The sequence below is a fragment of the Lathamus discolor genome, chromosome 3 (assembly GCF_037157495.1).
Source record: "Lathamus discolor isolate bLatDis1 chromosome 3, bLatDis1.hap1, whole genome shotgun sequence".
NCBI lineage: Eukaryota > Metazoa > Chordata > Aves > Psittaciformes > Psittacidae > Lathamus > Lathamus discolor.
Genome location: NC_088886.1, coordinates 98,622,492 through 98,694,580, shown reverse-complemented (window position 1 = coordinate 98,694,580; position 72,089 = coordinate 98,622,492).

Here is a 72,089-nt window from a genome sequence, read left to right as displayed (position 1 = left end):
GACTCAGTATAATTACAGAGACACCACTAGTAGTGTCAAAAAGATACTCACTTGCTATGTCTATCTAATTACTAGCTTGCATAATACGACTGTGCCAGCAGTGCTGCCATTTGGTGTCATTATGGCAAAACGATTACACCATAGTGTGGACAACTAGCCTCAAACACCTTATTTTATGTATACCAAGGAATAGCCATCACTAATGGTGATTTCTGTTAATTCAGTCTGGATTTGAATTTGTTATATAAAAAAGCAGTAACGGCCATGTACTCTGACTGACACTTCTAAAACATGTATTCCTCTGTAAGTACTGGGCATGCTGAAAATCAGCAGTGTACCAGATTATTAGTACCACATGAAGTTTTGATGTTTTCAGGGTTTGTTTTTTTTTTCCCTTCACTTTTCTTGCTTAATATACATTTGCATGCTGCCTAAATATACAGTACTTCATCTCTGTGTGTGAAAGCACACTCCTGGCTTTGTAAGTATTTTTCCACCACTTCCTTTCCTCTACATGAAGTAAGAGTCGGTGATTCACAGGTTAGGTCTACAAAATAGCCTTGGTTGCTTTTGGAATAAGTAAATAATCCTGTCTTTGAGTCTTGTGTTCCTATTAGCAGTGCCTGAACTAATAATTTCAAAACCCCCTCCAGACTAAGCAGCTAAGTGTCCACATTCATTATTGGACCCCAGCACCGCTGTGCTGTGAGACATCATCTAAAAGAACCCCTAATCTGCAAAAGACAAAATGGGTATGCCTTTGGGCTGGATATGTATTCAGCGTTATGAGAAGGGAATTGCTTAATAACCAAGAAGCAGGAAAAGCAAGTCTGTATGGCTGAGAATTGATAGGAACGATTTAGCAGCTAAAAGCCAACTGAAACATCAGTTCCCTGGCTACAAATGCAGTGGATGAAAAAAAAAAAAAAATATTTTTTTTTAAGATGACTTAATAAATAAATTACTTTAGCTCATTAGTAACTAGTGAATGGGTGAGCTCACTGGCATTCTCAATTGGGTAGGAGCCTAGCCACATATGAGATAAAATCACCACTCACAACTAGTGCCCTTGGGAGATATCCTCAGTCCCAGACTTGAGAAGAGTATCTGTCATTCTTTGGAAGCCCACAGGACAAATACAAATAAAGACTTCAAAGAACATTGTAAAAATTATAATAAGCTTTCAAAAATATCCTTCCTTCTCTCCGTCTCAAAAAAGAAAAATATTTTATCCTACTGACCACTCCTCACAAGTTTAAAATCTGGCGCAATTTTAAATGTACAAGTTTTTTCTACTTAATCCTGCAACTCAATGGGCTTGCCCTTTCCTTGTTCAGTTCCACCGAACCTCTTGTCCTTTACTTTCTTTAATGTTTTCAAAGGTAGCGTAGAGTTTCAGTTTTCTGACTGCCTCTCTGATACATGTAGAGAATAGGATAGCTTCTAATTAAAGCCAATTGTAGTATGAAGCCTGACCTGCAAGGTCACCCCAGCAGATACATCACTCCTACATTGTGTCATGGCAGTTATGCTTCCATATATGTACAGCTTTTATGAACTTATTTTTTGTAATGGTATCGGATATAGTAAATATTTGGATACAATAATTAGAAGTAGCTGCAGCTAGCTATAAATATGTATTTCTGAATCATACAATGCATAGCCAAAAAGGTATGACACACAGTGTTTGTAGTTGTGCCATGCATCTCTGAGTATTGGGTAGGATGAGTGTGAAATTCTCACCTCCCACTATCCTGTCTTACACTTTCACTGCAATCCTTACAGGAAAAGCAAGAATCTAACTATGGCAATAGTGATCAAAGCACATACAAGTCTATAAACATTTTTCAGGAAAAAAAGGATTAACAAAGAGAATCCTAAAAGTAAAGTAAATTTAAATAAACTAGTTACAATTCAAGCTGAAGTAGTTCAGCTGAAGGACGGAAATAAAAACCAAACAAAACCAAAACAAACACAAACAAAACTAAAGAACAATAACCCATATAAATAAATGGAAAAAGAGAATCTTGCTCCTGTTATGTACAAGGTAGCCCATATTCACATGCCTATTAAACAAATTACCATTACGGAGACCAGGACATTTGCTCGTCTTTCAGTTCAGAACTTTCTGAAAACAATGTAAGAGTGCAGAACCTCAGGGGTCTTCTGAGAGACACAGTTGCACTAGTGTTCCCCTTCCCTTGGATGCTGAGGAGTGTACAGTACTTTGCACTGATCTTCTATGAGATACCAAAAAACTCACTCCATCCTTCTCTTCCCCTTCTTGGTCTTTACTTGTTTATAGTGACAAGGGAGAATGCCTGGGTTATTCATCCATCCTGTCCCTTCCAGTATAATCCACATAGGATCTTTTTAGTCACACAGGGAATTAATTTGGTAGGACTGCATAGCTGTGAAGGTATGGACAATATCCCTCACTATTGTCACCCTCATATTGGCTTGCTGCATATGTTTCAGCAAAGCAGGAGGAATTTCTCTAATGCTAGATAATGCTAATATGTGAATAGCATATGTTTTGGGGGCTGCTTTTGTCAAATAAACTTATCAATCCTGTACCTCCTTAACTGACTCTGTGAGATGGCACCAATTCATTTACTTATGCTTTAAAAGGTAGTACACTGGTGTGCTAATAACAAATTAACATATAAATACCAGTTAGATGATAAGAGATTAACATAAAAATGAATTGCAAAAATCTGGAAAGTACAAAAAATTTGCATTGTGCTGTTAAATTTCAAGATCACATCAAAATGTAATATTAAAATTAAAACGCCACACAGTATCATTGTACGCCAGCTTTCTTTTTACCTTGCAGTATAGCAACACTGTCAGGGATAGAATAGGAAGTTCACACAGCATGCATTTAGGTCTAGCTAGTGTGAGAAATTGTTATTTTTCTTCTTTTACAAAAGCAAACAGAAATGAAGAATGAAAGAAAAGGATTACCCTGTCATAGGAAGAAGATAACTTATTCACTTTTTATCTCACCTTAATGTGCAAATCAATCCTCACGCTCTTATTTGCCAGTTTCCACTATATTAGTCACCCTGAAACAGCTGCGAGCTCTCCTGCTGCTCCACCTGGCATTGGCTTAGGATCAAATGGGGTCATCTGTCAAATAATATATGAGAACTAAATTGATGGAGGTCTTCCAAGGGGTAGAACTACTTGCTAGTTATGTAGGTAAATTACAATGAAACAATATAAGGCTCATTAGTTTGTTAATGAAGATTATTAAATAAACAGTGTACACATTCAAGGTCATTTGTGGACTTCTTTTCTAGATGCTGCTCCAGCTCTCATAGAAGATACAGTTTTAGGAATAAGGAATGATTTTCTTTCAGATGGCTGAAAGTCTCTGAGATATAGTTTAGTTTAAGAGTTCACTCCATAGATTTCAGATATTATTTAGACAAAAAGAGTTTTGAATTTTAAATGGTTTCCAGCAAAGACATATTTTTTTTTTCCTTCACAGTTAAACACACCATTTGGGTTTACAAAATTACTCAAGAGGTTTTTAGAATTCTCCAGAAATATTATCTGCACATACCTGTAACAAAACTGCAATGCAAAGGAGAAGTTGCTCATTTCCAAGCATCTTTTTAACTTGTACTCCATCTTGATTCAATGTGATAAACCTCCTGATAGCTTTGTCTTTACCATAAACTCTTTCTTACCATTCTTTCACTTTCGTTTAAGCATTCTGTTTTCAGATGCAAAGAGTCACCCACAATACTGAAATTCTGAGACATTTGTATGGGAGTCCTGAGAGCAGGCAATACAATATTCTTTCTTAAGACCAAATAAGTGTAATTCAGCAAATTCACATGTGTACTGATGTCAAAACTTTTTCTCTGATATTCCCAGCCTATCAGCTAATGTCCTCTCTGACTTTTTAAAAACATGTACAGTATCATTTCAGTGATTTATCACAATCATTTGGAACAATTTAGTGCATGTCTCAGCTAGAACATCAGTTTTGTCATGCTGAACTGTAATTTATTTAGAAATTTTCTCATGCTTAATCTAATTAAGCCCAATATCAAATAACCTCGCTGAATTCAATGACTCACCCACGTCTTCTGTGGGAAACAATTAAAGCTACTTCCCCTGTCACATAATTCCTTAGCAGTTTTGAAGGCTACTCTTATTTTCAAAGAGGAATATAATTAAGTTGTTCAGAAGATCTGTACAATTACTAGATCCTTATGTGTGATCTATATATGTGATCTACCTTTAGGGCTAATTTAATAGCCTTTGGATTGGAATAACAGACTATTTACTGCATTTATCCATGCAGCATTATTCTAAATGCAATAAATGGCAAAATTATGAAAACCTGTTTTGTAAAACACAGTTACTAAAGAAATTAATGGTAAGTTTCACAGAAACAGAGAAAACACCTGTGGTTTAAGATTATATGATAGCACTTTTCAAAGGCAGCGGGCACACCTAACTTATTCCACAGGTTTACTTTTGCTGTGTGCTGAAGGAATTACAAATCTTCCCAAAGAAAAATTTTGACTCTATGTAGAACACAAGAACAAAAACCAGAACAGTAAATGTAAATACAGATATAATAAATGTGTATTTCAAGGGCACAAAGTTCTAATGTTTGGAGCCAGCTGAGAACTGGATTCAAAAAATCTGATTTTCCTCATGAGTGTTACATCTTCCATTTACAGCAAAAGAAGATACAGATGCAGACATCTTCATTTATGTCATGAGAAATTTCTGGGTTTATGAGCCACATTCAGTACATCAGAAAGCATCAAGACTGGTGCAGCTTTCAGTTTTGTACCTTTCCCAGAACAACACTATCATTAAGAACATGACGCACGCTAGTATAACCCTCCCTAGGTAAAAATTCAAAAAAAACCAGAAATATCAGATCTTCCTTCAATTTTATTATCATGTGTGTTCAAACAAAGGTAACAGTGTACTGTCTTGGAGCTACAGATCCTTGAATCATGGGCACTTCATGAAGGAGCTGATTTTTATTCTGATTTCACTTCATATTGCATGAACTCATACACATACTCACTCAGACCAGTCCAGTGCCATTTTCCCATCATTTAAAAGGAAAATGATAATTCACGGTTATCTTGCATATTTAAAAAATAATAAATCCTCCTACCTTTTTATTGTTAAACTTTTGTGCAGATTAGAGACAGCCAATTCACTTGAGTGCTTAATTTAACAATCTATAAACACTTCCAGAAAGTGTTGCCTGCTGTTTATTTCTAAAACTTGGAATACCTTGCCTATGAACTTTCATATAGCTCTGTCTTCTCTTACCAAAAATATTAGTAAAGATACATGTTTTGCAAAGAAACTTGACCAATATCCAAGTTCGCCTTTCCCCAGATGTTTCCATTCTAAGAGATTTTCAGAGTTAATCTGATTTTTACAGTATAACCCTCCAATAGGAAAAACATCTCTTTGAAAAGATATATTTCCCCCTTGTCTGCTTATCCTAGGTTCAGCTGTAACAGCCATTTTTCTCCTTAGTAGCTGGTGCAGTGCTGTGTTTCAGCTTCAGTCTGAGAAACAGTGCTGAAAAAACACTGATGTTTTAGTTGTTGCTGAGTAACGCTTACCCTGATCAAGGACTTTCAGTCTCTCATGCCGTGCCAGTGAGGAGGGGCACAAGAAGCTGGGAAGAAGCACAGAAAGGAGCTAAATGGGTATTCCATACCACAGCACATTATGCCCAGTATATAAACTGAAGTGAGTAACCCAGAAGGCCCAGATCACTGCTCAGGTCAGGCTGGGTATCTGTTAGTGGGTGGTGAGCAATTGCATTGGGGATCACTTGCATTTGTTGGGTTTTGCCCTTCCCTTTTTACTTTTATATTCTTTCCCCTTGTTATTATTATAGTAGTGGTAGCTTTCTACTACACTGCTTTATGATATTGCTCATTTTCATAGTCAAAACATTAACTAAACATTGATGGCCTTGGGGGTGAGATTCTTACGAATTTCACACTTTTGTCTTTACATACTACATAATTTTCCTTAAAAAACGGATAATAGGAAAAAGTTCATATTTAGCTTTTTTTTTTTTTTTGCATATGATATTTTGTAACAATACAGAAAAAAAGCATAGACATTTGCTTTATCAAAGTCACATAAAGATGTATGTGTTTGCATATGCTTGACTTGTCCACATAACAAGAAATGCAGAGAAAGTGAGAAAATAAAATACAGATATCTTTGCTATGGTACAGTAGCTGCTGATTTCTATGAACAGTGTAACTACAGGCTAAATAATAGCTGAGCTTGAGAGCTGACATTACTCAGTATCCACTACTTTCCAGTGATAAGCATAAGGCAAGATAATGTTGCCCTCTATAATTATCAAGACATACATGTATGTATTTCAGCCTTTATCTATATAAGCAAATTAGTCTCATTTTAGTCTCAGAATTCTTAGAATAGAATCATAGAATAGTTAGGGTTGGAAAGGACCTCAAGATCATATAGTTCCAACCCCCCTGCCATGGGCAGGGACACCTCACACTAAACCATGTCACCCAAGGCTCTCTCCAACCTGGCCTTGAAAACCGCCAGGGATGGAGCATTCACAACTTTCCTGGAAAACCCATTCCAGTGCCTCAACACCCTTACAGTAAAGAACTTCTTCCTTATATCCAATCTAAATTTCCCCTGTTTAAGTTTTAACCAGTTACCCCTTGTCCTATCACTACAGTCCCTGATGAAGAGTCCCTCCCCAGCACCCTTATAGGCGCCCTTCAGATACTGGAAGGCTGCTAGGAGGTCTCCATGCAGCCTTCTCTTCTCCAGGCTGTGCAGCCCCAACTTTCTCAGCCTTTTTATGTCCTTTTTACATTGAGGACACCAGAACTGTACACAGTACTCCAAGTGAGGTATCACGTGAGCAGAGTAGAAGGTCAGGATCATCTCCTTCGACCTGCTGGTCACACACCTTTTAATGCAGCCCAGGATACGATAATCTAAAATCTAAAATAAATAAATCTAAAATGATCAAAATATATGAATTTATTATACAATTGTTTCAGCCTATGATGTAACAGCTGTTCTTTGCTTTGTTCTTTACATAAGCATTAATGAAAATTCAGTGCACCAAAAAAGACTGGTTGGCCCAGGGAACAGTCAATGAGAAGTGGATACTTTCATCATTAGGTCATCAATTAGAATCTAATTTGGCTTGATACTCTTAATTACATGTTCACTGCATTGTTACTGCTATTGGTTTTGTTTGGTAATGTGAGCTGCAAAGCTGTCCATGACATACGAGCAGATCCTGACCTTGTATACATTGTTTGAAGCAAATAAAATATGTTGTGCCAAGAATTTGGGAACAAATGAAGAAAGTGCAACCCAGAAACCTGTAAGGACATCTCTCTCATTCTCTGAAGATCCAGAAAAACCCAGGGTAAAAAAAAAATAAAAATAGAAGCACCTTTAATTATTTACTTATGTCTGCCTCCTTGTAAAGCATTTTATAATTCTTATTTAACTGTTAAGGATGGAGAGAGGAAGAAAGAAAGTAACTCCACTAATATCCTGAATGTTGTAAACAGAATTTAAAGTGCATGCTCCTGAAAAAAACTAAATAAAACTACATTCATTGTGAGAAAAAACAAAACAAAACAAAACAAAAAAACCAACCCCCCTCCCCAAAGAAACAACAACCAAAAAACCCCACCAAACAAAAACCCAAAAGATATTTGTAAAGGAACTACAGCAGTAAGGACATAGATATGCATAGTGTGAAAAATTATAGAATTTTTCAGATTGTACTTAGCCATATAAACCTGTTTAATTCTGGAATCCATTTAAACTTTCTGGTACTAGATTTAATGATTTTTTTATTGGTAACAATTATCACAAAACCAAGGACAAAACAACAGTAATCAAATGACACTGATGAGGCAGGGTCAGTATTGTGTTATGGTCCTAATGCAGTATATAGAGTTAAAAATTATTACTAGAATTACTGTCAGAATAACAATTGAGAAAACAAAATTCAGTAAGGTTCAAGTGATGAAAGAGCATACGTTGAACACCAGCAGGGACAAGATGGATATAATCAGAATGACAGATAACAAGTAAGTTTGCAGTACAGGATTACAGGAAAGGAGATCAATGTAAGTTCACAGCAAGTATGCACTACTGTTGATCATCATAAACAAATTTTTTATAGAAGCAATGAACAGTGAGAGTACAATGTAATCCACAACATTTTTAGATGAAGGAACACCAATAATGTATTGATTATTGTAAACAAACTTTTCTTCATTACTTCCGTTAGTAAAGATGAGCCCATATTCCTATCCTCTCTTGACAAGGCTGAGACAGATTTTCTGCTCCCCTTCCTCTTTCAAGAATAAGAGAAAACAAAAGTAAAGACAGAAAAAGAGAAGAAAAGGAATAAAATTACTTAGTCTCACATGTTACACTGTCTTCCTTTGAGAGAAAATTCTTCCTTTTAGAGGGAGCACACCAGTATAATAATTAAACAACACTCAACATTTTTTAAAATACTAGTTCATTATCCAGCCCATCAAAGTTTTTAAGAATGAGAAAAGTTTGGCACTTCAATAAAATCATAGGCCAATTCTCCCCCAGATTCCTTGACCTCCGAGAGTGTTCACCCTCCTTGTAAGAACTCTGGTATGCTTTGATGACATGATAAAACACATTACTTTAGACCATATTATCTCTGGATGCATTACTGTCTGTAGCAAGATCTATATCTCCTGTCACAAAGAACTGAAGCTAGAAGAAATTAAATAAAACTGCGGAAAATAAAGTAAGTTAAATAGCACAGAAAACTGGCTGATAGTAGGCTTTGCTATGACTACCAAACAATTTCCTAAAGAAAGTCACAATAACCTAGTTGTTCAAAGAATGTAAAAATAGATGACACTTCAAAACAGAATCATCTTTCTCCAAGCACAGTACGCCGGACTGCCTGGTCTTTTCCCCTAGCAGTTTCAAGAACATAAAATTCCAAGAATTTAATTAAAAGTAATTGACAGCTACTAGCAGATTTGCAATATACTAGGTGTTGTAACTAAATAATGCAGATAAAAGATATGAGGCTGCCTACAGACACCCTTACAATAAAGTAAGAGAAAAATGGAACTATTTGCTCAAGATCTCAAAAGTCAATGCTAACACCAGAATTCCAAATGCATTCTGTCTTGACTACAAGTGTCCCTTCATCAACTTTTTCCAGTTGCTAGACTAATTCTGCTGTAAGAAGTCAGCTTTAATAGAAAGAAGATCCTAAACACTGGGAGAAAGAAGATGAATTACTATCTATCACAAGGCTTTGAAAATACACCAGAAAGCATGATGCATGCAATAACAGTATGTTGGTTTTCAGTCTATCTGAAAACGTTATGTAAGTTATGCAGAAAAAGAAGAAAAATAAAGATTTAGTATGCTCAATTATTCATGGTTTAGCAACACCTGGCCAATATAGTAGAATGCCACCCCAAAGAGTATTAAAATAAAATAAAAGTAATTAAGTAAGCTAGCAGGTGAATATTTATGCATTAGATAGAGTTAGCAATTGGTCAGGCCCAACCTAAGAAAAGCTACTACCCATAGGGGTTAACAAGTAATGGGATCTTTTGACCTTGGAAAAAAGCAGAGATATGGGCAAACTCATAATTTCTCAGTACAGCAAAGGTATATGATGCCACAGGTAGAATTCTACCTCCAACAACAAATATTCTCAAGTCATTCAGGTAGGCTTCAAGGATCACTTGGTCCAACTTCTTTAGGCAAGGTTTCTTGGCACTAGGATTCACCTTGTGCTAGATTTATTTACAAGACAATGGAGATGACCTCACTATTGTTTTTACCAGTTGTGAATATAATTGTCTAAATATACTGAGGAATGAAAATTAAAAAAAAAAAAAAAAAAAAAATTCAACAATGTAATTTAAACCAGGGTGAAAATATGAAGAGTGGTGTATTGTGTTCTTCTGTGTCTTATAAAGGTAGACTTTCATTGCCTAATTGATCTTACTCTTAGGAGCTTATTCCTGAATGTGCAACATCTGCAAAGCCAAATGGGTAATTTTTTGTCTTTATCTTTTCTAGCACTTTTTCTGTCATTGAAAAATAGTGAGATTTCAGGTGTTTGAGAAACTTGCATGTGAATTTCTGAAAGAACTCTTGTTCTCCAGTGTGATAAAGCAGTTTCAGATATAAAATATCCTTCAAGGAATATTCTTTATTGAGATCAGCATTTAAATTTAAGAACTACAAAATCCCTATCTTTTCTTTTGTGGATCATCCAACAATGTGTTTACTATTTATACTCTAGTACTTGTGAGAAAGAAAATATCTTCTCTTCTGAACTCAGTATGTTTCTGAAGAGGATACACACCTATAAACGTGTATCTTCCTGTTACTGATTTTTCTGTTCCTTAAAGAATGAGTATCTTACCTTAGGCCATTTATTCAGGGTGCTTAATTCTCCATTGCTTGAAATCTTTACAGCAGATGTGGGCATATTCTTCAAAATACAAGTTTTACCTCAAATAAAAAAATAAGGATTCTGACACAGAAACTACAGGATGAGATTCTTTCTCCTGTACCATACAGGAAAACAAATTATATGACTCTCTATATGCTACTAAATGCTAAGCACAGGCTAGTTTGTTACTTGCCCTCACAGGATTATAAATGCTTCTCTCATAAATATTCAATGCTAAAATACTGGCACATATTCAAATTTATATAGGGTATTTGTTTTCGATGATAAAGCGTTGAGTAACAAGATTACTCTTACATTGTGACAAATAAGCATGTATTGACTCAGCTCTTGACATCCTGTGAAACATATCAATGAAGATGAAAGGAAGTAAGCACTTTGTTCCACTGACTCAAAGATCACTTTTAAATTCCACCTGAAATAATCCAATAAACAATGTACTACAGCAAAAGATTTTTTTCCCTTATACTAGCATTAACATTTCAACTGAGCACATGATGGAGAAATGTGAAACGAAATAATTTTTGCTTTCAATACTATCCTGGAAGCAAGGGTTGTATTATGCAAAATCAATATGCTCTTAAGATTACTGATCCATATAGATAAAGCATTTTATTACTGGATCACTATAGATTACTGGCCCTTTTTGAACTCTTCTTAAAAAAACAAAAGCTTTTTATGTGATCATTGGTATAGTTGGTGATTCTGGACAAGAAAGATCCAGAAGGAATGAAATCATAGTTTAAGAAAAAAAAGTATTCTTGTTCAACTTTTTTAGTTTGTTTTTCCTAAACAATTACTCTTCTTATATCTGTATGACACCCTGCATTTCATTGATATATTTCAAAACTTGAATTTGAGAAATATATCAAGCAAACTAATAACTTTTTTATCATAGTAGAAGTACAGTGCAAAATTACTGTATAGTGGACGTTTACTAACACAATAGGACTATTAAATCCCCATCATAATACAATGTAAAAATCACTAATATTATAGAAATTCCACACCATCATCATAGAGGAATGTTCTTGACATAGTCCATATATCTCGATTGCAGGTAGCAGAGTTTGGGAAACAGTAAGTTTTTGAGTCTAAAAAGGCAAGTAAAACTACATTTATTAAAACCTTGCCCTATTTGAATTTGGGGATTCTGAAACTGAACAGTAAATTCTGATAATTTTACAGCAACATTAACCAAGTTTCAATTTCATTTAGCTTATAAATGTCCTAGACATATAGGTGTATTTCAAAATTAGTTAGATTATAAAGACTGCATATCTGACAATTTGCAATAAGATACAAAGGCATCACAAAATAAAAAATGTTTACCATCTATTAGTTCTCAGTAACTTATACAAAAATCACAAGTCATAGAATAATACACTACTGTCATTGGGGCTCATTTAAATTAAACCAGGATTATATTAAAATCTCTGTCACAATATTATTCCATCACACTATATAGGCAGTAGAAACTGGAAGCAGGCAAAGAAATGCAGTACTTAATTGCTCAAAACATAGTAAACCTTATATTTTTCACAAATAAGAACTTTAGTTGTCAGCATGTAACATCTTTGAATGTTTCCACACAGTTTTATCACTACTTTTGAAAGATTTTACTTTGGCATAAAAGCACAGGGAATTTGTTTAATATGCTATTTCATGTTCTTTCCACCAGCCAATAAGATTTGTTGTGTTGCTATTTTTCCCCCATTTTTTACTAAAAGCTGTTTAACATCACTTGACTTCATTGTAGTAAATACTGAATAATATCTGTCCTCCTCCATCCACCTCCATAGTTAGAAATACTTGAGCAAAATTCATCTAATATCTTTTGCTAAAACCAGTATTCTCCAGGGCTCAGAAATATTGTCTCACACCAACCCTAACTGGCTTACAAGCCAGTTGTAAACTGGACTTTTGCGTGGTCACTAAATTTCAGTAAGCAAAAGGCCCAGTTGACTGAGTAGCAACAAAAGTAAGGACTCTTTTAAAAAGAAATATAGCTTCCAAATTATAAAATTAAAAGTTAAAACATTCAGAAGAATATTAAAAAAAGATTGGTTAAATACACATTTCAATGAAATTTTATCTTTAATGCTTGCATTTATCTCTTTGTTACTGTAGGTAACCTTATCCAACAACTTTTTAAAGTATAATTTACCTTTTCCTTTAACAAAGGTTATAACAATATCTGCCAGCATTAGAGCAGCAATATTTAGACTTTGCTTCATGAAAATTACATAAGACTTTTCTGAATATAGCTTTCCTTTGTTCACCCCAGCAGATAAAAGAAAAGCTTCTAAGTGGGAGCAGGAAGCTACAAGCACCTGCTAGGAAATAAACAGATTCCAGTATTTATTAATACTCTGATTTTTTTTCAGTGCTTGGTGTCTATCATCCTGAACACACCCACATTTTACAATTTCAGACTTCAGCTTTTTGAAAAGATAGGATTAAATGGCAGTGTTGAGAGCAAACCTGTATCCTGCATACAGTTGCAGTTTAGTTCTTAGAGGAGAAGCTTTCACTTTTTCTCAGACTTCAATTACTCCAGTATTAATTCAGTGCCTCTAACACACTCTTTATGGAAAGTATTTGCTCATTCCTCCTTATTTGCTAGCTGCTGATATTCACTAGGTATTGTCACCACATGCTTAACTTTTTCCTATTGCTCTACAGAAAAATAAACCAAGTTATGAGTTATGAAACTCTAAAATGTATACATATATTTTAAATCAATGTGCCTCTGTGGATGATTTAATCTTCCTATTACATCTCTGTTTAATGATAGCATCAAAAGCTTGGTACTGACTGTGACAGTCAAGTAGCACAGTGTTAGAGGGCTGTTAGCATTATCTGGAGGCCAGTTCCTTAATCCCCTCCCTTTTTGGAGACTGAAACCTTGTCATTTCAGACAGCACATGGTTTCAAAGGGCAGATGAATTTTTATAAAGGCACAGGGGATGCTTCTGCATGGTGGTTGTTAGGAAACATTCTGTTTATGTATCTTGCTTGTAAAGCAAATATACAGTGACACATTCTTTTTATCATTTTCAATGTGCCTTGCAATTTGTCCAGAAAAGCCCTCTGATGGAGGGGAAACATATCACAGTGTCACCTCTGGTACATGAGTGTGCACACAGCTGATTCCTTGGGAAACAAGATCACCGTCTCCCTCTCATCTCTCCCATATGTCATTCTAGAAATCAAAACAGGTTGTTACAAAAAAGCTATCCTGAACATCTGCTTTTTCAGCAATAAGAGCTTTAGGCCAGTCTCCTGAATGAAAGGATTCAAAAAGCCTGAATTTCCAAATATATGATTAAATTTTACAGTGATACACATATGAAATAGCTACCTGTACTTAGAGATGTTGCATCTCTCTGGCATCATGGAGAAAAGCTGAGGGTTTCAAGCAGAAACAGGCAGATCTAAAAGACTTTAGGCACTTTAAGAGCAGGAACTAAGCATACTTGTAGGATATTGTGTCCCTGCCTGTGGCAGGAGGGTTGGAGCTAGATGATCTTTAAGGTCACTTCCAAGCCAAACCATTTAATAAGTCTATGATTCTGCGCAGAGCTTCCTTTTGCTTTCCTTTGAAAGGCTGTGACCATGGCATACAATTTTTAAAAAACATTAATGGACAGTTAATGGCACTTATCCACGGTCTTCAGTTTGGCTGGGCTTTTCAGGAAAGATTAAAGGCTTTAACATACCCATTCATCCTTTTGCAAGGCATTCACGAGAAAGCTCCAGGTCACACAGTTTTAATAGTTTATATAAAATAAATCTATTCAAGGGGACTTCATAAAGTTAGTAATTTAGTATTTATAAAAATATCCAGAAAGTTTTTTGTTGTTTCTGCCTCACTCCCACGCCAACATTAATTTCTCCTGCAGGGCCAGACTTGTATGTATTGTATTCTGTACAACACTTATGTATTGAAGTGTTCCAAGGAGTCGTCTGTCTTCCTAAGAAAGGTTAAATTTCCTAAAATCTATAAATGCTTTTCTGAAGCAGTAGAGGTGAAAAATGCTGCAATTAACCATTTCCAGAATTGTCTTTCTTTGGCACCCTTTGCCACAGAGAAGGAATGTTGCTTCCACAGGGGTGCTGTCTTCTAGTACTCTAGGGCAGATTGACATGGAAACCAACTGAGCTCATCACGTACCCTCTAGGGTAATGAATACTTCTGGCGGCACTGCAGTGCTCTGAGGCATACTTCTACCGCTTATCCTACATATGGTGTATGTATTCCATACTAAATGTACACTTGATACAAGAATGGAAATGCGTGAAATATGTAGGTGGGAAGCTTTCAAAACAGGAAACAGGTGTCAAAGTCGCATTACTGTTAACATTTAAAATCTACTCATTTTCTTATGATATAATCACTTTAAACAAGCTCCAACTATGAAACATTAAAACAGAATTTTAAAAGTGAAAATTAATTTTTCACCTGCTTTGTCAGTTTTCTAACCTGATCCATTAAATTCCTTGCAAAATTAATCAAGATACAGAATTTAAGCCTGATTAACAAATGCCAATTTTATTAATGAAATCCTTGGTTTTAACTGTTAAATAGGAAATTAAAATTAAATGCATAGCAGGAAACAATCTCCTTTAATGTTTTAACCCATTGGTTTATTACATTAATTTTAGACCAACTATACTTGACCTTTGCTCTAATAATAGCTGCCCTAAAACTTGAAGAAATTGGTGTATTCATCCTAAGACATAATACAGCATGCCTCACATTTTCTCTGTAGCTTACAGACAGTGTGACCACAAGACAAGTTCGTCTTAAGCTACCGTGTAGCTGAAATACAATGGAGAGTATATGAAGCCAAGACTCAAGTGCACAGGTGTGAGTAACAATTAGACCCTGATGATTTTGTATCTTTGCTTCTGCATCTCCAAGTACAACAGACTAATCAATGTGTTCCTCTTGGTGCCTCACAGCCAGCCCTTCTAGCAAAGCAGAATTGTTTGTCTTCAGTAAAAATGTAAAAGTGCCACAAAGTGTCAAATCTATCACAAAGAAGATAACTTTTCTATGAGATGTATAAAACATATGCAGACAAAACCTACTGAAAATGAAATCCAAAGATGTTTAACCATCCTGATATACTCATGTGAGGAAAACCAAGAATAAACTGCCTTTAAACTGCCTTTATTTTTTTTTAATCATCTATGAAATTTACTGTCATCTGAGTTTCCCTCATTTCTCTTGAGGATTCAGACATATGTGAATGTCTTCCTTCTCTTCCAGGGAGAAAGGATATTGTTTTCCCTTAAGTTTCTGCACCAGTTTTCTCCTATGTTAACTAAAATTGATCACAGAATGATATGGGTTGAAAGGAACCTTAAAGATCATCCAGTTCCAACTGTTCTGCCATGGACAGGGACACCTTCCACTAGACCAGGTTTAATATTGGTGCTCCTCTCCAGGGAAATTTTTAGTAAAGGTGAAAGATTCATGCAATCTGAAGAGAAACCAGAATATTAACTGATGTTCTTGGTCGATTGTAACTTCATTCATTTCAACAGAAGACATGTTACTACTTCCATTACTGATTTTTTCCTAAAATAAAGCCAGTAAGTTCTCATTTTTACTATGCAAGATCCAGGAGTTAAAACAAACAAAAAAACCCAAACCAACCCACCAAGTAAAACCCCACAAGACTTGCTAATTATACATGGAAATCACAACTAGATTTTGGTTTGCAATAATTCAGACATGACCACGTAAAATGTTATCTTTGTAGCAGTGATTTCAGTAAGTAGAGTTTAGCATATACTATATTGAAAGTGAACAGTAGTATCAAATGCATAATCAGTTTAATGCCTACTAGGACCACAATTTGCTCTATATCCATGTAACACAGGAGATATTTTCAATCAATTAATAGGCTTTATCTAGCTCTGAATTCCATGATCTAATATTTATGGGATTGTTGCTTTTATCTTTAATTTTTTCCTTTTTTTTTTCTTTTCAAACCACTATCACACCTAGTAATTATTCCAAAAGCTATTTTGAAGCTGCACGCTTTAAAAAAAAACAAGCAAAACAAAACAAAAAAACCCCAAGTACTAGGTTGCAATTTGTATTTGTTAAAATGAAAAATATCTCCTGGTTATCCTTTTGATGAATCCAGCCATCAGAGAAATTAGCATGAAAGGCTAGCTCATGCAGAGAGCAATGCATAAATGAACAATAAATTATACAACAAATAAAAGACATCATTTATATTTATTATGAACCTGATTCTGGATGCTCTTATTCATCACAGTATCCCTATTCAAATCTAGTAGTAAATAGAAATATAGGAATTGTCATATTGGATGAGATCCAGGCTATGTTATTCCCTCTTTGTAAATGGCTGTTTCACATAACTGTGTAAAATGTAAACAGCAAGAAGCTGGGGAATAGGCCTTAAAAAACAAAACCAAAACAAACAAACAAAAAAACAAACAAACAAAAACAAACAAAAAAAAACAAACACCACCAAAAAAATCAATATGGGTTTTATTCTGATCTCTAAAGAGACTGGCTTTTACCCCAATAGATAAGATGTACTGTGGCTTCTAAAATGGGGGAAGGTTATAAAAACTCTAGATGTTCCTTACAGTCATAGAAATACCCAGATCTTTTCTGAACTTTAGCCTGATCCAAAGTCCACTGCACTCAATGAAACGACTTCCAGCTTACTTTTGGAGAAAGCAGACAGTCTGTGCCACAAGGCATGCCAGACTTCCACTCTTCTGATGGTCTAGATCAGAAGTTTGCAGCCCATCACATCTTTTTTCCAGAGCTTTCCTTAGCTTTTCTTCCTATGAAACAAACAAACAAAAAAATGCTTATGTGGGGAAAAGAACTAGTGTGCACTCAGGACTTGCCAATTATATGGCTGGGAGAGAGCAAGAACACTCACCTAGACCCAAGCAAATCTGGGAGTACTTCCAAGATATAAATTTAGATGTAATTACCCTAATTTAGCAATCTCTAGATTACAATGTGGAGACTTGTGATGGGAGTAAGCTTCAGTTGCATTTTTAGGTAGACACAACAAAGTAGTACGTGTTATAGCTACACCTTCCTTGTGTAGATGGATCGTCAGCTATCTTTTGACTCCATCCTCATTAGTAAGCAGGATATAGCTACAAAATCTGCTGACAGCTTATCTAGATGGTCTTGAATTATTGATCAGTATCTAAACTGTACCTGATAGAAGCTAGAGGAGAAGCCTAACCAGGTAAAGAGCATAAGCTTAAGTGTGGAATGGAGCTGCCTAAAAACTCTTTAAAACCAGTGTTTTCCATAGTCAGGAAAACAGAAGAGGACCTTAGTGGCTAGCTTCATAAATGTTGGAGGACAGCTGATTTGCAGATTCTAAGGGTGTCATATCAATCTCAAGAGACAGATTAATATTAATGTCTGTAGCTTGTACAGTTTTGTAGCATAGTGAGCAGGGAATTTCACTGGATGGACTGGTTTAGCTTGGGTAATATCTAATAGGCTATACTAAGAATTCTTCACTCAGACTACTCAGATAACTGTTGTATGTATATAACTTCTACAGGTTTTAGCTTTATAAACACTTGCTCTGGGCAATTAATTACGTCTTGGTCTAGTTCCAGTTGTCAAGCCTTTAGAGGATACCCAATCTATTCGTTAACCAGGTTTTTCTAACATACATCACTGTGGACCAAATTCCATGAAAATTTATTTTTGCCTAAATGATTTATCAGTTTTATTAAGAAAAATAATTTTAAAAAATATATTAAAGAAAAACCAATACAAAGACCCCAAAAGAACAAACCCAAACTATTCTAATCTTTACCCTCTGTCTTTACCTTCTGAGCATTAGATAGGCAAATAGTTGAAGATATTGTTTTCAGTTTTCAAAGAGGCTTGTGATGTTTCACTCAGGCTACAGCTGACTTCCTCAGAGAACAAAACTCATAAATGTGTTATTCTGAAAGCAGAGGCAAACAACCTAACAGGTCCTCTGTCGGCATAGCAATGCCACTCACTGAAACTAATTCAGATCTTTGGTAATGACAACAAAATATTATTTTTTAAAAATGTACTAGTGAAACATTATTTCATTCCACAATTTCTTATTTTGGGGTGGGCATTTAAGGGGGTGGAAAGTGTGTTTGTTTGGGGCTTTTTGACAACTCATATTAAACAATTCTGTTTCAAAGCAGTCTGGTTTCTCTGGATCAATGTTGATACAACCTCTTTTCACTCTTTTGTATCATAGTTTGACTGTATTCCCACCTTGATGTTTACTATTGCTCCTGAAAACTGCTATTACAGACAGGTCTCAGTGTGCAAGGTAATTAATACTCTCAGCTTCTATTCAGAGACAGTCACTAGATAAGATGTCTGGAAACAGATATAGAAGCACTAGGGATTATGAGCTCCTTTTTCTTTAGTATTTATCCATGTCAGAAAGAAAAAGAGGTAAAGGTGATATTTTAGAAATCACCATGTAACAGTATAGCTGCTGAACAGACAGACACGGTCAGAGTTCCAGCTAGAAATCATGACGACCATATTTCAGTGAAACTGTGCAAAAGAAATATACAGTTTAAGTTATATTTGATATGTGCTCATCAAAAACACGTAGGACTTATAAAAAAATTACAGGAAAGCCCTTACAGTGTTGTGGATAAGCAACAAGAAAACAAATTTTGAAAGCATAGAGGAATATATCATTTCCATCTCAACCAAAAACTTAGGGATCTCCTGTGTATATCCATTCTTTAGACATGAAAGTCCTACCTTCCCAACTACAACTGCTAGTTCTGCTGATAATTTTATAGAAAACAGACTTGTTTCATACTATCCAAAACCTACTTTATGCTGTTTCAGCCCTGTCAATTTCCTGGCCTAGAAAGCAAAGAGGCAGAGTCAGTCCCAACTTCAAAGAACTCTTACTGGCTTGAGCACTGGACAAAAAGGAGAGAAAAAACAAAGTGCAGAAAGGCAGAGCAATTTATCCAAATTCAAACAGCAGGTAAATGGAATAAGTTGCAACAGATGCTACAACACCCAAGAGAAGCTATCAAGAAAGGTTTCAGCTCTCATTCTTTCCTGTGATACAAGATACCCTGCAATTCGACAACAAAACAAAGCCACTCTCATGGTTCTGACCATTTGATAGCTAAAAAGGGAAGTGTAATAAACCTTCCTAGTGTTTGAAAGTGTTTCCAAATGGCCCTTAGAAAAGCCTTATTTACAACTTTCCTGAAAGGCATGCAATTGGGAAATTATTTGTATACATAAGCAGGAAACTGATTTTGGTTGGTTCTATGCCCATGATATGGATACATTATTCCACTTCAACCATGCAATACTAAAAATGGCTTTGACACTTTGCAGTTTAATATTCTGATCTCTTTAGTTTTCACTAATGCTTCCATTGGAAATAAAACTCCATGGGACTAACACTGCGTTCTTTCCATTAAAAAGATGCTGAGATTTTCTGTGAATAGTTCATATCTATTGTTTTGTGGTGTTATCAATCACAGCATCACAAATCAGAGTACTAACAAATTTCTTCCTCATGCACACACCGTTTTAGGAATGACTTCAGTAGGAGTTTTGGCAATTTAAGTACTGCAATTTGGAGACTAAGTCATGCTGGAGTACTGACATCTAATTTAAGAAATAAGTTCTCTAACTACTGCTCTGGCTTCTCTTTGTGTTGGGCATGATTTTTTCTGATTAACTTTTTTTTTTTTTTTGGTGCTTTTAGGAATGCACTTTCATAAAGCTAACTTCCCATTATTTGTATGTATCCTGTGTTCCAATGTTACCGAGATTCAGTTCAGAACAAAGGTTAGAAATAACATACAGAGTAAAAGGCAGACAGCAATAAGAAAGGGTGGAAAAAGCCCACTCCCTGGAGCTGAAGTCTCTCTCCTTCAAAGGCAAAACCATATCCCTTTAAAAATGTTACTTCATATGGGAAGCTATCGCATTTTGAAAACTGGATTCAATATGCTATTCATACTAAATTAGCTCTGTGTTTGTTTCTTTTACAGGTCCTTTTCCTCCCTATACGTGCAAGTATTTTTCAGCTTTTGTTAAAGGGTTTTACATTCCTATATTATTGTATAAGAAAAAACTACTTGATCTATCATCATTCCATCATGCTTTTGACTTAGACTGAACTACATCAAAAAAATGAAAATTGGGTTCCAGCCAGATTTCCCACCCATCACACCTTAACTTTTAAGGAAAGAAACTCTCACAATAAAGGACAAGATGGAAATGATGCAAAATTTATATAAACATTTAAAAGATGATAAAAATTTGCAAAACTTATTTCTGTAATGTACAAAATTCAACCTTACATTGTAAAGAAAATAAGGTGTGTCTACAAATCAGTCTAAGTTTGTCCTTGTATTTCTTGCACTTCTTTGCTCTCCCAGCTATCACCGCTTAGATACATCACACAATTTGCAATTACTTATACCAATGCCACTGGGAATCCAGAAGACAAATGCAGGCACTGGGCACTTTCAGCTGCAAGACCTTATAAGAGCTGAGCAGAAGGACTAAAGAACAGAAAGTTCCCAGCTCCCTCTGCAAGATATTTTCCTTGAATTGCTATTCAGTTTTTGTTTTCTTACACTCCATTTTATTTGCATTTAATTCTAAAGCCTGGTTCTGAAAAACGCCAAGGAGAAATTCTATACTTGTCAAGAGTGAATATATTTGTCTATGCATAAAACCAACAAGACTATTCAGAGATACCATGACTATTTATATACATGCATTTCTCATTTCTTCAAATACACAGAAGTATTTTTTTAAAAAAAGGCTTTGAAAGACATAACCTGTGAACATTAAGATTAGCGGCTTCTACCTGTTAGACAGAAAGGATGACACAAATGACTGCAAAATTTCAGTCTCTAAAGGAGCCGTTCTTACTCAGCATCAGAGATGCAATGTTGGAGCAGATGGGCTACCGGTTTAATCTCTTTCTACTTGTGTTTTCTTGTTGAATTTGATCTGACAATTTGCAGTCCTGATTTTCCATCTACTGCTAAAACTGGTGAGGTTTCTGCGTGAATATATCGATGTTTGTTCAATTTATTTATTTTTTTTTTTTAATTTGAAACGATTTCTGTATTGCCGGGATCCTGACCATTTCTAAGTGATCAGCAGGGAGCACTTGTATAACCTTCTTTCACTTCATGTTAGTAAGAGACAGGCAGCATACAAAACTACATCACTAATGATGCTGTATAGGTGGTGTTTTTCTATGAAAACATGGATGTAGTCAACTTTTTCTGCTTCAACTCAGTTCAGTTAGAAGCAAAGAATGAAACTTTATGAACATTAATCCCCATAAAGTAAGTGAAAATAGGACGGGAAAACACAGGGGATGCACCTTGCTGGAATCAGTCCAGGCTAAGAGAAGCAAACACTGTATTCATGATGAATGAGACACTGAAAATTACACAGGGAATAAGGGACAAAAAGATCACTCCTAGTAGATATGGAAAGTCCATCTTTGGCAATGAAAGACATACAGGTGAGACAGAAAATGCCCTAACAATAAAGTGGATAAAAGAACACAGGCAGGGTTTTGAGAAGCAACTAAGAAAAATCTAATCTGAGAAGGACATTAAATCTTTATTAAACCTTCTAATATCCGTTTGGTTTGACTCAGATATGTTTGGGTTTTTTTCTCTGAACTTATAGGCTTGTTTTAAATCAGATCATATTTTAACAATGCAAAGCAACTCTGGGCTACCGAAAATGTTTTCCTCATAACTCTTGCTAATGCATGCATAAAAAATTACCTACTAGTAAACATTATTCTGGTAAGTCTGGTGTGAGAATTGCAGACAAACTGATTCAGCTTACAATATGCTCTAGTAAACCATTAAATGCAAATGGTTTACCAGTTTAAGGCATAGAAATTCCGTTTTAAAACCTTCAATTGAAAAGAGACTAACATTTTAGCATCTAAGATCACCAAGAGCACAAGATCCCCTAGTACTGTAATGTAGCTGGAATTCCTATGGGTGGAAAAACAGCAGCTGCTGATAGAATTAATCTTTCTACACAAGCAGAAACACTATTTATACTAGTGGCTACATTTCTGTAGTAAAGCTATTAATTCAATGTGGTTAGCAACAGTAGGATATTCTTAAAGTAGGAAAGGCTTGAGTAGAGATGAATGGAGGCACAGTTATAGGATGGCTTAGTTTCCCACAGAGAATTATTATGTAAATATAGCTCTTAAAACTACAGTTTGCTTCCTGATGATCTTTGGCTAATCTTCTAAAAACTTAATCAAGAAGCACAGAGTATCTTTTTATTGGAAAGGGAAAGAATACAACCGCATTTCTCAGCTTGCAGCTGAGAAAGCCAACTGTACCCTGGGCTGCAGCAGTAGGAGTGTGACCAGAAGGTCGAAGGAGGCGATCCTGACCATCTATTCTGCTCTCGTAAGACCTCACTTGGAGTATTGTGGGCAGTTCTGGTGTCCTCAACATAAAAAGGACATGGCCAGAGGGAAGTGGTTGCAAGGGCAGAGGGAAGTGGTTCAACAAGTTATGGATCCCCTTCCCTCCTACCATCAGACAGAAGGAGAGAGCTTAATGGACAAGGATGTATGGAGGGAGGTCCCTCCTCAGAGAGGTAAGCGAAAACCCTCACAATCCCTTCCTCCCTCCCAATTGCCCTTGAATAACAGGTACGAGGTCTTGGAAATTCAGGGCCAGGTGAATGGAGATGGAGAGGCAAATCTATCTAGTGAGTCACCCAGGGCTTGTCACTCACCCCCATGCCTCAGAACTTCCCCAACCAAGAAGAAGAGTAATTGTGGTGGGTGACTCCCTTCTGAGGGGAACAGAAGGGCCCATTTGTCGACCGGATCCACCCCACAGGGAGGTCTGCTGCCTGCCTGGGGCTCGGATTAGAGATGTTAAAAAGAAACTCTCTGAACTGGTGCAGCCGTCTGACTACTATCCGCTGCTGGTTTTTCAGGTTGGCAGTGACGAAATTATTACGAGGAACGTAAGGGCAATGAAGAGAGACTTCAGGGCCCTGGGACGGCTGATTAAAGGGTCTGGAGCGCAAGTGGTGTTTGCCTCCATACCTGTTGCAAGCGAGGGTGAAGGGATATATAAGACTCTGCAGGTTAATGTATGGCTACGTGACTGGTGCCAAAGGCAGGGGTTTTGGTTTTTCAGTCACGGGCTGCTGTATGTGACACCTGGTTTGCTGGTGACAGGTGGGATACACCAGTCCCAGAGAGGAAAAAGGGTTTTGGGGCAGGAGTTAGCAGGGCTTATTGACAGGGCTTTAAACTAGTTATGAAGGGGGGAGGGGATTTAACTGGGCCTGTTGGGGACAAGCCCAAGAGGAACATGCTAGGGATTGAAGGATGGCGGGCTAAGGAGGACTATCAATCTCTTGTTTCACTTGTGGGAAAGGATAGCTTTTTAGACCCTGTCCCGCAGGGGAAAAAGGGTACTAGGACTGGCTCCCTGAAATGCCTGTACACCAATGCACGCAGCATGGGGAATAAACAGGAGGAGTTAGAAGTCTGTGTGCAGGCTAAAGGTTATGATCTAGTGGCAATTACAGAGACATGGTGGGACAGTTCACATGACTGGAATGTGGTCATGGATGGCTATGTCCTTTTTAGGAAAGATAGGTCAGCGAAGCGAGGTGGTGGAGTTGCTCTTTACGTGAGAGAGCAACTAGAATGTATTGAGTTCTGTCCGGGGTCGGATGAGGAGCAAGTGGAATGTCTGTGGGTACGAATTAAGGGACAGACTGGCACGGGTGATACAGTTGTGGGGGTCTATTATAGACCTCCTAATCAGGACGAAGGAGTTGATGAGGCTTTCTACAGGCAACTGGAAGTAGCCTCGCGACTACATGCCTTAGTCGTCGTGGGGGACTTTAACTACCCCGATATTTGCTGAAAGACTCACACAGCCAGTCATTCACAGTCTAGGAGGTTCCTCGAGTGCATTGATGATAATTTCTTAATGCAAATGGTGGACGTACCAACTAGGAGAGCAGCGCTGCTAGATTTAGTATTCGCCAACAAGGAGGGTTTGGTCAAAGTGGTGACGGTCAATGGCAGCCTTGGCTGCAGTGACCATGAGATGGTGGAGTTTAGGATCCTGTGTGGGAGGAATAGAATACCTAGCAAAGCCACAGTTCTGGATTTCCGAAGGGCCAACTTTGGCCTCTTCAGTCAACTGCTAAGGGAAGTCTCATGGGAAAGTGTACTAGGCGGTAAAGGGGCTCAAGATAGTTGGTTAGCATTCAAGGACCACTTCTTCCAAGCTCAGGATCGGAGCGTCCCAATGAGTAGGAAATCAAGTAAGGAATCTAGGAGACCGGCGTGGTTAAACAAGGAGCTGCTGGGCAAACTCAAGTGGAAAAGGAGAATCTATGGATTATGTAAGGAGGGGCTGGCCGCTTGGGAGGAATATAGGACAGTTGTTAGAGGATGTAGGGAGGCAATTAGGACAGCTAAGGCCTCCTTGGAACTCAATCTTGCTAGTCGGGTTAAAGACAATAGAAAGGGCTTCTTCAAATACATAGCAAAAAAACTAACACAAGAGGCAATATAGGCCCACTGCTGAACGAAGTGGGTGCCCTGGAGACAGAGGATATAAAGAAGGCAGAGGTGCTGAATGCCTTCTTTGCCTCTGTCTTTACTCCTGCAGACTCTCCCCAAGGGCCCTTGATTTCTATACACCCAGAAGGAGTCAGGACAAAGGAGTTTGCTTTGGTAGATGAGGATTGGGTTAGGGATCAGCTATGCAATCTGGACATCTGTAAATCGATGGGTCCAGATGGAATGCACCCACGGGTGCTGAGGGAGCTGGCGGAGGTCATTGCTAGGCCACTCTCCATCATCTTTGGTAAGTCATGGGAAACCGGAGAGGTGCCTGAGGATTGGCGGATGGCAAAGGTCACACCAGTCTATAAGAAGGGCAAGAAGGAGGACCCGGGTAATTATAGACCGGTCAGCCTTACCTCCATCCCTGGAAAGGTGATGGAACAACTTATTCTTGACTCCATCACTAGGCATATCAAGGATGAAGGGGTCATTAAGAACAGCCAACATGGTTTTATGAGGGGGAAGTCATGTATGACCAACCTTATAGCCTTCTATGAGGAAGTGACTAGGTGGAGGGATGATGGTAGAGCGGTAGATGTAGTTTTTCTTGATTTCAGTAAGGCATTTGATACTGTCTCCCACAGCATCCTCATAGATAAGCTAAAGAAGTGTGGGCTTGACAATCAAGTAGTGAGGTGGATCGAGAACTGGTTGAAAGGAAGAAGGCAGAGAGTTGTGGTCAATGGTGCAGAATCCAGCTGGAGGTCTGTGACTAGTGGAGTCCCTCAGGGGTCGGTGCTGGGACCGGTGCTGTTTAATATTTTCATCAATGACCTGGATGAGGGAACTGAGTGCACCCTCAGCAAGTTCGCTGATGACACAAAACTGGGAGGAGTGGCTGACACACCAGAAGGCTGTGCTGCCATTCAGCGAGACCTAGACAGGCTGGAGAGTTGGGCGGGGAGAAGCTTGTTGAAATTTAACAAGGGCAAGTGTAGAGTCTTGCATCTGGGGAAGAACAACCCCATGTACCAGTACAAGTTGGGGGTTGACCTGCTGGAAAGTAGCAAAGGGGAAAGGGACCTGGGGATCCTGGTGGATAGGAGGATGACCATGAGCCAGCAATGTGCTCTTGCAGCCAAGAAGGCAAATGGCATCTTAGGGTGCATTAGAAAGGGAGTGGTTAGTAGGTCAAGAGAGGTTCTCCTCCGCCTCTACTCAGCCTTGGTGAGGCCGCATCTGGAATATTGCGTCCAGTTCTGGGCCCCTCTGTTCAAGAAGGACAGGGAATTGCTTGAAGGAGTCCAGCGCAGAGCCACAAAGATGATTAAGGGAGTGGAACATCTCCCTTATGAGGAGAGGCTGAGGGAGCTGGGTCTCTTTAGCTTGGAGAAGAGGAGACTGAGGGGTGACCTCATCAATGTTTACAAATATGTAAAGGGTGGGTGTCAGGATGATGGAGCTAGGCTTTTTTCAGTGATATCCAGTGATAGGACAAGGGGCAATGGGTGTAAACTGGAGCATAGGAAGTTCCACGTTAACATCAGGAAGAACTTCTTTACTGTAAGAGTGACAGAGCACTGGAACAGGTTGCCCAGGGGGGTTGTGGAGTCTCCTACACTGGAGATATTCAAGGCCCGCCTGGACAAGTTCCTGTGTGATGTACTGTAGGTTACCCTGCTCTTGCAGGGGGGTTGGACTAGATGATCTTTTTAGGTCCCTTCCAACCCTTGGGATTCTGTGATTCTGTGAACTGTCGGAACAAGTCCAGAGGAGTTCCACGAGGATGATCAGGGGACTGGAGCACCTCCCGTATGAAGATAGGCTGAGAAAGTTGGGGCTGTTCAGCCTAGAGAAGAGAAGGCTGCGTGGAGACGTAATAGCAGCCTTCCAGTACCTGAAGAGGGCCTATAGGGATGCTGGGGAGGGACTCTTTGTCAGGGACTGTAGTGACAGGACAAGGGGTAACAGGTTAAAACTTAAACAGGGGAAGTTTAAATTGGATATAAGGAGGAAATTCTTTCCTGTTAGGGTGGTGAGACACTGGAATTGGTTGCCCAGGGAGGTTGTGAGTGCTCCATCACTGGCTGTGTTCAAGGCTAGGTTGGATGAAGCCTTGTGTTGGATGGTTTAGTGAGAGGTGTCCCTGTCCATGGCAGGGGGGTTGGAACTAGATAATCTTGAGGTCCTTTCCAACCCTAACTATTCTATGATTCTATAAGGATGCTGGGGAGGGACTGTAGTAATAGGACAAGGGGTAACGGGTTAAAACTTCAACAGGGGAAATTTAGACTGGATATAAGGAAGAAGTTCTTTACTGCAAGGGTGGTGAGGCACTGGAATGGGTTTCCCAGGGAAGTTCTGAAAGCTCCATCCCTGGCGGTGTTCAAGGCCAGGTTGGGCAGATCCTTGGGTGGGATGGTTTAGTGTGAGGTGTCAATGCCCATGGCAGGGGGGCTGGAACTAGATGATCTTAAGGTCCTTTCCAACCCTAACTATCCTATGACTCTATGATTCTATAATTGGAAAAGGGAGGGTCACCAGGGAGCAGAAAATCCTAAATTAAAATGGCAACTGAAGGAAACCTTTCGAATTCCAAACTACACCTTGATTCTAATATGCAAAATTACATTGAATCTAGGATATAACTATCATTCCCAGATATGCAAATCAATGCAATTTTGCTAAAAATGGTGCCAAAAATGGCATTAAAAAACAAACAAACCAAGAAAAAGAACTGTTAGAGAAAAAATGCTTTAGGAGGTCAAGCAAATAGGATAATGTGGATTTAAAGGGGATAGGGAAGGGGAACCCTCATATCTTAAAGTCTACTACTTTTATAATGGGTTGTTGTTAACAGAGAACTAATGCCCATATGGATTTTGACCACAGCTTCAGAGTGTACTGAAAGAAAATTATCTTTGTAGAAGCGATTTCCTAAGAACTGAAGATTTTGAACTTCATGAAAAGTAGCAATACTTTGAGACTTAATGGGGTACTGTCAGGGAGTCTTCAAACCCTCAGGTAAGGCAATACTTTATTCTCAGCACATTTAAAGACTCATAGCTCAAGGACAAATATCATATCGGCTTGGACTCAAATCCTGAAATAAACACCCCATTAATACCAATCTCTTTTCCCTGGTATTGCAAATTATCTATTCAGTATCTATTCAGAAATTGAGAATGTCACCTTGAAAACATCTGTCCAGAAATTTGAAGACTCAAGTCATGGCAGAACTACAGCAACAAACATACTTAAATTCTTCTAATGACAGTGCACATTTTCTTAGCTGGTATCCTCAAAGACTGTTTTTTTTTTTCCTTAAACATTCACTGAAAATATTCTGCCTTTCTAGGAATAATTTTTTTTGCTCATGCTTTCCAAGACTGTTCCTTCTGCTTTCCAGGAAATTTTATTCCTGGAATAAGAACTCCTTCCTAGGAATTTTCCCAATAATTTCTAGTAATGTTACTGATGTTTTCTGGAAATTTCTTACTACTGCTTTTCACAAACACCCCCTGCGCTTTCCAGGAAATTTTCATTTGCTTTCTATGAATTCTCCCACTACTTTCCACAATTTTTTTTTCTCAGCACTTTTAGCAAGGAATATTCCCAATGCTTTGCAGGATGTTTTTCTTGTGCTCTGTAAGAATTTTTCTCGGTGCTTTCTTGACGTCTACCTGTTCCCTTCTAAGAGTTTTGTCTCTACAGTTTCTAGGAATTTTACATGCTTTCTAGGAAACTTCCAACTACTTTCTAGGAATCTGAAGATATTTTCTCAGAGTTTTTCTTTTGCTTTCCACCAATGCTCCCAGTACCATCTGGGAATTTCCCTTAGGACCTTCACAAAATAGTAATGATTCCTTCTAACAATTTCTCAATGCTGCTTCCTAAGAACTTCTACTTCTTACAGATCTTCTCCACTACTTTCCAGGTATTTTCCAACTACTTTCTAGAATTCACTTAATAGATTCTAGGAATCCCACCACTCATCCTCAAAATGTATTTTGAGAATCACAGGAAGGTTTGGGTAGGAAAGGACCTTAAAGGTCACCTAGTTCCACCCCCCTGCCATGGGCAGGGACACCCTTCACTAGACCAGGTTGCTTAAAGCCCCATCCAGCCTGGCCTTGAACACTTCCAAAGATGGGATGTTCAGATGTTTTCAAGGAAAATCCCCATGGCATTTTGTGGATCCTGCAAATGCTTTCTAAGAAATTCCCTTCTACTTTCTAGGAATTTAAAGTGTTCTTTCTATGAATCCTCATGTTTTCTAGGAATTTTCACACTGCTTTATGTGACTCTTATCTGTACTTTCCAGGACTGTCCCCATGGTTTCCTAGGGATCTCCCCTACTCTTTCTAGGGATCTTCTTGATGTTTTCTAGGATTTTCCCCACTGCTTTCTACGAGTCCTCCAGTTGCTCTCCAGGAATTTCCCATTGTTGCTTTCTTTGACTTTCCATCTCTGCTTTCAAGAGTTTTCCATTACTTTCTAAGAAGGTCATAGTTATTTGTCTATAAAGTTTGTGTGACTTCCAAAGAATCCCCGGATCTAGAGCTTTTGCAGAATTACACAAATTTTTCTTGGAATACATAACTGTTTTCTTATAACTCCTGGATCAAGACCCTTTCTGGAACTTGCCCAGTACTTTATAGGGATTACTTGATCTATAGCTTTTCCATGAATATGCCACTGTTTTCTAGGAATTTCTAAGATCCAGAATCTTTCTTCTAATCTTCTGGAGCCTTCTAGGAATTCCTGGATCACCAGCCTGTTGAAATTTCCCAACATTTTCCAGATGACACATAGAATTCCTTATAAAATTTCTTACATTTCATATAGCTAGACTATACTCATATAGCTATACTATACAACAGGCATCTTTAACAGCTGTACAATATGTACATATACTATGCCATGCACACATGAACACAAACACTCAGGATAATCAATACTCAAATACATTCTGACAGAAAGGGAAACATCCCAGGGACAGAAATACTGTCGGAGAAATCCGAGAAAGACTTGACCATCTGCAGTATCAAGCAAAAGAAAAAGACTGAAAGCAAAGTTCACTGACGTAGGAAACTCAATATGACATGTGATGTAGATGAAGACTACAACATCCAAATCATTTGAGTTTGGTACCACTGTGTGTAGCAGTTCAAGAGGACAGAATTTAATTTGGCTGTCAAACACTGTGAAAAAAGACAAGAATGGGATTCTGTTGCCTTACTCTGTAATCCCCCAAACACACAAGTATCCTTGAAATAATGAATCCGAAATACCACAAATATGAGATAGAGAACTCAATTATCTTAAAGGTCTTCTCCAGCCTAACTGATTTCATGAGAAACATTTCACCATTCATGCATGGTGGCAGGTCAAGTTGATCTTCCATTAAGCTATATTCATGTAGCTTTACTGCAACACTCTACTACCTGCATGTGTGTGCCCTGACAGAAATTGCGGGGAACCACTGACAGAATTAAAGCTCATCCACCTGGATCTCAATAACCACAATGTATTTTCCTTTGATCTTGGTAAATATAATTCAATCCTATTAATTTACATTCAGAATCTTGCTGCAAATATTCTTTTCTTAATGTGTTACTTAAAACTCTTAGCATTCTTCCACTAGTTTCCCTTTTTCAGTCATATGGAAGTATCAGCTGTCTTCTTCTCCAGAACTTCAACCCTCATCCAAATCCAGTTCAGTGTCAGGAGATTAAGCTTTTCTCCAAACAATCTGTAAGGGCAGCGCTCACCATCTATTCATTCTGTTTTCAAATAAGCATGTTACTTTTTCTTCCAGGCTGCACCTCAGGCACATAGTTAGCTCATGGTTTTCACTCAAACACTTCAAATTTCTTTCCACAATACTTCTAAAAGTCTTAACATCAAATGGGCTACTAGTGACAATAAGACAACGGACTTTCATAGCAAGATCAACAGACATGCTCTTCTGTGTCCCCTAAACATGTTTATGTCCCTCTGATCTCCATGTGGTTTTATCCTCCACCAGTTTTTATCCAGAGTATAAAACTGATGTAGAGTTTTGGACTGCACATCACCTAATTTAAGTTTTAAAACCACAGATTACAGCTGTGGAGGAAATACATGCTTTGTTTCAAATATCACCTGCTGGATAGTTTTGAGCAAGTCAAGTTATTTGGGCAATTTTAGAAAACTGTTAAACCTTATAAAATAAACTGTATCACAGAAATTTACTACATTGTCAGTATCTTTTTGTTATATGCCCACACTCCCATTTCTGTATTTGGGACTAGATTAAGACAGCTTTCCAAACCAGCTAATCCTGTGCTGCCATTTATAACAAAAAACTTTTGGCCTCTATGTCATAAACCACAGACTGCCTAAATAAATGTCAGAAGAATTAATATGTATTGATACCTATAAAAAAAAAAAAGGCTGTTTTATTTATAGAAGAAACCTTTAAATGATTCCCAAATGGATTCTTTCAAAATTCTTCTAAACTCACAGTTGGTTTTCTTTGGGTTTTCAGTGGAAAAAGAATGAAGAGGATCATATAATCTATTGAAAGCTGTAGTCTCAAGAGACAGAAACATAGAACCATAGAATAGTTAGGGTTGGAAAGGACCTCAAGATCATCTAGTTCCAACCACCCTGCCATGGACAGGGACACCTCTCACTAAACCATCCCACACAAGGCTTCATCCAACCTGGCCCTGAACACTGCCAGGGATGGAGCACTCACAACCTCCCTGGGCAACCAATTCCAGTGTCTCACCACCCTAACAGGAAAGAATTTCCTCCTTATATCCAATTTAAACTTCCCCTGTTAAAAGTTTTAACCCATTACCCCTTGTCCTGTCACTACAGTCCCTGACAAAGAGTCCCTCCCCAGCATCCCTATAGGCCCTCTTCAGGTACTGGAAGGCTGCTATTAGGTCTCCACGCAGCCTTCTCTTCTCCAGGCTGAAAAGCCCCAACTTCCTCAGCCTGTCTTCATACCGGAGGTGCTCCAGTCCCCTGATCATCCTCGTGGAACTCCTCTGGACTTGTTCCAGCAGTTCCATGTCCTTTTTATGTTGAGGACACCAGAACTGCACACAATACTCCAGGTGAGGTCTCACGAGAGCAGAGTAGAGGGGCAGGATCACCTCCTTTGACCTGCTGGTCACGCTCCTTTTCATGCAGCCCAGGATACAGTTGGCTTTCTGGGCTGCGAGCGCACACTGAAGCCAGCTCATGTTCATTTTCTCATCCACCAGCACCCCCAAGTCCTTCTCTGCAGGGCTGCTCTGAACCTCTTCTTTGCCCAGTCTGTAGCTGTGCCTGGGATTGCTCTGACCCAGGTGTAGGACATTGCACTTATCATGGTTGAACTTCATAAGGTTGGCATCAGCCCACCTCACAAGCGTGTCAAGGTCCCTCTGGATGGCATCCCTTCCCTCCAGCATATCAACCGGACCACACAGCTTGGTGTCATCGGCAAACTTGCTGAGGGCACACTCAATCCCACTGTCCATGTCAGCGACGAAGATGTTAAACAAGACCGGTCCCAACACCGATCCCTGAGGGACACCACTCATTACCGGTCTCCAGCCAGACATCGAGCCATTGACCACAACTCTTTGTGTGCGGTCGTCCAGCCAGTTCTTTATCCACCGAGAGGTCCATCCATCAAATTGATATCTCTACAACTTAGAGAGAAGGATGTCGTGTGGGACAGTGTCAAACGCTTTACACAAGTCCAGGAAGATGACATCAACTGCTTTACCCTTATCCATCAATTCTGTAGCCCCATCATAGAAGACCACCAAATTGGTCAGGCAGGATTTCCCCTTAGTGAAGCCATGGTGGCTGTCACCAAGCACCTTGTTGTTTTTCATGTGCCTTAGCATGCTGTCCAGGAGAATGTGCTCCAAGATTTTGCCAGGCACAGAGGTGAGACTGACTGCTCTGCAATTCCCCGGGTCTTCCATTTTCCCCTTCTTGAAAATGGGGGTTATATTTCCCTTTTTCCAGTCGTCGGGAGCTTCACCCGACTGCCATGATTTTTCAATTATGATGGCCAGTGGCTTAGCAACTTCATTCGCCAGCTCCTTCAGGACCCGCGGATGGATTCCATCAGGTCCCACGGACTTGTGTGCGTTCAGATTTTGAAGATGGTCTCGAACCAGATCCTCTCCTACAGTGGGCCCAAGGTCTTCATTCTCACAGTCCCTGCATCTACTTTCTAAGAACTGGGTGGTGCAGTCAGAGCCTTTGCCAGTGAAGACCGAGGCAAAGAAGTCATTAAGAACCTCAGCCTTCTCCAAATGCAGAGTAGCCAGTTCTCCCGAAAGCTTCCTCAGGGGGCCTATTTTGTCCCTAGTCTGTTTTTTGTTTGCTACGTACCTGTAGAATCCCTTCCTATTATCCTTAACATCCCTGGCTAGGTTTAATTCTATCTGGGCCTTAGCCTTCCTAACCTGGTCCCTAGCTTCCCGGACAACATCCCTGTACTCAACCCAGGCCGCCTGTCCTTGCTTCCATTTTATATAAGCCTCTTTTTTCCTTGACAAAAGTAAGACTTCCTTAAGTTAATGAATAGCTACACACTGTTAAAAATGTGCTAATTTTTTTTTCTTCTTTTTTTTTTTTTTTTTTAAAGGAGAAAACAGGGTCTTTTGCCCACTGGCTCTTACTGATGAGATCAGACTACAACAAGGGAAAAATCTACTTAAAAGTTAAAAAACGGAATAACCCATTACTGTTAGAGAATAAAATGGTTTAATGTCTGTAAGGTTTAGTAGGCTATTTTCTTCTGAAGCCATTTTATGAAAATGAAATCTGTTTCCAGTGTCCTGAAAGAAGTATCATTATTTTGAGATACACAGCTCTGTTTGAAGGGAGGGAAATGACTGGTGAAACGTTCCAATTTATGAATGGTTCCTGAAACTTTTAAGCTGGTGAGGTATGTAACTGGAATGGAGGACATTCAAAAATTAACATCTAAGCATACTGCAACTCTTCTAATGTATACTTCCTGGGGATCCCTCCCAAGGATGCAAATCACAGGAAATAAGTGATATTATTCTCTCACAGTGCCAGCTTAAGAGTTACTCACAAATGCTCTACCGTGGCTTCATTTTCTTCACGCCTTTTCTTTCATATGATCAGGTGCCTTCATAAAAGAAATTGCTATTCTTACTTAGTTGAAGAAAATGTTTGTAGAGTACTTCTCAAGTCAGTCTGAGTCTGAACTGAGGCTTATTAATGAAAGTATGAAAATTCCCCCAATTTGATGTTTCCAAGAAGTGTTTAAAAAAGGCAATGTTTATTATTTAGAGAAACCTAAATTTTGCCAAATTTTATCAGCATTTTACTAAAAGTTTGTGAATCATGTCTAGAAATGCCCATTTTCTACATTGCATTCTATGGATTTATTCTATTTATTTTTTATATTAATTCACAGGACCAGTACAAGTCTCAGACTCTACTCCAAGAGCTGAATAGAGCTAAAATCTTTCAAGGTGCTATGAGAATTTTTATTTTTTTTTTTAATATGTTCCTTTCTCATTCATTAATGTCTACATCATGTGTCAGCTGAAAATATTGGGTTTTTTTAACTAGAGACCTTGCAGACAAGACCCCAAATAACAACTGTGTTAATTAATGCTATATGCATGTACCTAGAATTTTCATGGTGAATCTCAATGTACTTGAGCATTAATTGAACAATACATTGCTAAAGTAATTTCTTGTATTTCTTTGTTGGTCAAGTGGAACTAAATTGCATACTCTGAGTTACCACACTTGAAAACAGTTATTAAATCCAAAGGGATGGAAAGGAGTTTGAAGTTAGCATATTAAGCACATTTGTCTCTGGACAGGATTTTAATTTACATTGCATTGCATTAATAGTCTCTTTTATGTTAGATTTTGCCGCTGTCTTGGGTGAAATTTCTGAATATATGAGAACGATGCTCTCAAATGTTTTGCTGTAAAAAATGAACTTTACTGTTCTCCACTGATCTGAACTAAAAATATAATTCTTATTTTAATGATATTTTAGACACAGAATCACTAAAAATAAATAAGTCATTAAAGACTTTTGCAGCATTCAGAAGACAATGTTAATGACAGGTTGAAAGTCTCCTCATTCGCTGTCTACATAATCCACATCAAAATCTGATTTCAGTTAGTATTAAGTATCCTTTATACTTCCTTCCCAGATTAAAGTGCATGTAAATTCATTTAAAGGCATATTTGGACCACTTTTGCATGGTCTGAGTATCAAGAAAGTGTTCCAGCTTAAAAGAAAATCATACTGAAGCTTTTTGGCAAGCACAGACCATCCCATTGCACTGAGATGCTCAGAAGTTCAAAAGGCAAACGAAGAATCTTTGCAGAAGGCAGTACATAGAATAGATTCAGCTGTGACATAAGGCTTTCCTGTGAGCCTTGATCATAGTTGCCAGGAAAGCCTGAACCATTTTTTTGTCCACAGGATTCACCAATTCCCAGTTAATTGCTTCAGGCTTACTAATTAGCTAAATATTTCAGAATATCTCTCTTCAGATCCAGAGCCAGCAATGGATTTACATGGCTCTTTTTTCTCTTTCCTTTCTCTTTTCAACCAAAAGCACCAAGTAAAGCATGACTGATTAAAGCTCCTAAGTGTGCAGCACTTCCAGGCTAACAGAAGTATATTATTTTCTGTGTCAAGGGATGCTGGAATGAAGTACTGGATTTTACAACTATTCATAAATAAGGAAGCATAATTCACTATCTGGAAGTACAGTATTCTAGTAAAAATTAACAACTTTGTTAACATTCTTCAGCTCACTAATAAATAGACAAACACAGAGTTGAAAAAAATTAGTACAGACATCAAGATTTTCTTATCTATTCTATTTTTCACTGTCTTCAGTGAAAGGGATGTAAAAAACTTTTAAAGACACACAATACATTTGAATTAGATTCTGGTATCATGTACAGCTATTCCAAGAGCTCAACCATCATGGAAGCACATTGCAAAAGATATGTCTACTATCAAAAGGGATGCTGTTCTGAAGGAACAATAGTCCACAGCTTCATTTAGAAATAATGTGAAAAGCCATAGAAGTTAATATATTCAAAGATTTTACCAAATCTGTAAAGGTGTATAAAAAAGGAAAACCACACACACACAACTCAAATTTCATTTTCATTCTTAGCATATGGATTTAAGAGTTGGAGATCCACCAAACATTATAGAGAGACTTCTAAATACTTTCAAAAGGCAAATACTCGCAAGAAAAGAAATAAACAAACAAACCAACAAAAAAAACCCCAGAACAAAATACAACAAAACTTCATAGCAAATGCCAAGATTTGCCAAATTTATTGATAGTGGCTTTTTTTTTTTTTTTTAAACCTCAGATAACAGAAGAATATCTTGGACCTATAAGAAGAATTAAGTCAAAGCCTCTGTTATACCAGACAAGGCCCAGGGCGGGAGGGTAAAGATGGAATGGAATGGGCACAGCAAAAAGATCTCTCCATCAAAACAGTACATATTAAAAATAGAGGGAAACACTCAAGAAATTTACTGAAGTAGAGGACCTCCCTAAAGGAACTGAAAACAAAGAATAATAGCAGAACCTGGGCTATGTCCTAAACCACATTTTATAGAATCACAGAATCATAGAATAGTTATGGTTGGAAAGGACTTTAATATCATTTAGTTCCAACCCCCCTGCTACAGGCAGGGACACCTTACTCTAGACTATGTCACTCAAGGCTCTGTCCAGCCTGGCCTTGAAAATAAACTATATAGATTGAAATGGAAACTGAAAGATATGATTCCAGTTAAATATGTTGGACAGCTCTTCATTAAACAGAAAAAGGAAAAAAAATAAAAATCAATCTAATTGGAAATAATAAGTATTTTCAAGTTCTCTGTTAAAAAACAAGTATCTGGCAACAAAGCCAAGGTATTCCCTTCATGAGTAAATTAAGCATTTCTATTAAACAAAGGTGTTGTTTCCCAACATATTTTCATTCAGTCTATGCATTGAAATATTTGTATTTAGCATTCTTAAGAATACACTGGATTTATACCCTTTTATAAATTAGAAAACACTGGCTGGTCTACTAGCTCACACACACTGACGTTCTGAACCCTGTAGTTTCCACTACTATCTCTACATCTTCTACACCCTCCTTTATTTCATACTTGTTATCTTAACATGCATCTCAATTTAATAGAGTACATCCCCTAAATAGAAGGAAAAAAATTTAAAATCATTATTAATAATAAAACTTAGAATAATCTTGAATATTGTTATCTTTGTTTCTCTGCTTTCCTTTCTTCTGTAAGGTTATTCTCATACTGCTCAGTTCAGAAATTTCTAGTTCCCTTTCTATATCATCCATGTCACTCAACAACCACTGCCTCATTAAATTAACCCTACTATTGGCCTCTCATTTCTTTTTAAAGCATCGGAAACAAAATGATCATTTATCCCTGCTTTCCTCTGTGAAAGAAATCAATGCTAATTTTACAAGACCTATGGCTTTTCCATGCCATACTGATTTTGATCCAATATTTTTGCTTCCATCGCTATCAAATAGAGGGAAGAAGTATTTCTAAATACCTGTGAAAGGTTTTTTTTCCCCTCAACCAAAATATGTAAGTTAATTTTAGATATTTATCTTTCCCTAGTACTTATCACAAGAAAGAAAAAAAATCATATTCAAGTTATCAGAAAGTATTATTTGTAAAAAGAAAATTTAGATGATCAGTTTTGTAAAAATAAATTCCCAAATATCTGTATTTGTCACAAAAAGTATTTTCACATAGTGAATTAATTTGATACATAGCAGGGAGGAGGATGTCAAGCATAGTCATTACACAGATTGGGAAGCTAAAGGAGAGATAAAGCGTTGTGCAACACTGGCAGCAAGCTGTGAATCTTGGTGTCATCAGCAAACTTGCTGAGGGCGCACTCAATCCCACTGTCCATGTCACCAACAAAGATGCTGAATAAGACTGGTCCCAGCTCCAATTCCTGAGGGACACCACTCGTTACTGGTCTCCAGCCGGACATTGAGCCGTTGACCACAACTCTTTGCGTGCAGGCATCCAGCCAGTTCTTTATCCAGCGAGTGGTCCATCCATCAAATTGATGTCTCTCCAGTTCAGAGACAAGGATGTCATGCGGGACAGTGTCAAATGCTTTGCAGAAGTCCAGGTAGATGACATCAACTGCTCTACCCCAATCCATCAGTTCCATAGCCAAATCATAGAAGGCCACCAAATTGGTCAGGAAGGATTTTCCATTAGTGAAGCCGTGCTGACTGCCACCAACCACCTTGTTGTTTTTCATGTGCCTTCGCATGCCTTCCAGGAGAATGTGCTCCAAGATTTTGCCAGGCACAGAGGTGGGACTGTGTGGTCTGTAGTTTCCTGGGTCATTAATTTTCCTCTTCTTGAAAATGTGGGCTATATTTCCCTTTTTCCAGTTGTCAGGAACTTCACCTGATTGCCATGATTTTTCAAATATAATGGGCAGTGTCTTAGCAACTTCATTCGCCAGCTCCTTCAGGACCTGCGGAGGGATTTCATTAGGTCCCATGGATTTGTGTACATTCAGGTTCTTAAGATGGTCTCAAACTTGATCCTGTCCTACAGTGTGCCTAGGGTCTTCATTCTCACAGTCCCTGCATCTGCCTTCCAAGACTTGGGTGGTGTGGTCAGAGCCTTTGCCAGTGAAGACCGAGGCAAAGAAGTCATTAAGAACCTCAGCCTTCTCCAAATGCAGAGTAGCCAGTTTTCCTGATAGCTTCTGGAGAGGGCCTACATTGTCCCTAGTCTCTCTTTTATTTGCTATGCATCTATAGAATCCCTTCTTTTTATCCTTCACATCCCTTGCCAGATTTAATTCTAACTGGGCCTTAGCTTTCCTAACCTGGACCCCAGCTTCCCAGACAACATCCCTGTATTCTTCCCAGGCCGCCTGTCCTTGCTTCCACCTTTTTTAAGCTTCTTTTTTCCCCTTGAAGTTTCCTTAGCAGCTCCTTATCCATTCACAAGGTCTCCTGGCCCTCCTGATGCACTTCCTTCTATCTGGGACACAACACTCCTGAGCTTGTAGTAGGTGATCCTTGAATATCAACCAACAGTCTTGGGCCCCCCTGCCCTCCAGGGCTATATGCCATGGAAGCTTACTGAACAGGTTCCTGAAGAGGTCAAGTCTGCTCTCCTGAATTCCAGGGCAGTCAGCTTGCTGCACGCTCTTCTCACTGTCCTGAGGACCTTGAATTCAACCATCTCTTGATTGCTGCAATCCAGGCTGCCCTGGAGCATCACATTTCCAACCAGCCCCTCCCTGTTGGTGAGCATGAGGTCAAGCATGGCACCTCTCCTTGTTGGCTTCCGTATTACTTGCACTTCTTTGAAAAGCAGTTAAAGTACTTCACTACTTCTATTGGCTGTTGATTTACCTAAGGTTATGGTTTGACAATAGAGCAAGCCTGACTTTCAGAATCCTAGACCCAGACTGAAAATTATACAGTCACAGAACAGTAAGCACCCATCTGCTGTAAACTCCTTATATTGCTTTACAGGGAGTTGCTTGGAGAACATGTAAGCATTTTTGTTTCTACTGTGACACACGGGTCAAATCAGGCCCAGTTTTGCAGCCAACACCACTCTAATCTTACGTGGGCTATTTGGTCTTCCTTCAGTAAAAGTACAGGCTGCATAATCTTTCTAACAGTGTACTGGGTATTCCCACAGAAAATTGATCACGTGGAGTTATCTGGGCCATACCTGTACTGTTCAGAGACCTGAATGTATGCAGATGCAGCAGTAACAGTCTTGGAGCCTAATGTGCATGGTGCCATGCCTGCTTCCTGCTCTCTTTACTACAGAATTCAGATCAGCAAACACAGTAAGTATATTCCCAACACAAATTTTTGCATCACTGTACATGTATTTCTAGCATAAATTTACCAGTTCATAGACCACTGCAAGTCTCATGAATATGCAGTTATCCAAATCCTCTGGATAAATATGTAAAGATATAAAAAGCAATCTGGGTATTTTTCTCTCTTTCCAAATTACAGTTGTTAGGCTTGCACCTTTATTTATGCTATTACATATGGGTTTGGTGTTGTGTTTTTTTTATTTTCCACATTTTCCCCTATATTTTGTAAGGAATACGGGCATTATGACTAAAATAAGACCAAGAAGTTATGATTAAAGAACAGATCTCATAGGGGCCTTCCAGTATCTGAAGGGGGCTTTATAAGGATGCTGGGGAAGAATTCTTCACTAGGGACTGTAGTGATAGGACAAGGGGTAATGGGTTGAAACTTAAACAGGGGAAGTTTAGATTGGATATAAGGAAGAGGCTCTTTACTGTAAGGGTGGTGAGGCACTGGAATGGGTTTCCCAGGGAAGCTGTGAGTGCTCCATCCTTGGTTGTGTTCAAGGCCGGGTTGGGCAGAGCCTTGGGTGGGATGGTTTAGTGTGAGGTGTCAATGCCCATGTCAGGGGTGTCAGAACTAGATGATCTTAAAGTCCTTTTCAACCCTAACTATTCTTTGTATAGTTTCTAGGGGAAAAATAAAGAAAACTTTTTTTTTTTTTTAAAGGAAAGAAAAAGGGAAAAAAAAGAAGATTGAAGAGCCGGCATAAGAAAGAAACAGGCAAGGATAAAAAAAAAAAAAAAAAACAAAACCACAAATACAAGAAAAAGGACTAAGTAGTGCAAAGAAGAGAAGGAGGGAAGGAAATTAAGTTGATAAAAGGCAAGCAACAGAAAGGAAGAATGCAGGTGAGAGAATAAAAATATGTGTAGGAACAAAACACCTAAAACTCAGCATTTACTAAAATGTCTTTCCAGATACTGTTATAAAATCAGTTTCCATTTCCTTCCTTCAGTACGTATGGTTGTTTCCGTTCAACCTCGTTAACAGTGACAGGAAATATTTTTATTTTAAATTTAGAATCTAAGCTCTTTCACACTTTGTTACTGTTCAGAGGGCCATTATTCCAGGCTAGCGTGATAGAGGGGGGGAAAAAAAGAAAAAAAAAATTACTGGTAATTTAAATACCTTATTTTGAATTTTCTCAGGACTGAGGAGAGCTATGTACATAAGTTCTGTTAAATGTTCTGTTAGGCTTCTTATTCATCAAACAGGTCTTTTCTTATTTGCATGATCTCTCAAAATTCAGAATTTGCTCTAGTTTCTGGTCCATAACCTATGTTTAGACTCCTTTACATTTTTTTCTTTGGTACAGACAAATGTAACTCCCAAACCTACCACTTCTCAATTATATTTAACAATATTTCTGTCCTATAAAATGCTGCATTTAAATAGTTAGCAGATAGAAGACATCACATATGCCTAAGGCTAGCCCTAAGGCTAGACAGAATGCATACTCAGATATGAGATTCAAAAAATGATGCTGTGCTTTCCAAATGCATTTAATTTGAATGCTAAAGACCTACTAAAGCAGACGTGAAACATATAAACATATTATGTTTTATATACAAATACTATTTTTTATCTATAGAATCTTTTATTTCTATATAAAATCTAAAATAGACACATTTGTATTTGCAAAATCATTTAGTGAAGAATGAAGACGCAGATCCTTTTAGTCTGATTTTCTTCAGCATGGCTTTGTATGGCTACAAATATTCTTGAAAGCAACATAACAGTAATGATTTTTAAACAACTTGATTGATAAAAATGGACAGAGAATGACAAACATCCAGACTGTTGCACACAGCTTGCTTTCCCTATTTCTTCAATAAATAGAAACAAACAAGCTTACTACACTTGGTCTTCCTCCTGAACTGTGATGATTTCAGTTCTTTTAACCATCACTGTGATTTTCAAAATATAGGTTTTAATTGTTTGTTTGGGGGGGGGGGGGGCGTGTGTGGGGGGTGTTTTTTCTTTAAAAAAAAAAAAAAAGTTTCACCTTGTGAGGTAAACAAGTGTTCTAATAAATCTTTTCAGTTCACTTTTAAAAGAGGAACACACTTAATCATAGAATCATAGAATGGTTTGGTAAGGGACCTTAAATACTATCTATTACAATCCCCCTGCAATGTGCAGAGACACCTTCCACTGGACGAGGTTGCTGAAAGCCCCATCTAACCTGGCCTTGAATGCTTCGAGGGATGGGGCATCCACAACTTCCCTGGGCAACTTGTTCCAGTGCCTCACCACCCTCACAGTAAAGAATTTATTCCTTACATCCAGTCTAAATCTCCTGTCTTTCAACTTAAAACCATTCACCCTTGTCCTGTCACCACACACCCTTGTAAAAAGTACCATTCCAGCTTTCTTGTAGGCCCCTTTAAGCTCTGGAACACTGCTATAAAATGTCCCTGGAGCTTCCTATTAATATCCTCTTACGGGAGCAACTACCCACCTGACTTCCCCTACGAATGTCAGGGTAGATGGGTGGGAATCATCTTTCTGAGAATGTCTTTACAGTGACTAACATTAGTTATTTTACTTATACTGTTCTACTTCTGGGCAGAACAATATCTATTATGAAGGTGTCTAATTCTTAGCTGATCAAGTAGGACAATACAGAGCCCCAGCCAAAAGAACTAAACCCCTCTCCATGTTATTGAGTAGGATTTACACTCCACTGGGATGTGTCCTCTCAGACATCACATAGAACCACCCATTGCTCATTTGAAAAGCTGCTGCTAAAACAGTCAGTGTAGATCTGCTTTCACCAGCCAGTTGATATTTGCAATTTCCAGCACAGATGAGAAACAACAATCAGTTTTGAAGCAAGCATGGAGATTCACTGTGTTCTATTACACCACCATCCTTCTGACACTCAAAGCATAATCCCTCTGATCACAAAAATGAACTTCTGCAGCTTGTAATAGCATATATACCTTGAAATTATTTTGACTTTCAAAGTAAGTAATCTCCCAAGACAAGTCATCTGATGTATGAGAATTCTCTGCTGACCTTCTTTAACAGACAAAACCCGCTGTTTTTCAAGTCTCTTGAACATTATTTTTTTATCAGAAAAAGGTAGACTATGACAGAAAATCCCAAGTGATACTAGTTGAAATCAAAATGAAATTATGATCTTTTTGATCATGCAGTACTACTGTTATAGGGGAAGTGCCATCATATCAGGGGTTATTCTTCCACCTTGTCATATGCCAAGAACCTATTAGAAAGCCTTGCTTTATATAGTTTTTTATATGAACATATTTAAGATTTAAAAAAAACCCAACAAACAACAAAACCTTTCACGAAAAAAAAAATCAAAATACTGTCACTTCCCTGTAGCCAATTTCTAGCCGTTACAAATTTAACCAAGGGGATTAATTACCATAGGGAAAGAGCCTATAGCTTTTCTGTAGTACACAGTGCAACAGACACAATGTTAGAGCCTGACCTGAAGCAAAGGTCCTTGAGCTTCATCACTATTAACACTTGATATAACTAAAATTGTAAGTCATAGACAAGTTTGTTGTCCTGATGGTACAGTTGCACTTCTTGAATACAATAGGCATGCAACTTTCAAAGAGACAGAACTATTGTAGATGCAAAAAAATACAGCAAACTTGTAAGCACAAAAGTAGTTACTACTTGATAGGCACTGTCATCACTTAAAGTATCTAAGGCAAATGCAGTAAATTAAAATACATAAGGATTTATTAAAATGTTGGTCTGAAAAGGCTGAAAAAGTGGCAATGGCTTGGATTCAGTGAACTTGGAGTCATTTGGAGTATTTCATACATAGCATCTTAAGAGTTAAGGGTTTGGTGTTTTGGGTTTTTTTGTTTGTTTTTGCTTGTTGGTTTGCTGTTTGATGTTTGTTTTTTTTTCAGCCAGACATAATTATGGTCATAATTTAATGAGGAGCTCAATTTATAATTTGTTTGGTTGTTTTCTGGGGGGTATTTTTAGTTATTTTCATTGGGTCCTTTTGTTGGTTAAGGTTCATCCTTCTCACTTTGTAGCCTCATTCCATAGCAAGTACTTCAATGAAAGACCAGGGAAATGGTCTGGAGAAAAAGTACGGCACCCCCTTTAAGTGTCAGTGGTGGAGATCACACATTTGCAAACAAGATGAAAAGATATGGAAAGGGGACTGTAGATAGATATGACTGGTGAATTATTGTTTAAAAGAAATAATTTACCATTTCTAGTTAGAGTAATAACCACAGGTTTTCAGATGCCTTGTTGCATTATAAATTAATGATCTACAGCTGGTTTGCAATTCTTAATGAAAACAAAACTAGTTAATTTTACATATTGTTCTTTACTATCATTAACACCTGTATATAACATGGTAAATGACAAGTTGTTTTTTTTTTTCCTTAGTGTTCAGGATTTATTCTTAAATAGAGCAACATTTAAAAGAAATTATTCATTAATAAAAATCATTCAGCAGCATGATTCAAGATTATGTTTGCCATTCATGAATGGTTAACTGTCATTTGAAATATGAGCTATGTTCATTAAATTCTATGGTTACATGGTGCGCTTTGATTTCCTTTTTGGGCAAAATCAAGTTCCTACATCTAGGATTTCTTTGAAGAAATATTTGGCATTTTCCTTTAAGTTGCAATGAGCTTTCCATATTTTTTTAACAATTAAGATATTAGGTGTACGTTTTCCAGACAGAACCCCCAAACAGATGTCAATTCAGTAGGAATAAGTTCATTTAATATTTCAGCTGAATGTGCATGGAGTCCCCCATTAAACATTCTGGTAAATATTAATTTCTGCTAAATATAGGTGAGAGTTTGGATGTCTTTAGGTATTTTTAGAGAAATAAAGGGAACAAAAAAGTACCATAAATGTAAAAAAAAATTAATGAACAGACACAGGCAAATTCTAACTATGCAAGTATCGAAGTGCTAGTATTTATTTTAGATACTGAAGGTCTCTGCTGTCCACTGGCACCTCACTTCACAGAATATAAAGGGCTGGTTTAAATCTGTCATGGCAAATAAATGTGTGAAATCTAATCTTCCTGTTCAAACAATGAAATCCAGGAACCAATCTTAGATTTAATGCTAAAAATACAAGAAAATAAATACTGGAGGTTGTTTAGATCTGCCCAATTTTACCATGCAGGCTGTGTTCCCTTCCTTATGCAATGTCTTTGGCTTAGAATTGTGGAGGATTGGCTTGTTGAAAAAGGTCAAAAGGTCACGCTCCCATCAACAAGCTGAAACAAGACATCTGTGTAGAACATGGTGCAAACCTCTCACGCCAGATAATGAGGAAATGAAGGACACCGGCAAACACCAACATACTATGACCAATCACAGCCAAGGCCACTAAGTGATAAGTGCATGAGAAGGAGGATGGTGGGGGCGTGCATGGTGTAGCTGCAAAAATGTAGAAGCTATAAACCAATGATCTTGTAACATGTAGAAGCTATAAACCAATGATCTTGTAACAAATAAAAGCTATAAGCCAATGATCTCTGTATGCAAGGTATATAAGTATCCATCTGCTTAGCAATAAAACGAGACTTGTTGGTCATCATCGGATGAGCTCGTCTCCCGGCGATTCCCACATAGAATCACAGGCTTTCTCATAGCACTTTAAATTAAACTTAATTCCACCTTCATACGCTCTGTACTGAAAAGAATGTTTTAAGGTTAGAAGCCATTATGAAGTTTAAATCAGTAAGAATTACTGATCACGTCTCAGACCTACTTAAAGTAACTTCAATAATATATGCATTAAAGTTTTTGCTAAGGGCACTATTAGATCTGTGAAACAATACTATGAAATACTAATATTATTATTAATAAACTAATAATAAATGTTGAAATTAAAATACAGAAAATTATGCTTTCTTTTCTGTAATAAAATTCTTCCTCATATTCTACTTGTGGCCCATCACAATGACTCAACAGTACAGTTCAAGTTACCTGTCCATATAGGCAGTACAGTGTCAGCCTAAAGAGGTTTTCTTAATCACCAATAGTAAATGACATGACAAAACACTCTTCTTTGACAAAATAATTGAGAATTTATAACATGGCATATTTTGTTGACAAACAAAGCTACTTGACAAAATTGCTTCCTATACATAGTAATCAAATGACCCTTGCAGTGATTATAACAACTCTGACAAATTATTTTTTGTGGAGAAGTCTTATCTGCATCTTGAATGTAGGAAACTGTATGCCTTCTGGTGCCCTGACAGCAAGCATATGCATAGCCTGTTATCCTATTAGCACCATAAATTGAAGTTTTGAATACCTGGACTGTGATGGAAAGTGTATCTCTCTTACAAAACCAGTTTGAGGTCAAGCACAACAGTGGTTCATAGACATGAGTATGTGGAGATGGAAAACCTACTCATGGATGGCAAACTGCTTTTATGTCCCTCCTTCTCAAGTCAAAACAAGACACTCATTTTTCAGTATTAGAGTGTCCTGGGTTCAGCAGTAGCAGTCATTTCTTCTCCTTCTTAGTAGCTGGTGTAGCACTGTGCTTTTTGACTTTCGGCCTGGGAACGGTGCAGATAACACTGATGTTTTTAGTTACTGCTCAAATGTTTAGTCTAACCAAGGACTTTCTGAGCCTCATGCTCTGCCAGGGAGAAGGGGAAGCACGTCACGCCCAGAATGTACAATTGGGGGCAGTTACCCGGAAGGGTTAGATCACTGCTCAGTCGGGCTGAGTATCGGTCGGCAGGTGGTAAGTGGCTGCATTCTCTTCCCTTATTATTTCCCTTATCATTATTATTATCGGTGGTAGCAGTAGTGATTTGTGTTATACCTTAGTTACTGGACTGTTCTTATCTCAACCCGTGGAAGTTCCATTCTTTTGATTCTCCTCCCCAACCCTCCAGGACCAGGGGGAAGAAAAGGGAGGGGGGCAGTGGACTGCATGGCTGACTTGGCGACAGGGTTTAAACCACGACATAGAGCTTCTTCTACCTATTTTCAGGAAATAGATGATTGTTAGGAATTTTAATTTAGGCTGCTCTTTTACCTTAAATATGGATGAAGTAAGATTCAAAATTAAGCAAATGCTACCTTGGTAAAAGCATCACTCTTGTGCAAAAAAAAAAAAACAACAAAAAAAAACAAACAAAAAAACAAATAAAAGCCATTTGCTAGCAGAACATAAGACATTGCCTCTTCTCAGAAAGCATCAAAAGGTGACATGCTCAGTACCATAATAACTTCTTTTTTTTCAACTGCCATTTCCAAGAATTCACAAACCATCTACATTTCTCCAAAGCATGTGAAATTTTAAAGCTTTTTAAGAACTTAACTTCATAGAGCCACAAGCTATTTTTCAAGCAAATTGCTGATTCCTAAAATACGTTAGGCAGTCAGAGGAACAGCCTGTCCCAGTTAATAAAAACCCCTATCTGTATAAAACCATACGCTAGCTCTGTAGATAGACCTAATCAAAGCAAAAAATATAATAATTTTCCATTCTTTGTTACATATGCAAAATAGATGCATAGCATTGATGCAATAAAATATAGCACATATTTGCTTGGCAATCTAAGTTCAGAAAAGCCAAATACCATGCTTCTCTAGTTCCCCCTACAAGTGTAATTTTCCAACTCATTAAGGAGCTAATGCAAAGAAAGGTGAGTGGTACATTGCTGCAGGTTAATTCTATCAACTGATGCAAAATATTAAAAAAAAAAAAGGCAAGAAAAAAAGCAGAAAGCTGATGTGCACTTAATGGAATAACAGCTGGTAAAAATATTATGCAGCAATTTTCATGAGATTTACTGTAAACCAGCAAACTGCACTAGGGTAGAGGGTTGAAAATGAAATTAAACCAGGCCGTATGCCATTCATCAACAGTGATTTTCCTTTCAGCAGCTTTGAACTCTGCAATGGATTATGTAGTAAATACATGCTTACAGCATAATCCCATGCACATCTGTAGAACAGGAAGCTACCTGCTCTGCAGAAGTAGACTGGAATCATTTTAACCATATAGGAAAACTTTGGGAATAATAACTATATTGTTTATTACAAGAAGAAAATGGGTGAGGGGAACGAGAGAGACAAACTAAAACTTGCACAGAACTCGATGTAAAAGAATGTCCATTATAAATGTTTTATACAGACACCAAGTGTTTTTCAAACAAATAAACATCATTTCCTCAATAATTCTCTTAGCCAAAGGGTACCCTCTGTTACCCTTATTTAATATTCCTTATTTAATGGAAGATACAGAAAATTCAGAAAAGTTAATTTTTCATACAAACAATCCCTCTTGTTGTTTGAATTTGTTTTGTTTAGAACTGTGTTCCCAGTGACACTAACAAAAAAATTTCACATCAGCAGGGAATCTACAATCGCTGGTAATGAAATATCACTCCAAAATATATCATCTTCATACTTGCATTATTTGCAGTGAAATCTACAGCACTTTTTTACATTCACTTTCAGAAGTTATCCATTTTGATAACACAAAAACTCAGGCTTGAAGAATTCCATAGAGCTGAAAGAACAAGAGTATACAACCTGCTGAAGCCAAAATTCCAGTGACTTTCATATTACAGCCAGGATAGAAAAGCGATATACCTATCCCAAAGTGAAGATGCACAGCAAACTATACACACAACTAAATATGAATTTAACTGTTGGTTCATATAACTGGTATCCCCTCATCAGCACCATACAGATGCCCATAGATCCACATTCACCACTTAGAGCTAGGATGTATTCCTGTTATGATTTGAATAGTACAAAATCTCTAAGCTCATAAATTAAAATGACTTCATATTCTAAACAATCTATTTGCATTCAATGTGATATAGAATAAAAAAAAATATAGGTTTCTAGAAATGTTACATTCAACAATTAAAAAGAAAGAAATTTAAGTAGCATCTACAATTCCCATTTTGCTTTAGATCATTTAGGTCTTTTTTAACTTATCCCTTTCAATTTATTTTAATGTCACACAACATTTTAAGCCACAAGAAGGGTCATTCAAAAATACATACTGGCTTACTAAGCCAGACTGCATTTTTTCCTGACGTATCCAAGTTTATATCTAATAAAACATAGTTGATCACATCTTATACTGCACCCCAATAAGATTATCAAACTACCCTTTGATGAGGCTATGGAGACCATATTCAGATCATCTATGGGGGACACTCTGTTAAATGTACTCCATTACATTTTACACATGTAATTGTGGAATGGGAAAACAGAATAATTACTTAACACATTCACTTAATACAGTCAGGCTGGAAAAGACATCTGAAAGACATTTCTGTCATGGTATCAGCAATACTTTGTGAGTCCTTATCACGGTTTAAGCCCAGGCCATAAATCAGAACCACACAGTATATACCCCCATCCCTTTCTTCCCCCCTGCTCCTGGAAGGATGGGGAGGAGAATTGAAAGAATGTAACTCCCACAACTTGAGATAAGAACAGTCCAGTAACTAAGGTATAACACAAATCACTACTGCTACCACCAATAATAATAATAATAAAGGAAATAACAAGGGAAGAGAATACAATATTACCCGCCGACCGATAATACCCAGCCCGACTGAGCAGTGAACCAGCCCTTCCCGGTAACTCCCAGTTTACATCCTGGGCATGACATGCTGTGTCATGGAATACCTCTTCAGCTACTTTGGGTCAGGTGTCCTGTCTCTGCTTCCTCTTGGCTTCCCTTCCTCCCTGGCAGAGCATGAGGCTCAGAAAGTCATTGGTCAGACTAAACATTACTGAGCAGTAACTAAAAATATAGGTGTTACCAGCGCTGTTCCCAGGCTGAAAGTCAAAACCACAGCGCTGCACCAGCTACTGAGGAGAAAAATGACTGCTACTGCTGGACCCAGCACAGTCCTCAAGAGTTACAATGTTATCTGACAGTGAGACAAAACAGGCAAAAGTAAGAAAGAACCTGGACACCACTGCAAAAGAAGTATTATTGTAATTATAAAGATTCTTAAATGGAAAAAAATCATAACTGCCGTTTATAAATTATTCAACTAGTCCTTTTTAAAATTGGATATTTGTAAAGAACAGCAATAATTTTCACTGTAGGGCCCAATTTACCTTCAATTTGGTTACTGTAGAACCCTTGAGATTTAATAACTGGATATTATGCTATAAAAGAAAAAAAAAAAAAACCCACCAAACAACAGAATCTACAGATGCCCACCGAGGCATTTAAATTCCTTAGGTAGCCTTGAAAATTTTGGTTTAAAAACATAGTTAATTCCTGTATCAGAAGAATTCTGGAAAGCAAAAGTTATTTTTTGTAGAATATTGCAAGATCAGAGAGAATAACTTGAATAGCTAGAGTAACCTGGTCTGATTTGATAGTCTGACTTGCTTTGATTGAGAATTTAGATGAGATACCTTCTGAGGACCTTTCCAATCTGAATTATTCTATGACTTTGTATAAATGGTTCTTGAATACATCTAGTTGAATGATGTGCAAACAGCTGATGTATAAGTAAGGCTGAGTACAGTACTACACAAACTAGATTACTATCCAGATTGTGTCAGAAGGTAAACCAGCTTTCTTGAAAAAACACAACCTGATGCTGTTAAGGAGGTCATTTGTGAAATAGAGCTAAAGCATGTCAGAGACCTACACTGAGCTTACTTTAAAAAGAGATCACTGTTTAATCTGGCAGACAATATGCAGATTTTTGCCTATGCTGTCAACTTTCAGACTTTATAAGAGGCTTTTAGTTTTTCCCTGGCACATATCCATGTTTGAGAGGCAAGACTTTAAAAGGAATGTACTTTCTCACGATTGCAATAGAATGCACATCTACCCTCACCAAGTCAGTGTACATAAGAAAGTGAAGAAAAATTAAAATGCACGGCTTATCTTTGTAATTGACAGCAAACTCAGTTCAGCCTGTATTGACAAGGTGAATACAACACAGTAAACATTATATATCTCATATCTTCAATTAAACTATTACCGTGAAGAAGTACAAGGTGTCTACATTCGCTTTTAAAGATAGTTTAAGACAAACAGGGCTGTCTCTTAAACCAAATCTATTCTGGAAAGCTCAGTTGACCCTGATACCACATAGCCTTCGAACTGTGGTTTCATGAACAATGGATATGGGTGGAGCAAAAACAAAGCAGAAGAGTAAATGGACATACAATATCAAGTGTCTTATCATATTTCTCAGTAGAAACTGAAAGGTGGATAGCAGGGATATTATGAATAGAAAACAAACAATAAATCTCTCAAGTAACTGAGAAAACATTCCAAGCTGGTTTGTCAATTTAGTTTCCATAAGTTATTCAGAATCCCATGATTTTAAGTTAATTCCTGCTAAGACACAAAAGGTTCACATAGTACCTTTTGTATGTAAGCAGAGCTCCAGCCTATCTTAAACTGGTTTCAGTGCCTGTAGTACTCAAGTGATGTGTTGCAATGACAAAACTATGAACCAAATAAGCTGTCTCAGGTGTTAGTACTTCCATGACCCTTGTTCTTTAAAATTACAGCGTGATAACTCAAGCTCTGCTCCAATTTCTTAATGAACCTGAACCTCCAGCAGCCACAACCATACCAATTCCTCTTCTACCTCATGTCCTTTTTTAACCTGGAAGTAGTAATTAATTCTACATGTAATGGAGGCTCTTTTTCCAATATGTGCCTAGAGCTTAATACAAGCAATTGGTCAGATCCACAGTATAACTTCATTGACTGTCAAAGATTTAGAACAGATGAAAAGCTTTCTTAAAAAGTATACTACTAATTAACTTACGAAGAGTTGGCTGCTTGCAGTATTTAATATAATTCTTGAATGTTCCAAGGAATGCATTTGAATTTCAATGAAACTTGTACCAATAGATAGATATTGACATTCTCATGAATACCAAATGACTTCATTAGCACTTGCCCTGCAACAGGAAGTACCACCTGAATTTATAATCGAGTAGCTTTCAAATGAAACTACTGACCACATATCTTTGTCTCTGTCATGGTTTAAGCCCAGTCGGCAGCTCAGCCACGCAGTTCCGTGCTCCCTCCACCCAGCTCCTGGAGGGATGGGGAGGAAAATTGAAAGAATGTAACTCCCACGGGTTGAGATAAGAACAGTCCAGTAAATAACGTATAACACAAATCACTACTGCTACCGCCAATAATAGCAATGATAAGGGAAATAACAAGGGAAGAGAATACAACTGTTCACCACCCGCCGACCGATACCCAGCCCGACCCGAGCAGTGATCTCACCCTTCTGGGTAACTGCCCCCAGTTTATATACTGAGCATGACATGTTGTGGTATGGAATACTGACAGAGACCAGCTCATTAGGACGCCTGAAGGAACAGATGGACTACAGCTCTGGTGGCATGTACCGAAGTTTATTACACAAGCTTCTCAATTTATAATCAAGCTAGATTCTGGTTACCTATGGCAAGATCCTGTTCTTAACATTGATTACATCTCTTTGGCTACTTTACAACTACACGTGACAATTATTATCTGAACTTGTATTATGTTCTTAATTATGTTAATTATTTTGTCCTCATATCTTGACAGATGCATTGAACCATCAGTTCTTACATTGTTGCTATGTTCGGTTTGTTTTCACTCCAAGGGAGGTTCAGGAATAGGTCGAAACGTTCCCTTTCAGGAGCGTATTAGCCTTCATCTCACTAACCCTTTCAGGCCAGCTCGACTCCCTTCAGAATACCTCTTTGGCTAGTTTGGGTCAGGTGTCCTGTCTCTGCTTCCTCTTGGCTTCCCCTCCTCCCTGGCAGAGCATGAGACTCAGAAAGTCCTTGGTCAGAGTAAACATTACTGAGCAGCAACTAAAACCATCAGTGTTATCAGCGCTGTTCCCAGGCCGAAAGTCAAAAACACAGCACTGCACCAGCTACTAAGAAGGAGAAAAATGACTGCTACTGCTGAACCCAGGACAGGCTCCAAGTAATTTTAATCAAATTTCTAACTTTTCTACTTTTTTTCCTTTTTATCTGTGAAACGGACTTAGAAAATTGGAGGGGGGGGGGGGAGAAGAGTTAGCAGAGGGAGAAGAGAGACAAAAATGTTGTGTATCACAGACCTGCCTACTGCACTGAGATTTTGACTTAATTAAGAATACGGTACATCTGGGGACATAATCAAGTCTCTGAAGATCTATCAAGACAGATTAATTTTTTGCACTTTATCAATTAAAGCCATTTGATTACTATTTAAAAGAGAATTGTAATCTTTTGCAAAGGACAAAGGTTAGAAGTGCATTTCAGTCTTTCAAAAATATTTCACTCATGCAGCACTGACTTTGTAGACTCTAGCAATATACCTGAAGTTCTTCCCTGCTTACTTTCTCATACCACCCCCTCTCACAGCATCTGTTAGTCATGATTTGGCAGCTGGTTTCATCAATTTCCCACACATACAGTTTCCCCTTAAAATGGGTCATAATCAGATCTGCTGTTAACATTTACACTGCTTGCAAAATGGCAATGAGTTAAAATGAAATGTAAGATGGAGGCTGGAAGGGAAATACAGAACAGCAGCGATGAAGAGCTGTTCTCAACTAAATTCTAAGGTATCTGAAAGTACACATTAGCAACTTGAAGAAACCAGAGTTACAGGGGTGAAGGACAAAGATAGGAACCTACAGTAGTTAAAGGCAATTGACCTTGAATGTAAACTTTAGTAGTAAGAGCAAGAGAGTAAAAATAATTACAGAGATACAGGAGAACAGTATTATTTATTCTTCTCAGATGAAAGCCACTTTGTTTAAAAGAAAAAAAGTAAGTAGTGTGTAAGTGTAAGAAAGGATCAAATAAAGGCTAGGCTCCTAATGATGGCTGAATTTTCTGATGTCAAATAAAGAAAAATCCTGGAATGAAAATTTTCAGTTGTGCCATTAACTAAGAGTCCCTATATGAAAACACCAAGCATTCAGCGAGGCAAATTTGTTTTCCTGGGAGGCTGATCATGTCTTTTCCCTCATTCAAAGTTTCAGTATGTTAGAGTCCCATTGATATCAACTAGATTACAACACTATTTTATGAATTTAAAAACAAAATAAAAAAAATATCTGGGATAAAGAAGGCAGACACAGAAACTGTTCACTAATGCATACATGCAATTAAAATTCATTTCAGATATAACTATACTTACCACTGTGTTCCCATAATTAAATGCATATATATTACATATACATGTGACAATTATAACACTGAGAGACCTGTGTAACTCATTTGTGCTCATGCCTGAGAGATTCTAATAGAATTCATTATCTTGAAACAGAGAATCGTGTATATCCTCAAAATCTATGTACTGGGAGAAAATCTCCCACTTGGACAATGCGAGAAGAGAATTGGAACTACCACCACCACCACCACCCCCCAACTACATTAGATGGCAATAATAAAGAATCCTAGAACAGTTGGGGTTGGAAAGGACCATCTAGTTCTACCCCTCTGCCATTTACACTTATTTTGATACAGCTTTTTTTTTTTTTCTTTTTTTTAATGCTTCTTTTGATTGTTTTGGTAAGAATGGGAAAAGCATGCGAGATTACCACCCTGGGCTGCATCAAAAGAAGCATACACCAGCAGGTTGAGGGAGGTAATTCTCCCTCTCTACTCTGGTCTCGTGGGACCCTACCTGGAGTACTGTGTTCAGCTCTGGGGCCTCCAGCACAAAAAGGACATGGAGCTGTTGAAGCAAGGCCAGAGGAGGACCACAAAGATAACCTGGGGTTGGAGCACCTCTTCTGTGAAGACAGCCTGAGAGAGTTGGGTTTGTTCAGCCTGGAGAAGGCTCCAGGGAGACCTTAGAACAGACTTCCAGCACCAAAAGGATGCCTACAAAAAATCTGGTGTGGGACTTCTTCCAGGGGCATGCAGGGATAGGATAAGGGGAAATAGTTTTGGACTAAAAGAGGGTAGATTTAGATTGGATATAAGGAAGAAATTCTTAACTGTGAGGCTGGTGAATTCCCGGCACAGGTTGCCCAGAGAAGCTGTGGATGCTCCATCCCTGGAAATTTTCGAGGCCAGGTTGAACAGGGCTTTGAGCAACCTAGTTTAGTGAAAGGTGTCCCTGCCCGCAGCAGGCAGGTTGTAACATATGATCCTTAAGGTCTCTTCCAATCCAAACATTCTATGATTTTATGATTAACACTACTTCTGTAGCAGGAAAGAAAGAATTTACAAATGCATTTTCTTTTAGCATATGATACCATTTCGAGACTATTCTAACCTCAAAACTAGTCTTAAATGAACAGGTGGATGAGGTGATCTTTTGGTCTTTTTCTCTTTGCAGTGGAATATAGGAATGTTACCTGCAAGTATAGAATAATGAAAAACAAACCTAAGATTTTCTAGATGATTGGTTCTACTTCCCAAAACAAATGCAAACATCCAGATGTGAAAGCAAAGCTATTACTGTTTAAAAGGAAAAGTATGACTTACAAATTCTGTGATTAGTTGAGAAACATAGTAACAGTCATGATCATCATCATATGCTACCTTCTGCATGTTAAGCTCTTAATTTCCTATTGCCTTTTATATTTTTCATAAGCAGATTTATATGGACATTAATATAAGTTACAAAGACTTGGAGAAAATATCCCAACCTGTAGGATTTTAAGTGTAAATATTTACCTTTTTTTCTCCTCATTTCCATCACAATTGAATTTGTGTACGGGTAAATTTCAATACAAAGTCATAGAAAAACTTTTAATTTTCTCAGGCTACTCTAACACTCACGAACATCAAAAGGGATTGTTTTTCTCCAGCAAGGTCAAGAGACATTCTGTTAAGTAAGAGGAAGCAGAACACAGGTTACCATTGTAAAACTAGGTTTTCAAATGATAAAATCCTTTTGTACCACTAGGGTAGCTGAAATAACCCCTGAATGCAGAGGCTTCATGGGAAGAGAATTTCCTGGTTTCAGCCTGTCATTGTAAGGAGGAATGATGAGTTTTGAATATATTGTGCTTAAGATCTGACTTCTTGGCTTACAATCAACTGAATGTTCAATGTTAATGTGAGAAATGAGGTTTGTTCAGGAAAGTGCTACTTATTCTTAAGTTCAGCACCTGGGAATGGAGAACCTTAGTCCTATCTTGTACATTCATTCAACTCTAGTGATGAGAAACATTCTTATAAAAGGCAAAATCTGCTTCATGTATTGGCAGTATATAAACAAACACCCATTTGAAATCAGAGAACCATTTGCTTAGAACAGCTGCTGGTTGAGCATAGAAGTATTTGAAAAAAGGATAATATTTTCATGCTGAAAGACACACCACTTTTAAGAGGATAGTTCTAACAGGAAAGCAGCCTAGATGCTAGCTGATTTGTGTATGATTCACACACTTTAAACAGTCCTGCATAAACAGAAACAGTTATTAAAGAATAGCTGCATAATCTTTCCATTCATAAGCTTGGTTTTTTTTTTTCCTTTGAGGGAGAAAATTTCTTAGTTAAGAATGATTCTGTTCTTTCATCTGCAATACAACCAAACTAATTTTCTCTATCTTGGTACTCAATATGGAGCCTAACTCAGCAGTGCCATTGAAGTAGCCCAATTTTAAATTTTCCTTACTTGTATTGAATGTTATAAGACTAAAGGGACTGCTTAAACTGATGGTCTTAGAGCCCTAGTTCTATTTAGTTTTGCTTTAATACTCCTGATGCTGTCAAAATACAGGCCTCATACCAAAAGACGAATTCTTGTAACAACATACAGTGTAACTATATGACACAAGGCAACCAAAACATGGAAGTTAGAAGAAAATTTCCTAGTAAAAACAAGAGACAGAATTGGACCTTTTTTTCTTTTTGATTTTTAATTAAGTGAAAGGAGATGTTTCTGACAGACTTCAATGTGTCAAGGCTTTGTGAATTGCAATGTTTCTAACAGAAGCTTTATTTCATTTAAATATGGACTTCAGTGCTTCTGGTTTATAGTTGACACATATTACTGTGTTAGGAACACTGAACAACTGGGTCATTACACTTGCAACACACTTGGATCAGATACAGCACAGATGCCTGAACTTCATCTATCCCTGAATCCAGAAAGATGCTAAGCTCTAGTTTAAAACTACGTGTACAAAGTTAGCCAGCATTAGACTGACTTTAGCTTTATTGCTAACACATTTGAAGTTGTGCGTATGTTTAATTTCTCCAGTGGCTTCCCCCAGTATACAGAGCTATTCACACCTGAGAAGTGCTGTGTACTGAGACATAAGCCTCCTGAAGAAAAGATGGACTTTCACACTATGATTTGCCACATATTCACATATCTTGGTTTTGAGGAGATGCCACCAAAGCAGTGGAGGAAGGCAGTAGCTATTTTCTGTTAGTTATTTTAGAGAGTTACCAATCTTTTCATAGATAGCAATCAAAGATAGGCATTTATTACATGAACATGTGCATGAACATATTATTTAACTTTAGGAGTCCACTGCACCTAGGCTTATCATCACAGGGTCCCTTATACTGAGTGTGATCCCAATAGTAAAAAGGTGCCAAGGGTTCAAGCTAAACCCACCTTAAAATAGACATTAATTTCTGATCATATGAACTGCATCACTGATTACATGGGCTGCCTAAGATGACTTTCTTAGATGTACATACATATTTCTTGTGATACTCACTCAGATTTGTTCAGATGAATCCCATACAAATGATACATGAGCAATTTATAACCTTTATGGATTTGTCTCTCTGACATCTACTTTTCTGCCAATCAGTTCATTCACTCCTCTTGTAGTGCCTGCAATCTAACTGCAATGTCTAAGGCAAACAACAAGAAGTCTCTCATGGAAAGCAATGCTCTTTTTATGCTGATCTTCTTTTCTTCGTACTCATCCTTTTTAATCTCGCATCAGTTCTTGCACATATCTAGATCACAGACTCTTTTGGAAAGGAATTTTTTTTTGTACTGCATAGAGTTCTAAAATAGAAGAAAACATTCAATTGAACTGTCTATCCAAATGATTCTTAAGAAACTACTAAATCACCAAGAGAAATTAAATGGGTGGATGGAAGAATCAATTGCCAAATGCAAACAGATATTAACTAGATGAATGGAGGGCTTCAAAAACAACAAAACCAAAACAGCAAGAACAAAGTGTCCCACTTTCGTTTAAGGTGCATGCTTCCATTGCTTCAGGCTGCCACTTTATAATCTCTCCTTTCATCATACCTGCTCATCTCTAATACCACCAGTAAAAAACGATGCACCACAGACATGAATGAACCTTGAGTTTCTGTGCTGCTGTCTGTCCCATTACATAGGGTTTTCCCCTGCTTTTTTGGTCCACATCTGTGTAATGGTAACAATAAACTTGGGTTGACTCAACCACAATACTTGATTCAGATCATAGCTAAAGTTCATACTTTTGCTACATTCTGTGAAAGGTATTCAATTTTTTCATCATACTTTATGATTAGTAACGGCTATTATCTTGAAAAGTTCTCATTTGCATTCAAACTTTCAGCGTAAGGTCATCAATAATAGTAATTCACACTTACAGAGCACATTTCATCTGAAGAACATAAGGCACTTCATAATTACCAAATGATTAAGTTTTACAATGTTTTCCAAAGGTAAAAAGTATTTCCTCCCAGATGGCCTGGTCTCTATTCCAGAATGTTGCCATCTATGCATATGCTTTTTGTTGTGAGCAACCATGAGAACTAGCATAAAACTTAACAGCAAACTGTACATATATATTTATACAAAGATTCATTTATTGTGTTCAGCAGCATACCAGAGAAAGATTTCAGCAAGTTAAGGTATCACAATCCTAAATTAACTTGTCAGTTTGCCCTGACATCAATACTGCATTTAACCAAGGAGTTCTCAGCCACATTCCGGCAGTAAAATTGTTAACATAGGCCAGAGCTAACAGAAAGGTAAAACAAGGCAGATTCTAACTCAGAGGAAGAATGAGGAGTAGATGTCAGTTTTGTTATCACCCGCTCAGTCTGAGTTAGGTGGCTACAAAAATAGGATAACGGGCAATGGTTTTAAACTAAAAGAGGGGTGATTCAGGTGAGGAAGATATTTTTTACAATAAGCGTGCTAAATCATTGGAACAGGCTGCCCAGAGAGGTGGTGGATGCATCATTCCTGGAGATATTCAAGGCCAGGCTGGATGTGGTTCTGGGCAACCTGGTCTAGTTGAAGATGTCCCTGCTCATTGCAGGGGGATTGTACTAGATGACCTTTGAAGGTCCCTTCCAACCCAAACTATTCTATGATTCTGTAAGAACATTGCTTAGATTTGCTGTCTTTGTCAGTAATGATTATTCCAAGTAAGTAAGAAGACTGAATTGGAATTAATTTTCATATGTATGCAACATCACAATTTTTTTCTTTGTTTTCCAGGTTGTTAATATAATGGGCATCCAGCCTTTGGGGTATGTAACATAAACCAACAGTTTTTCAGAGCATGTCTCCTTTCCTTGGAAATAGAAAAGGACAAGAAGGAGGGATGGAGGCAGGCATGAAAGTTATGTCAACACTAGAAAATTTCTAGAGCCAGGCACTACCACCATTCAGCTACAGAACAAGAGGAAGAGACAACACTGAGGGACACCATAGAAAAGGGGAGAACAGCAATAACTCATGTCTCCAAAAAGTAATAAATCATAAAGGAAAGCATGCATTTGAACTCTGATAAAAGCAGCTCTAACAGATCGTCCATTAAGCACTCATGTCCCATGCTGGGTATCGGGTCATGTCACAGCCGAGCTCCCAGAATGGGGCTGCAACTAGGCACTTGTGTGTAAAGTATGGGGAGCTTCCCAGCTCCACAGCTTCTTTGCTCTGCCAAGGATTCACCTTCTGGATAGACGTGGCCTGACACAAGGCTTGCAAGAGTCGGAGCATCAATAAATGACCCAAGTTCGCTGCAGTGGTATAAGTGAGCTTGTTGATCACATTCCCCAAAATATATACATAATGAAAATTAAAAGCAAGGTGATTTATTTAATGGCAAATGGGATACCCAGTCTCCAGAAGTGCCCACTGACTTCCATTTTACTGTTAATGTTGCCTATAACTTTAATTTTACCCTGTACGCAATACTTTTGACACTTTATTTTTTTGTACAGCACAAATGTCTCCTACACAAAGAAGCCATAGGCAAACACCACAGCAGTTAGTGAAAGTAAACATTTAAGATTGATAATAGGCTTTATAATTAAATTTCCTTATTCCTCTCTGTAGTACCTCAGTTAAGTAAATGAATAAAATGTTATTTGCATCTATTTTTCCTGGACAATTCCTGGCTTTAGTAGGTAAACACCTACTTCTGCTACACACAATGAAGCTGTTTCCTACCCATCTGTGAAGTAGCTTGTGTTTTCTGTACATTTTCATGTCACAAAATCTATGGCAGCCATAGCAACCTAAAACCAAAGATATAATTGCAAGATCTAGAAATATCACAAAGGACCAGACACACAGAAGTGTTCCCAATAGTGGCTAATGTAAACAATCTCCAAGCTGGCATTCACATACCTTGGCTAGGATTACTTTCAAACCACTGAATCCTGATATTTTTTTATGCCTTTTGAATGTCAGAGCTTTGGAGTGCCATGTTTCACTTGAAACATATCATTTAACACTTGGAGATGATATTTTTCACAGCTATGCATAAAAGATATCTCTTTTCCATGGCAGTTTATGAAAGAGATTAAGCCTTTGTTAACTTTGCTACGTAATCACTTAATAGTGGTTTTCCACAATACTGTGGTAATGAAACACAAGATACACAACAATACAAGGGCAGTTTTTTCACCATTATCATCCATACAAGATTATTACCTGTTGCCATTGTAAGTGGTTCATGTAATATGAGATTTAGAAGATATGAAGAACAGATTTTCCTAGTTTACTTAGATCAGCAATTTAGTTTATTGACAAATGGTAATTATCTCTCTCAAGGGTTCTTTTACAGCTCACCGTCCCCCTGGAAAGGAGAATCAGGAACCATTTTTCCACTGGGAGCTCAAATGTAATTCTAACATAATAGCTGTCATAGTGGCAAAGGAATGGGATGTTCACAGGGCTGTAGCCTGAGAATATTATACCAAGAGTATACCCTAAAATTACATTCAAATGAATAAAAAGAGCTGGAGAGAGAACATATGAAGTTTGCAGTGTGAAGAAGTATCATGTTTAGGTGTTATAATTTACCAGTACCTAGCAATACACCTAGAGTACATGCCTATTATTTATACTCTGATCGCTTTGTAAATTTGCCAGTTTGAGCCTGAGCATAACTGAAGAACAATCAAAAAAAAATTTCTCAATCTAAAACCAAAATAAATTTAAATATATACAAGACACTAAAACTAACTGCAGTCGTATAAAGTTGAGGTGTTAAGCTGATAAAATACCTCTGTGATTTCACAATAAGCCCTGTGTTGATGTAGTAAGATCTGTGAAAAGAAGTGGTATTTTGCAGTTTAGTGACCATTCAATGTGACATCTGTACTGCCTATAGTCTTATCAAGACAAACACAAAGATGCCACAGCAGAAGCACAAGGGGATTGGGTAAAGGTAACAGCCATACAGCCTTTGCTTTCTGCAATGGGCATGTCATCATACCTACTACATGATCATGGAACTGTTTTTAAATGAAGCAACCATAATCTTAGAAGAGAACTGAGAAGACGACTCAAACAAGGTTATCGATATAATTAAGCCTAAAGGGACACTTGATTTGTCTTCAGAGAATGTTATATTGCACATTTGCAACAGAAAACTTTGAAAGACAGAAGGGGAACTGCTTTTATTTGATGAATATCTTGTATTGCATGCAGAGTCTTGGTTAAAAATTTATAAATCCTTAGCACTCAAAATTCTCAAGCAATCCTACTTTCAACACATCTTATATTCAGTTGGCCTTACTCTTAAACACAACCAGTAAAATTCCACTCTACAACCACTCCTGCACCAAGGGATTTTGCTAACAAAACAACTCCCTAAATCCTGGGTTACCATCATTTACAATTCAAAATGAAAAATTTCTGCCAAAATTAGCTAGCTGTTAACTATATTTCAACAAATGAGACTCCAGAGGGTTTGGAGAAAGAAAGAAAAGTGTGAAGATAATTATTTGCATTCTTAATTATTTATACAATCTTACAGACATGCACAGGAAAAACAAAAACAAAAAGAAAAAAAAAACCCAACAGAGAAGCAGAAGTCTTCTCTATGCCCTAAGTGCACACAACTGTGGCACTGCGCAGCATCTTGTGACTGTACTGAAAACTGAAGCTAAAAGTCAATAGTCGGCGAACAGCCAGGAAAAAATTATTGTAATAGTTTCTAAGAAAATCTAAATTCACATGAAAAATAATTTTGGGTAGGAAGCAATAGTTTTCATGGACATGAATCAATCCTGACTCATGTTCTTTTTTTTTTTTTACAGGATGGAGAAAAAAAAAGAACCAAAAAACCAAAAAAAAAAGTGATTTTAATAGTTTTTAAATCAAACATTTACTCTTCTTTTCGAAACAGACTTCATTGACAAGATGACCTGAATTACCAGAATAAAAACCCCAAAGTAATAAATCGCCCCAAAACACTTTCCTTTAGATGGAAAAATGTATTTCCAGGTGACTTTAATGGATAGCTTTTCTTCAACTAGGGCAGATGTAAACAAAACCACACATACAAACATAGAACCCTGCTATTCCAGTTCCTTCAAGATTTTCCTTCATTTTCCAGTTCAGCCATTCATCTGAGGAATCAGTAATTCATCCAAATCTACTAATTATTCTATGAGAATTTAGTAGATAAAATCCTCTTTGTTGCTATGAAGATTACTATAACTGTGTTTCTGCTTTACCTATAGAGAACTGAATTAGTGTTTTATTCACCTTTCAACTGGAATATCGTATTATTTATATCATTTGGTAATTCAGTGACTATAAGTTGTCTGATCAAGTGCTCCTTGAGAGCATAAAGATGATAAACTTTTGGAAATTTTAATAAATAAACTTAAATAGAGTTATAACTAAATCTAAAGCTAACACTGATTTTTAATACAGAGTTAAAAAAAAAGTAATTTAACCACATTTTTCTTGAGATTGCACAGTAAATTCCTGGTAAGGGAGAAGAAAACACCCCAAAAAACCCTCAATAGCTCACCATTTTGAAACGGGGCTTGTTGCTGTATTTTTCTGTTATTCAAACAGCAGTATATAAAAATCTTCTATTTAATGAAGTGTAAATAAATAATAAAGCCTAAATATTAAGTAGCAAGGATAGCTTTTCTCTGTAGCCATTTTTGTCATCTGCAGGTTATACTGATGCAACAAAACCCATTAGTGATGAGCTGATCATAATGTTTTTTGTATTTACTCCAGTAACAGTTAATAATCTTTTTCACATGAAAAAGCAGAACTCTTAATAATATTTGCAGACAGAACACTAGAAATTATAGTACAAACATTTCTACCCGGATACACAAGTCTTTTCAATAACTGCAAGTTGCATCCAGTAGCCATTATGGCTCCAGGTTTCCCCTGTACAGCAATATGCTTTGGCCTACACAACAGATTAGTTTAGAGCAATGAGGAGTGCAAGAATGGAAGAGAGCTACTGAGGCTGCCTGCTATGTATATGTACATCAGGAGGCCTGGTCCCAAACACTAGGAATCACACATCTATTACAGCATGTCATTCACACTGCCTCACCACGCATTCACACAGGTTTTGTTAAAGGGAACTGCAGGGGATAAGCAACAAAATGTAGAACACAGATGGTATCACAAAATATTTCCTACAGACAGATTCTGTACAGTCTCTGACGTTTGCTGACTGGCTCTTTCACAAGTTCCCCAACCCATTCAAACTCGCTTCAGTGCTCTCTGTCTGTCTTCAGTTAACTGGTTTTAAATTAATCCCTACTTTTGCCTTTTTAGTGACAGTGCCATCTCCTGTCCCTAACATGTCTGACACTCATGTATATCAGTCCCAATATACAATATGGCAGACTCCTTCCTGTGACCAGCCATCACCTCCACAAGCATGAGTGCTATGACTAAAAAATGATACAAGGAAATGGATCCAAAGCATGCTGAAGCATGAATAACAAAGCATGAATAACAAAATAGAAATCCATAGGTGTATCACAAAATTTATTCAGACTTCCAGTGCTGCAAGAAATTATGGATAGAGTACTAAGAATCTGTCTTGTGAGTGCTCCTTCACACCTAACTTGATAATTCTTGAAGAGCCAAAAAATAGCACCCTACTCCACAGACTGCTAACTGCGGTCAAAAGCAAGGATATTTACTTCTTTAGCCTGTTGCAGCACTTAGCACAACACACACTGTTTCCTTTAAACAACATCAATTAGTATTAGTGATTCACTTTATTGCTAAAACAGAAGAGATTAAATATCTTATGATTTTCATTCTACGTAGTACAAACTCAAAACTACTAGTTCATTGTTATGTCATAATTTCAACCCTTTTTGAGATTTACATTAGCCCAGAAATCAAAACTTGTTTTCACATAACAAAATTGAATTCTGTATTTTCTATTTGTGAATATACAATATCTACACATACACTCTTTTATTTCCATATATATATATATATATATATATACACACACACACAAACACACACACTGCTTTTTGAATACTATTGACACTTAAAAGAAGGGTTAAATAAGGTTATATTGATGTGAAATTCTATATATAGGTGCAAGACAGGTTGGTCTGGTTGGAGCTGCCTGAAAGTCATCAAATCAAGGTTAGGGGAACACATGTTAATGAGCTCAGCACCAGGCTAGAGGTAACCACATGACTTCAAATCAAATCAAGATGCTGGCTGCCATACCAGACCAGCTTAATTACACTCCTCAATTTAATAATTTGTTCCTATATGTTTAGAATTCTTTACTATTTCTGAACATACTGGTTATTGCAGAATAATTTCTGTAATAATACAGAGATTATAAATTCCTGGTCTGTCATTTCCTAACAGATTAGGTTAAATATATGATATTGAAAATTTGAGCTATACTGGCTAACTTGAATTGTATTCCAGGGCAATACTGCATATTGTGAATTCCTCTGGTTGGAAGCCACATACGTATTTCTTTCCCTATCAATTACCATTTATTGTGTTTTTTCCTGGAGCCAGTCTTGAACAGTTGGTGGTTTATGACCTAGGCAGTTTCTTCTGTTGTATTTCTTATATGTGCCAATGGAAGGCAGATAAATATGATTTGTTCTCTAAAGGAAATCTCCTGAGTGATATAAAAAATATTGTAATTGTTCCAACAAACTATAAAGGACAGTAAATAATTTAACAATTTAAAATTTTTAAATAATTTTTGAAAGACTAATTTACAATCAAATAGGTAGCTACAGAACCTCGTCAACAGTATCATAATATCAAATAGCACTAAAACACCCAATATCCACTTAACAGAGGTGGATGTCAAGATTTTTAGAATCTTATGCAAATTCAAGCCCCTTCTTCAAAACTGTGTATTTTTCAACTGTATTCACTGCATACAACATATATTGTCATGTCTTTGAGGTAGGCAGTATCTAGTTTACAGGAAATAAAAAAGGTATCCTTTCTGAACTGACACTGCATTGATCTAGACAATTTAATCTATAGAAGAATTTATACCACTTTGCATAAAACTTTGTGCTGAAAATTCTGTACCTACTAGCATAGATACATGAGGTAACAGCCTCAAGTTGCACCAGGGGAGGTTTAGGTTGGGTATTAGGAAAAAAATCATCACCAAAAGGGTGATCAGGCATTAGAACAGGCTGCCCAGGGAGGCGGTGGAATCACCATCACTGGAAGTGTTCAAAAAATGTGTGGATGAGGCCCTGGGTGACATGATTTAGTGATAGACTTGGCAATCTTAGGGTAGAGGTTGGTCTTAATGATCTTAAAGGTCTTTTCCAGCTTGGTTGATTCTATGATTACTATTCATTGGCAGTATTCTCAGGTGGCCAGTGACATATGAGAGGTGGTTTCAATGCCAGTCTCTTTGTCTATATTAATGATACTTGTGCGACCACCAATATACCACGTGAGTATGACACAGTTGAAATATTTATACAGTTAAAACAAACAAGCATTTGGGCCCAGGCCCTTCTGGAAGCACCTAATCTCTTTAAAAAGCTGGACCAAACTGTACATGGTGTGTTTCACAGATGTTTGCTGTTATGCTGAATACAATTCCTATAAATAGTTTAACAGCCCTGTATAAGACAGTATGGGTGTCGTGGTTTAAACCCAACCACAAAAGCTCGTTCACTCACCTCCCCCCCACCCAACCCTGCCCGCTCCCGGAGGGATGGGGAGGAGAATCAAGAGAATGTAACTCCCACGGGTTGAGATAAGAACAGCCCAGTAACTAAGGTATAACACAAATCACTACTGCTACCACCAATGATAATAATCCTAAAGGAAATAACAAGAGGAAAGAATACAACACCTCAGCACCAGCTGACCACTAACTCGCCCCACTCCCCCTAGCCGAGCACCCACCAATCCCTCATCCAACCCTGCAGTCCTCTAGCCCTTCCGGGTAACTCCCAGTTACCTCCCTGGGCATGACGTGCTGTGGTATGGAATACCTCTTTGGCTAGTTTGGGTCAGGTGTCCTGTCTCTACTTCCTCCCAACCTCCCCTCGTTGGTGTTATGAGCTCTCTGCCCAGGCTGGAAGTCAAGACACAGAGCTTGCACCAGTTACTAAGAAGGAGCAAAACGGCTCCTGGTAAACCCAGGACAATGGGAGATGCTGACTGGGAAATTGACTGAAGTGAAAAATTTAAAGTTTTCAAGACCAAATGTCACTGAGTAGAGCTATTAGTAACATTCACTTTCTCTTAACTAAGAGCAAACCAAGACAAGGAAATTTCATTGCCAAAGAACTTTATAGAATGGGTCATCACAAGCAAGTGCATTTCTATTACAAAAGGTAACCTAAAAAATACAAGCCCTTGTAGCTTTGTACACCAGCCATTCTGAACAGAGGAGAAAATACATTGCTTTGAAACTTCAGCTTTACTACTTACAGATTTTAAGTGAGAGAAGTTAGGCAGTTAGGCATCTATTTGTGAAAGCTTATGCCAGGATTACACAAAAAGATGAACCTTAACAGTACTAGGTTTACTTCTGAGTTATTGTGCCTTATCCATAAACAAGGTGAATTTGGGTGACATTAACAAACTGGGATTTCTGTCTCCGCAGTGGCAGTAAATACAGTGAAGTCAGATGTAGGCATATACTCCCTCAAATAAGCATATTACAGAATTTATTTTTTTTTTTTACTTTAGAAATTTGGAAATAAGGAATGTTTCCCTCCAAGATCCAACGGCCAGTGTTTCCAGAAATGGCATTACTATGCAAGCTTCTAACAATAATTACTCCAACAAATACAAAATAGTGTTTCTCTGGCAAGAAGCAGATGTCAAGAGATGTTCTATACTGCCTCAACCCTGAAAGAAATCTAGAAGTGGGATTAGAACTTTTCACAGAAGTAAATATGAATGACTGTACCTAGACAGGAAGATGCTTCACTTCAAATACTCTGCCCTGAAAATCTGCATCCAAGAGACTTCTCAGAGAGCCCAATACATGATGCACCCATAAAATACTAAACAGACAGGACCCATGCAGACTACACCTATCTATAGGGATGACCTCACATGCTTGTATACCTGTTACAAAGGAAACGTAGATATGGCAGGGTCAGGGGCAATCCCAGGTACAGGTTAGGCAGAGAAGTGAACCCTACAGAGAAGGACTTGGGGTGCTGGCTGACAAAAACTGAACATGGGCTGGCAGTGTGAGCTCGCAGCCCAGAAAGCCAATCGTATTCTGGGCTGAATCAAAAGGAGTGTGACCAGCAGGTTGAAGGAGATGATCCCAACTCTCTACTCTGCTCTCATGAGGCTCCATTTGGAGTGCTGTGTACAGGTTTGGTGTCCTCAACATAAGAGCAACATGGAACTGTTGAAGCAAGTCCAGAGGAGAGCCACGAGGATGATCAGGGGACTGGAGCACCTCCCGTATGAAGACGGGCTGAGGAAGTTGGGGCTGTTCAGCCTGGAGAAGAGAAGGCTGCATGGAGACCTCATAGCAGCCTTCCAGTATCTGAAGGGGGCCTATAAGGATGCTGGGAGGGACTCTTCGTTAGGGACTGTAGTGACAGGACAAGGGGCAATGGGTTCAAACCTAAACAGGGGAAGTTCCCATGAGATACAAGTTCTTTATTGTGAGGGTGGTGGGGCACTGGAACGGGTTACCCAGAGAAGTGGCAAATGCTCCATCCCTGGCAGTGTTTAAGTCCAGGCTAGACAGAGCCTTGGGTGACATGGTTTAGTGTGAGGTGCTCCTGCCCATGGTAGCAAGGTTAGAACTAGATGATCTTAAGGCCCTTTCCAACCCTAATCATTCTAGGATTCTATGATTTTATGTTTCATGAGAGCCATCCGCATGGAAAACACAAAAAAAAAATTGCTTATCTTAAACGCATAAAAGGAAAAATATTATGCTAACAGTTTAAAAATTTTTACAACTTCAAATATGGATTTTATAGTTACTCAGTTTTTACCTTATGATTTCAAAATTTTCTCTGAAATCGTCAAGGCTAAAAAGTTAATTCCTTTTTCAAATGAAAAGCAAGGTTCTGAAGTTATCACATGGTTTTGGGCCCTGAAGAGAAAAACAGTTAAGAAAAACAGACTGTAATTTTGAGTGTAATAATAAAAGAATTGCCAACTCCAATGATCTTAACAAAAAAACAAACCAAAAAAAAAAAAAAATCAAGGAAATGCTCATAGGGATATGAGAAGCCAAGAATGCAATAGAGAAAACAAGGAGGGAAACATCAGGGAAAAACTCTTACATAACTTATGGCACTGTGACCTTATTAGGAGTATCTGAAGAGACAATAAAGCTTATTGGTTTCACACCTGAACCCATAAAAGCAATTGAATATATAAAGGCCTTCTAGCACACTCATGTAGTCCACTGCAATGATGTGTCTCTGACTTCTGGTTATCAGCTCTGTTAATTTTTAGATATTATTACGTACTAAAGTCTAGCTCACTTCATTTCATTAAAACTTATGAAACTTTACATACATATCTTCTCTTTTTCAACTGCTAAGGAAATGTGGAGTCTGGCCAAACAGGTCTTTGTCCAGTAGGTTTATATCCCACTTTGTATTTGGGGAGTATAAAAACTGTGTGGTAGTCTTGGGCGATGGTATTCCATGAGTGGAGTAACAGCAGCCTCTGAATCTAGCACTAATAATCACACAATGAAAACACATCAGCCTCTGCAGCTGAGTATTCCGCATTGCACCCTTCTCATCCCTGCCACACAAACAGTCTGGTTTTATGTCTTTTCTACCCTTATTCATAATATAAGGGTATAAATATCTGTCCTTACATTTCTTGCCTCATGTATTGAATATACAATCTACAGCATGGTTTTCTTGCTGTATAAGGTATCATTTACTGTGTTTCCATAGGGTATTAACCAGCCACATTCAGCAGACTTCACTGGAATGTGAAGTGAATAGACAGTGAATTCACTGGAACAGCTTATTACTGTATTAATTTTTATTTTGTCCTTACCCTAGTCCCAAAACAGCAGTTTTGTTTGCAATGCTTAATACGCTTTTGGAGCACACTTGATTTGCACGTTTTCCTATCATCTGTTCAAACACACTGATTTGTTCCCTGTGCCTTCCTTCTGCCAAGCTGGCTCAGTGCCACTCTAACTTCATCAAGAGGGCAGGTGGGAAAGCGTGACACAACCTCAACTAGGACACAAGCAAATTTTTACTCATTCTGTTATTAAGACCCGGTTAAAATAGGTACAAAGACCATGCACTAAGGAACTACTAATTCTGAGAAAAATTACACTGTTTGAAATACTCATGTATTTATCATACTGGTCATCCACCAGTATGGAGGATGACCAATGGGAAATGGTCATCCAAGAAAAGATGAGGCTTCAGAAAAGAGAAAGATGGAGAAAAGAAAAAGAAAAAAAAGAAAGAAAAAGAAAGATGGAGAAAAAGAAAAAAATGAAAGAAAAGATGGAGGCTTCACCCTTTGAGTTAGTACTGAGCTGTCACCAGACCTATCAAATACATCAAGGTGATGTGGGCAATTTTATTTTCTGCCTGTCTTTACTCATCATTAGCATGGTACCAGTCTGACTTTATTTAATATCTGTTTTACTAGAAGTTGTCTTGCAACAGAAACAAGAAACAAAATCAACCTAAACCTGTAAGTCTGTGAGATTTCTTGCTTTGTTTGCCACCTCTCCATTAATACGTAATTCTTATTCTCACAGGGGTATGTTCTTTTCAAACAGTATTTACATTTACTGCACTGTCAGTCACTAGAGATGTCAGACTCAATGGCAATCTTCCATTACAGTTGGCTTACGTAGTCTCACCTTTGTATCAAGAGGTCTTTAATTCAGTATCTACCTGTTTTACTTACTCAAGTCTAAGAAAATATTGCATTTTTCCCATACTTTTAACTTTATTCTTGCCTAATAAGTTCCTTTTATTTTTGTATGCCTCTCTGGTCACAAAAAGTTTCTCTTTGATCTCATTCTTCTTATACTATCAAGGTTTCTTCTCCCTTGCAGCACTACAGCACTAGGTTTTGACAACTCAGTAATTTCTCTGCTACTTTAAATGAATTTTAAGTTGCTGCAGTGTGATTTTTCTTTAGTGCATGCCATGGTTCATTGTTGTAATTGTTCTCTTTCTTGTATTATTTATACCCTCACATTATAATGCTGCAATTCTAATAACACTTAAATTAGAGCACTATGGGTCACTGATACACCTGCTAAACTGAAAGCTTTAGGTCAAGATTAGAAAGTAAATGGGACCTCTTAGATCATGCTGTCAGTTATAAAACTTGAAAACAGAATCTATCATCTTACTAGAATGCAATTTCCAACACTAACATAACTTTTTTTCTTTTTGCTCTTTTAAAAATAAAAATGAGCCATTTTCCCCACTTTAACACTATCGATTGTTCCTTTATAGCCTCCTCTGGCTGGCCATTTCTAATTAGTTTCCTCCAGTGAAGGCTGCAAATGTGCTCTTCATTTGCTATAATTAAGCTTTCATTAACCCATAGACATTTACACAAATGTGTTGCAGTCTCCTTCCATGAAGATATAAATGGCTTTTCTAGTTTGCTGTAATACCCTTTAGGTAGTGATGACAAAGCTGCTGGTAACATACTATATAATATGCTGTCTGTATTTCAGTAGCAACTTTAGAACTACATTCAGTAAGGGTTCAAAACACTATGTGCTCCCTGGGAAGACCACCCCCACACCAAACCCTGCACACTGGGAGCAGTGTTTTAACCCTTTTTTATTTGCTTATCAAAAACCTGGGTGGGAAGGAAGGGGGAAAACCAAAAATTACATTAAGCAATCAAAGTGTGGAAAAACTAGAATTTGTAAAAAAGCTCCAAAGCTACTTCTCTAAATGAAATGGTGTTAAAAAACAAACAAAAACAAATAAAAACCAACCAAAACCAAACAGCAACAACAAAATAGCATCTCAAAAAAACAAACACTAAGAATGTTTTTAATAAAAAAATGTGATTCTATGAAAACTAAGGAGAGAAAATTCATCTCCAAATGTTCAGGCTTTGAGTTTTCCACATATACAGTAACAGATGAGGGGCAGTCTCCTCTCTGTAATTTATCCAAGACCAGGTATCATGTCTGTGCTGCAGAAACTGCCTTCCTGGTCCGTTTAGATAAGGCTTTTAATCATCCAAGCTCTGCAGGTAATAACAGTAGTCTACCTTGCAATGGTTAATCACTGAAAACTGAAGGACCTGAATTCGCTGGTTTTGTCTAAGTATGGATTCAATAATTTTGACTTCCATGCACTTTGCTAAAACCATTTTTACAAATCAAGAAT